At 31.2% G+C, this 64448-nt stretch overlaps 7 protein-coding genes, 1 long non-coding RNA gene and 1 other non-coding gene across 17 annotated transcripts; 3 read left to right on the top strand and 6 right to left on the bottom strand.

Moving 5' to 3' along the window:
* Positions 1 to 4874: 4874 nt before the first annotated feature.
* LOC124843855 (uncharacterized) lies at positions 4875 to 7794 on the bottom strand. Of its 2 annotated transcripts, none has more exons than XM_047320690.2 (10): positions 7367 to 7788; positions 7183 to 7277; positions 7026 to 7093; positions 6884 to 6927; positions 6688 to 6765; positions 6462 to 6615; positions 6111 to 6260; positions 5882 to 5992; positions 5488 to 5553; positions 4875 to 5324 (listed from the first exon to the last, which is right to left on the bottom strand). In XM_047320690.2, the coding sequence occupies exons 1-10, from the start codon at positions 7612 to 7614 to the stop codon at positions 5226 to 5228; spliced, it is 1113 nt and encodes a 370-aa protein (XP_047176646.1). In that variant the 5' UTR covers positions 7615 to 7788; the 3' UTR covers positions 4875 to 5225. The 2 variants fall into 2 exon arrangements, 1 of the variants encoding a protein (XP_047176646.1); XR_015780059.1 differs by having other exon boundaries at positions 5302 to 5324; positions 5488 to 5588; positions 7367 to 7794.
* A 4187-nt stretch (positions 7795 to 11981) lies between these two features.
* LOC124843834 (serine/threonine-protein phosphatase 7-like) lies at positions 11982 to 17659 on the bottom strand. Of its 7 annotated transcripts, none has more exons than XM_088093060.1 (12): positions 17359 to 17659; positions 17078 to 17271; positions 16922 to 16972; positions 16661 to 16825; positions 15986 to 16552; positions 15288 to 15755; positions 14636 to 14779; positions 13747 to 13851; positions 13345 to 13410; positions 12446 to 12643; positions 12291 to 12362; positions 11982 to 12209 (listed from the first exon to the last, which is right to left on the bottom strand). In XM_088093060.1, exons 2-12 carry the CDS (start codon positions 17231 to 17233, stop codon positions 12141 to 12143), a joined length of 2061 nt encoding a protein of 686 aa, XP_087949186.1. In that variant the 5' UTR covers positions 17234 to 17271; positions 17359 to 17659; the 3' UTR covers positions 11982 to 12140. The 7 variants fall into 7 exon arrangements, 5 of the variants coding, with proteins under 5 accessions (XP_087949186.1, XP_047176617.1, XP_087949185.1 ...); XM_047320661.2 differs by having other exon boundaries at positions 17421 to 17659; XM_088093059.1 differs by having other exon boundaries at positions 17078 to 17659.
* A 9204-nt stretch (positions 17660 to 26863) lies between these two features.
* LOC124843823 (putative phospholipid-transporting ATPase 4) lies at positions 26864 to 34133 on the top strand. Its single transcript, XM_047320647.2, has 11 exons — positions 26864 to 27125; positions 27734 to 29685; positions 29855 to 29965; positions 30246 to 30522; positions 30599 to 30687; positions 30814 to 30898; positions 30983 to 31192; positions 31519 to 31644; positions 32610 to 32708; positions 32888 to 33079; positions 33170 to 34133. The coding sequence occupies exons 2-11, from the start codon at positions 27866 to 27868 to the stop codon at positions 33851 to 33853; spliced, it is 3693 nt and encodes a 1230-aa protein (XP_047176603.2). The 5' UTR covers positions 26864 to 27125; positions 27734 to 27865; the 3' UTR covers positions 33854 to 34133.
* A 1394-nt stretch (positions 34134 to 35527) lies between these two features.
* On the top strand, positions 35528 to 38422 carry LOC124843847 (uncharacterized). 2 transcript variants are annotated; one of them, XR_015780197.1, is made up of 5 exons: positions 35528 to 35821; positions 35907 to 36492; positions 37343 to 37394; positions 37495 to 37559; positions 38262 to 38422. It is a non-coding gene; the product is annotated as an uncharacterized LOC124843847 (long non-coding RNA). The 2 variants fall into 2 exon arrangements; XR_015780196.1 differs by having other exon boundaries at positions 35528 to 36492.
* Positions 38423 to 39858: 1436 nt separating this feature from the next.
* On the bottom strand, positions 39859 to 40493 carry LOC148196829 (uncharacterized). The gene has a single exon (XM_088093181.1). The coding sequence runs from the start codon at positions 40398 to 40400 to the stop codon at positions 40053 to 40055; it is 348 nt and encodes a 115-aa protein (XP_087949307.1). The 5' UTR covers positions 40401 to 40493; the 3' UTR covers positions 39859 to 40052.
* A 4049-nt stretch (positions 40494 to 44542) lies between these two features.
* Positions 44543 to 47625, bottom strand: LOC124834164 (eukaryotic initiation factor 4A-10-like). The gene is made up of 5 exons (XM_047308796.2): positions 47464 to 47625; positions 46866 to 46935; positions 46657 to 46763; positions 45560 to 45990; positions 44543 to 45345 (listed from the first exon to the last, which is right to left on the bottom strand). The coding sequence occupies exons 2-5, from the start codon at positions 46931 to 46933 to the stop codon at positions 44710 to 44712; spliced, it is 1242 nt and encodes a 413-aa protein (XP_047164752.2). The 5' UTR covers positions 46934 to 46935; positions 47464 to 47625; the 3' UTR covers positions 44543 to 44709.
* A 7432-nt stretch (positions 47626 to 55057) lies between these two features.
* LOC124834165 (seed linoleate 9S-lipoxygenase-3) lies at positions 55058 to 58714 on the top strand. The gene is made up of 9 exons (XM_047308797.2): positions 55058 to 55340; positions 55497 to 55783; positions 55882 to 56122; positions 56286 to 56606; positions 56696 to 56781; positions 56869 to 56976; positions 57067 to 57371; positions 57473 to 57736; positions 57827 to 58714. The coding sequence occupies exons 1-9, from the start codon at positions 55124 to 55126 to the stop codon at positions 58578 to 58580; spliced, it is 2583 nt and encodes an 860-aa protein (XP_047164753.2). The 5' UTR covers positions 55058 to 55123; the 3' UTR covers positions 58581 to 58714.
* A 280-nt stretch (positions 58715 to 58994) lies between these two features.
* TRNAP-UGG (transfer RNA proline (anticodon UGG)) lies at positions 58995 to 59066 on the bottom strand. Its single transcript has one exon. It is a non-coding gene; the product is annotated as a tRNA-Pro (tRNA).
* Positions 59067 to 59893: 827 nt separating this feature from the next.
* Positions 59894 to 64195, bottom strand: LOC148196827 (linoleate 9S-lipoxygenase-like). The gene is made up of 9 exons (XM_088093362.1): positions 63920 to 64195; positions 62860 to 63143; positions 62533 to 62770; positions 62118 to 62438; positions 61911 to 61996; positions 61702 to 61809; positions 61259 to 61563; positions 60912 to 61175; positions 59894 to 60825 (listed from the first exon to the last, which is right to left on the bottom strand). Exons 1-9 carry the CDS (start codon positions 64128 to 64130, stop codon positions 60069 to 60071), a joined length of 2574 nt encoding a protein of 857 aa, XP_087949488.1. The 5' UTR covers positions 64131 to 64195; the 3' UTR covers positions 59894 to 60068.
* Between the last annotated feature and the right edge of the window lie 253 nt (positions 64196 to 64448).

Here is a 64448-nt window from a genome sequence, read left to right as displayed (position 1 = left end):
GTCTTGACATGTTCATTACCCGGAGAAATTTTGATCTTGCTTATACTTTGGTTAAAGTTTTAGAAAAAATAATATAAAGAACAAAACGTCACTTCCAGTCCTTTGAAAAACGAAAGAAGGGTGACGAGAAAAATAGAAGATTGATTAAGTGAACGTTTATATCTACATCAGAATTTTATCAGGTAAAAATTAAACTCCCATTACTATAATAAGAAATAGTAAGAATTATATAATAATAAATACGTGGTTGATGTCGAAATTAAGGTTGAAAAAGTCATTTACATGTAACAAAATTTAGGTTTGTTGTTAAACGAAGTTAATTTAAGTTAATATATAAGGGCCATTCAATTTTATTTAAATGATGAAAATTAAAAAAAAAACTTATTTAAAGATTAAGTAATCAAGTTAAAGGATATCATGATTCAATAGCTTTCTAACTTTATCATGTATACATTATTAAGAACAGTACATCAGGAGATTATTACATCATGTCCCATTTTCCATTATTAAATATTATACAAAAAAGAAAAACTTGTTTTTCCCATGTCGTATGAAACACATGTTTATTAAGTGATGAGATCTTTAATATATTACAGCTCATGATTGCATGTAAAGCAACATTAAGCAGAAATTGTTGTGGGTGTAAATTATGTATATGAATTAATCAGATTTCTCCAGGAACTGTACAATTTCTTCTTCCCCAACTCCAACTTTCCATTTATTTGCTTCATTTTGTTCTACTTCTCTCATTCTTTCCATCTTTCGAACTGATTAGTGTGTAAAAAACAAAGTTTTATACTTATCATTAGAATTCATGATAGATGACTTGGATTGATATATCTTTCAGCACACTCTAGTTAAAATAGTTGTCAAGTAAGAGAAAAGTTATTGCCAGTTAAAAAGGAGATATATTCCTTTACTGAATCATCATCATGTTTTGAAGAAGCAAAAAAGAATATTTCATTCTAAGTTGATTGGTCTATGTTCTATTAATCTTATTTGAATTGGTTTTCTGATATTAAAAAACCAAAATGGAAGTGTAAATTATATAATGTTACTAATATCACTTACATTCAAACACAAACCAGTTATTTTATCAGTATCTTGCCCTAATAGTAATGTTTCTTCTCTCTCTCTCAAAATTGCTATTGAACTCGTTGTCAATTTTTTGTCACGTTCCTTAATATTTGCTTTCTCACTTAAAATATTAAGACAATAATGTTAGACAGTTTAAAGTATACAAGGCACTAGAGAGACAAAAAGGGACTTTTGACTTATAATTTGTATAATTTATATAGCAATTTATGTTTAAGACGTCTAACCTATTAGCATGGATTCTGACACGAACGCTGGGCACAAATACTTCAATACATGTAATCTTCAAAAAATGTAGAATGTAGAGATACACAACACTCCATTAATGAGACATGTCCGAGCTTCATAACATCTAACAAAACACGTTGTTCATTACATGACACCCAAAAAATGTGAATGAAACCAATCAGAATATCTATGATTCATTGAGTCTAGTTACGAGATTGAGGCTGTCTTTTTTATTAAGTCTTGTGTCTCAAAGCTTCTCTTCATCACTTTTCGTCCTATTTGGTCAAATTAAAAAATTATTTGTAGAAAATACTTTCATATCAAAATCGATAAATATTTGACGAGTTTCATAGTTAATACATAGTAAATACAATAATCTATTTCTTTACCTAAAACCTGTATTGTAGATTTCAAAATAAGTTTTGAATAATTATGATCTAACCAGTAATAATCCTGCTTAATTATAAACTAATCATCATCAAACCTAATTATTATTTATAGATGACAATTCACCATTCGATCATTGTTGATTGTCCAATTCAAGATTGATGAAACGGTTATAAGGTATAGAATGATTTTTGGATTTGGAGTTTTGAGTTTGGAAACAATAATCAAAAGTTGAGAAGAGTATTGACACATAATTGTTGTAAAGTGTAAACATGAGAATAAGAATGAGAAAAAGACAATGCATAAAGAAATTTAGTAAGAAAAACTGGAGTTGTTATTCAGAAGCTGAGATTATAAAAGAAGCAGTAAAATTAAAAGAAAGGTTAAAAGATGTTGGGAGAGAGAAATGATAAAGTTGGAAACTGAGAATGGTTGTAAGATTCCATTGGTCGTGTTGTTGGTTCATATACCATTTGCTGTCTTTCTCTTACATGTTGTCCCTGTTTCCTCTTCCTTTTCTTGTGTTTGCCGTTACCCAAGCACAGTGAATATAGTAAAATATGTTTTCTGTCCACGGTAACAATAGCTCTGCTTTTTTCTTTTTTCTTGCAAAAAAAGTGGAAATTCATATTAATGAATGGAAATATAAGAAAGTAAAAATGAATGAATGAATGAAAGAGGTATTATTAAATAAAGGAAAAGGGGTTGGAAAAATGAAGGGGAAAACATGATTGTGGTGAGATATGGAATCTTCTGAAAGAATCTAAGTTAGGGGGACAAAGGTGGTTTCAATCATGGAATGATTGTGGCATACCTACCCGTTTGCCTTTTTCTTCTTCTCTGCCTTCATAATTAATAATCTTCTGATTTTGCAAATTGCAATAGAAAAAGAACGACACTCAGAAAGTTCCTTTCTCTTGTTCATCACAGTCGTCGGCACCGCGTTTCTTCAATAATTCGAAGGTCCCATAGCCATGGAAGTGTGACACAAAGGCTGGGCCTTCTTTTTCACTCTCTAATCATTTCTTTTTATTAATCTCCCACCCTTTTTCTTCGCAGGAATTCAGCAACAAACTCAGCTCAGAAAAAAAATTTAAAAACAATCATACAATTTTGAATTTAAAATAATGTTCTCACAGTTATTTCTAACTTATCATTACCGAATCTTTTCTAAATAACTTAATAGTATTTTGTCATTGTGTCCCATTTTGCATTTTACAGCAATTAGTCCATCTTATCAATCAAAACTAAAATCGAACTATTCTTCCTCAATTAGTCCAGGTTTAGTTATCAAATATTTTATTCATTTGCCTCTGGGAAACTCAGATCTTGCAGTGAAACCTGGTTAAGATCTACGACAATTGATTCAGTTTTAATATAGACAGAAGAGAGAAAAAAAATCGAATTTACTGGTGAAATTAAGAATTACATGGGGGTGCAGTTGTTTTTCTAAATTGCACCGGATCCACTTTTGGATAAAATCAAGGTGAGGAAACTTCTTCCTGCACCCCATCAATTTCTTTCTGCATCTAATCCTTGGGCATGGCATGGAGCGGGTCTAAAACCTAGATTATCAAACTACTGAACTACTACTTGATGGGTTGGGTTGGGTTGCGCTGAAATATTTCTTATTTTATTAAAAGATAAATATTTTTTAGTTTTTTTTTAAATTTGCACATTATTTCCAAGAATTTTTTTCTCACTCAAATAAAAAATTGTTTTCTGTTTTTATATTCGTTAAGTGATTAAGTAAAACTGATATTATGTATTTTATTTTGCATTTTTCCTCCCATTAAATTTTGATATTTTGTTTTTTATCCTCAATAAATCCTTTCTCATTTTAGTCTCTCAAAAAGTATTGCTATTTTCGCCCATGCTATTGACGTTTTTTAAATGATAAATTATTTTTTAAGTGGCTGAAGAGAAGATATATATATATATATATATATTCTAAATTGTTTTATTTAAAAAAAATATAATCAATATGATGCAATGAATGATGCTTCCTTTTATTTAAAGTTGTTGTAATTTTTTTATTTTCATACGTCCGACTTGTTGGTGAAACTAAAAGGAAGAAGTCCAAAAAGAAATTATACCTTTTAATTTTTATCCTTTTGGATTTCACCTCTAAATAAAGGAAGCTAAAAGAAAAAGAAAAAGGAGATACAAAATTCTAATTAAATAATTTTAATTAGAATAATTAAAATTATTCTAATTAAATAAAAAAATTCTTTAAAAAAATACACATGTCCTCATACTGAACCTCTTACATTAATGAATAATTCCCCCTTAAAATGTCAATAAACAATAAAAACTATAACAGACTAATTTTGATAGCAGACCAATATAAGAAAAAAAAAATTGAGAATCAGTGTAAAGCTATTGACACCAAAAGAGGAAAAAAAGCATCGTATCTCTCCTACTTAACGAAGTATCACTTAACAAATATAAATAAACTGAATAGACCAAACTAAAAATATTTTTTTATTAAAAGCAAGAAGAAAAATAAAAAACAGTTCGAGCAAATAATATATATAACCTTTTAACATTCAATTAAATGTAATAATTTGTGAAGTAATAAAATAAAATTAGGATATAATTGAGTAATTACGCGATCATTAGATAGCGGTGAGAGGGATTTAAATATTCCATCTAAGATCACATCATGGATTCTAATCTTCTTGTGAGAACTTAACCAAAAATAGTAATGGTGGTTAGTTCGGTTTCAATAGTTTTGGACCAAGTTGTTCGTTAATTGGTTTTGCGAGAAATGGTCCAAACAAAAAAGAAATTGTGTAGTTTTTTCGTTGTTTGTTTTTCCTTATTTTTTGAGTTTGTATTATTAATTCTTTGTACTTTGAAATTACCCTGAATGGTTACATGCAGTGAGCGGACATTAATTTTCATGACGCCTCTGTTGGTGTTAGAATGCATTAGGGAGCCCAACCTTCCACCAAACCTCACCGTGCTTTCACGTTTCACTTATTGCTATCAACCCACAATACCTTTTTTCTAGAGTAATAAATAGCATACCAAAATTAACGCCATAAATAAAGCTTGAAGCTATATTCTTTTTCCAAAAACAATCACAGATGTTTGAACGTGTTATATTTTCTAAAGATCTACATAGAACTTGATTATAAAACTAACTCTTTCAAACCACATTTTTCATCAGAGAAAATTTTAACTATCTTCAAACAAAAACAATCGGAAAATTACAGCTGCTTCAGTGTTTTTGCTCGCAATGGATGTTACAAACAGACGAAAGGGCATTTTTCTAAAATATGCCCAAGAAATTACAAGAAGCATTTGCTTCAAATCAGAAATAACTTAGTGACCAAAGGAACTGAAACAATGAAGAAGGAAACAAAAGTGTAAAAAAGAAAAATAGTACAGGTGGAAATCCACTATTGAATTACTATTGAATTGGTGTGACTGCCTCTGCTCCATCTTTGCGTTGATTAAGAAAAAAAAAGAATCATCATAAATCTCAAATTTACACAATCATACTAAATTTATTGTCCATCAGGAAGCACGGTAGAAACCCAATCAGAACATGCCATTTGAATATCAGATTCAATAAGAGGAGAAAGAAACTGCGGAATCACTGCAACCTGTTCATGCAGATCACATGCAATAGTCGTCAGTCAAAGGAAGGGAAATCGGTCGCCCCCGAAGATACCAGCATAGTGGCATGCACCGATAAGGGAAATGAGTACACTAAATAAAAGAAACTAATGTTAATTGAAAAGGCAATTATTCATTGCTCCAACTTACATATCCATTTTCAAGTGCTCTGTAATCAAGATCTTCGTCTCCTTCTTCCTGCTCCTTGTCCAAAAACTGAAGATACAACATGAGTATAGCTAAGTTCTCTTCTACGAAAAATGAAAAAATATTCAATTGGAATAACATCCACAAATATAAACAAATGCAAGGGAAATTAGAAACCCCAATCATGTCACCAAACTGCAGGGGGTGTCACAAGAAATATGAAGTGGATGAACCCGTGATTAAAATTAACCAATTAAAGCTACACGCGACACGAAAACGTTATTTTATGATAATCTCCTCCACATATTGCTATCTTCAAAATCATAATCATGACACGGACGTATTAGCGGGTGATAGAAAAAACTGTAATAAAAGAGTTGTTTTTCATCATATTTACCTCTAGTCTGAAGTACTTCTTCACCCTGTTGGGATCAGATTTTCCTGCAGCTCCAGTTGATTCAATAATCTCCAAATTCTTTTTTTGCGTGGCCAATCGCCGAGCTGCACCCTGAGGTTGATAAAAGAGCAAGATTGGAGAACCATCGCCATTTGAATAAAAGCATTAAAATTACTTTGAACTACCGATAACATAAAGGCATGATATGATAAGTACGTAGGACACCTACAGCTGCAGAGGCATCTCGACCAAGCTGTGCAAACTGAAGACCAAGGCCACCTTGATTGGCCATGAAATGACCGGGTGGATAGCGGCTGCTGGAAACCGCTAGCCAGTTCAGAGTGGATTTCCGCATACTTTGCTTGGTCACTTTGAAGCCCTATCAAAAGAATGATTACACAACATCCTTGTAAACAAAAAGAAAGATATAACTATGTAACATTTCAAATCATTAGAATCTAATCAGCCAGGGATATTATCATCCACACTAAACTTTGCACAACATATGGCCACCCGCATTTGCATAAAGGAGCATAACATTCAAAAAAAAATTGACCAATACATCATAAAATTTGCTTACCTTGTTACTCAAAGGAGATGTTGGAATTTCTATATTCAAAAAACAGCTTTTGGGAAAAGTTCCCTTTTCAACATCCTTGATGGCCGCATTTACTAATGGTAAACAGACTGATACAGCATCCTTAAAATCGTCTTCTTGGCTTTCGTCCTTCTTCCTACAACCAGACACAATATCAATTCATAATGCCCATCACAAAAGCACCAAATGTACAGAATCATGAAATTACCAATTTAACGATATGGATAACGCCGGTACACCCCATAACAACGCCTCCCTAGCTCCAGCAACAACCCCTGAGTATAACCTGGGAATTTTATAGCACGAGATAAACACGGGTTAAAACATAAAGACTTTAAAGTTCCTAGATCGTGTACAGACTTAGATCTACATGTTCATCTCTAACCATCAAATGAACAACTTACATGTGATGACCACAGTTCGATCCCCGGTTAATCCCACTGACAACCTGAAAATTCAAACCACATTATCATCGACAAATCTTCAGTCCTTCATAATGAGAACTATGAATCACACACACAATTGATAATCTCCAGCGACACTAACCAGCGTAGGCTTTGACCACGAAAACAAAGCTCCTGATAACGCCAGCGAAACACAATCCACGGGAGTTCCTGAATTATATAAACAATTAAATTCTATTAACCGTATAACTGCATCGATATTATTATTATTATCACTATTATTATCAACTAGACAATACCAGAAATCTCAAAGGCGGTGGCGCCACTAACTTTGGCAGAAGCGGCTTCAACGGTTTCTCGGAGGGTTACGGAGTGCCCCGAAGCCGATTTGTCCCTACGCAACGGTTTGACAAACTACCAAATTACAAAGAGAGAACTAAAAAACGTTGTAGAAAACTGCATTCAATTACGTCACAGACTCACGATTGAGGAACGCAGACGTGGACATTGTAGAGGCCTTGTTGAACGAGAGCCTGAACGAGGTGCGTGAGGCCAGGCGAATCGACGCCATCGCTGTTGGTGACCAACACAATAGGCTTTGACTCGTCGAATTCAACGGGCTCCAAGGTCTCCGTGGATTGTTCCTGCTCCGCATTGGCGTTCGAATTGGATTCGCCTTTGCGGCTGAGAAGCACTTCTTGCAGATTGGAAACAAGCCCCGGTGGCATCATCTTGCAACGACGTCGTTGGGAACGGTCGCAGAGAAAAAGAAGATTGAAAAAGAAAAACCCTAACAAGAAGAAGAATAAGAAAGAAAGAAAAAGAAGAGGAGAAAAAGGCGGAGCAACAAAGCGCTGAAAATGAAGAAAGAAAAGTGAATGAAATTGGATTGATAAGTGATGAATGATATTAGACCGCTTCAAACGCCCTTTAAAATAAGAGAGTAATGAAACAGCTTCCTAAAATTTCAATTTTAATTTCAATTATTGATGTCGAGATCTGATTAGTTATTTATGTCTCTTCTTTTTTTTGTTTTTGTTTTTTTCCCTCTTCTAAATTCAAAATGGAATAATTACATTCACAAAAAATCAATTTCATGACGTCAATCTTCTACTTTAATAATGTAAACTTGTTTGGATAAATGTTAGGTTATGTTTGAAAATTAAATATAAACGATCGCGATCAATTATTCGAGAAAATTCAGAATCTAGAATTATAGTGAATATTTCTTGTGTTTTTTATTTGATTAATGAATCTATTAAAGTTAAGAAAAGCTTGTCATGTTTTTTAATTGCTTTTTATTGAAAAAAACGCGTTTGTAACTTTCAACAACAACAAAAAAGAAGGTTTTGAAAGAGTGTGAATCTTGATTGAACTTATGAAATTAATTTGGGAAAGTCCACAGCTACAAGCTACTGCCCCGGGTAACAGACTTTACAAGCTTTCAATGCGTCACACTTTTTCTTTGGAATGATCCCAAATGGCTCATGCCACTTCAAAGTTTTGAATGGTGGGACAATCAGCAAAAAGATGACATTTTAAAATTATATTAAAATAATATAGAACTATATAAGTTTTACATTCACTTGAGTTTGAGAAGAGAAGAACAACTTGTATAAAAAATTAGTTATGATTTTTTTCATTATTCATGAAAATTAATTTGACTGTAGACGTGTTATGATGCATGAGATTAAAGAAACTGTTTTGTGATCAGAAATAATCGTGTAATAAAGTATCATGAAAGAAATGGCCAAACTTATAGACTTAGCCTTACAAGTGCTTTGTTAAAAAAATAGCAACATACATATGCACTAACAACTTTATTCCTAAAATATAGGTAACAAAGTATCACGAAAACTAAAACATAAATGTTTCGGGTATGATTTCAATGTCAACTTTCTGATTTTTAATCTGTTTGTTCAATCAAGGATTGAATTCGTCCATAGGTCTTTCATGCATCCAAACCAATAGATGGTATATATAGATATCTTGATGTCAAATTAGTTTAATTTAGATATATGAATATTATAATTAATGTGTAACCTACATTATTCATAGGTTTTGTGGTAGGGTTTCTTTATTAAAGTTGGCTTAATTATGGTACAAGTGTGAGTAATCATAATTTTACATTGAGTTGATCACTTTTAAGATTGATCCTCCTTCGACGTGTTTTGTTCGATGTTTGATATAAGGTCGGACAATTTGCTTTGTGACTGTTTAGGCTTAATGACTTGTTCGTTGGGTTGGCGTTGACCATCTAATCTTATGTATGGTCATTTAGTATGTTTAGTAACCATTCGGACTCAATGGTATGTTCGCCAAGTTGGTGGTTGACCATCTGATCTGATGCATTTGGGAATGATTGGGTGGTTGACTTCTTCCATTATACCGCTCATTTGGTTCCTTGGGGTCACCTTAGGGTTATAACGTTGATCACTCGTTCTCACGGTGGGTTCCAAAATGTTTCGGAAGGTCCTAAGTCGGGCTTGTAGCAGGTCTCCAACGCCGAGTATTGTTGATTTCTTACATGTTTTTCCTTATTGTTCAAGTGCTCTTGTTGTATTATGTGGCCGAATGGGTGCTGAGTTATCAATTGCTTGATTTCCAAGGTTGTCCAAAATCTTCTTGAATAGTATCTGTAGAACAACACTCCAATGCTAAAGTCAGTAAATAAATGTTCGGTTAGCAATCAATGTTATGTGCATGTGTATGTAAGTCAGACCTTATACCTTTATATATAGTATAGTTGTCATGAACTTTTATTTTTTTGTCAGGCTAATCATGGCCAATCATACCTTAATTTGCATTAACAAGTTGATTCGTCATTACCATTGTTAATATACCATTCGATCATGTTATTCAGTCACAATAGTTGGCTACTAGTCATTACCATACCATTATGTAAACGATCAACCATATCATTCGATTAGTGTGGTTGGTCACGGGCCTGAAGCTCACTTTTGAGAAGCTCAATCTAGAGGAGTTTAGTCTAAAATGGTCAATCCCAAAAAGCTTGAACCAAATAAATTTAACCTGAAATGATCGTTTCAAAAAGGCTTGTCTAAAAGAAACTCGGTCAAACAGTTAAACAAATACATTAAAAAATTTCATTAAATTTGATTTCTTTATCGTCTCTCCAGTTAAAATATCTAAGAATTCATTAAAAACAAAGTCAAATATTATTAACAAACTGAAAAATAATTCATTTTATAATTTTTATTTATATATTTTTTATTTACATATTCTATTCTTTTCCACCTCCAAATCAAAATTAAATTAAAAAAATTATAATTATACAGTATGTTTGTATCAATATACAAATCTATAACTTATTTAATAAAATATCTTTATTTCAACATAAATTATCTCTCTTTACCTTAAGCATCGCATGTCCTATATTAAAGGAGCAAAAGAGTATTAGAATTATAAATGTAAATTTAAATTAATATAAATTTAAATGGAACGGTTGAATGACGTACCAGGTCCAGATACATGTCATTCACTAAAATGTCAAAACATGTTTTATTAATAAGAATTTAGCGTCTATGTCGTGTAGCCAACAATCAGTATAATGACAGGTAGATGCAACCAAAATTTTTAGTTAGTGCTTATCCGATCTGAATCTGAATATCTTCTAATTTATTTTTTGTCGTGATTAAAATTTTGTTTACCAAACATAATTAAATCCAATTGCTCAGAGAATAATAAATATTCTTCATGGTATGCTTGTACTGGCCTTCTTTCGACGTGTAGATCATGTCGGATTGCCAGGATAAAAAATATGTTAAACAATACTTTGAAAACATGTTAATAATGAAATCTTTGATAGAGTTTATTTCTTTACAAATGTTATTAAAATAAACAAATCTCGGTTTTTTTAATCTTCTTATTTTATAAATATTTTTCTAGACACATCCTATCTACTTTTTTAACAAGTATTTTTTTTTAATTATTTATTTCATTAACACTTAATTTCAAATGTGCGTTTCGCCGCCATTCGTGTGGGCTTGCTGTGTGGTGCAAGACTTGTGGATAAACAAAGACTGCAATTTCTTCCCGCACCACCCTTTTTTTCCTCCTGCACCCTTATAAGCGTTGTAATCCCAAAATACCTTTTATTAAAATTATAATAAAAATTTCAAAACATGTGTTCCAGAATATATTTTTGATAGGGTTTATTTTTTAAATTTTTTTATTAAAATAAACAAATTTCTGTTTTTTTAATCTTATTAATTAATAAATAGTTTTCGAAACACATCATATCTAGTTCTTTAACAAGTATTTCTTTTCAATTATTTATTTCATTAACTCTTATTTCAAATTTAAACAAACAAGAATATCCAATATGTCTCTATGTATTAGTTTGTAATACTCAGAACATTTCTAACAAAAAAAAATCCTTAAAAAGTTCACAACGATTATTTATAAAAAGTTTTGTAAACTATTTTTTTATGATCTCTGTAACACTTTTCATCCAGTGTCACGTCACATCATCTTTAAAAAAAACTCATTCAATTTTATTACAAGACATTAAAAAAAACCTTTTAATATTTGATTTTTTTTTAACTATGTTTGAAATAATTTTTCCGTAGAAATTTGTTTCATTTTATTCAGAATACTTTTACTTTCAAGGATTTTCTTATTTACTAAATTTCTCTGAAGTAAAAAAACTCCATATTTTTTGTTAAAATTTATCAAACTTCTGTTTAACATTATTTAGAATTTCATACTTTTTCTTTCTTATTCACTAAAATTAAAAAAAATCGGTATATCACATAAAATTTTCAGTAGTAAACCATTAAAAATCCTCTTACAGCTAATATGACAGATTTTTAATACTCTGACACTATTGTTAATATGACAGAGCAAAAGATAACAAAACAGTACGATGAATTTATTACAATGGTTACAGAACAAATTTCTAACAGTAAGTAAAACCACCTATCATCAATTTATTAAATAGTCCTAAAGATCTTGATCCTGGTTGGTAACTGGTGTGACATGTATAGAGTTCAAAAGGGGATGTTGTAATTTCAAGATGCAGTAATATACCAAAGACAAGTTTACTTTAGCTTTCACAATCAATGCAAAAACTTAGTGACAGATAAACCAGAGAGCCAAAGCTAAAACTTGTTACATTGAAGCAAGAATTACCAAGTTAAATAATACTTACATAAAAGGACAATTAAACATGTTACAGAGATAATTTAAACATTGTCACATGGTGCTGTCTGCAGTGCAGTGCCCCATGTCTGAGCTATCCCTGACCCTTTCTTTTCCTAGCTCTACTTCTCAAAGCAGACACACGGGCCCTGTTCTCAGTCTCCTGGAATTAAAGAAACCAACTCAGTTTCCAAAAAGAGACATTTGAGAAACAACAAACAATGGCATGCATCATAATACTCACCCTTGTTACAATCATATGTTTCAGGCCAGCAACTAGCTCAAACAAATACTCATAAGCAGCCTTGTGTGGCTCCTGCAAAAGGAACCTTTACTTTAGTTTTGGCCTAACCATGTTAACACGTATGTTGTTGGTATATCATAAATGATACACTCTACCTGTATGTTTGAAGGCAGAGGTAACCCTTCAACCAGTGATGCCCTTGGAACCTCCACAACTTGAGTGCCACCTGATCCATCAGGAAGTTCAACACTCCAACATGGGGCATTGTATATACCTAATGCCCCAAAGTCAAACTCAGGTCTCATCCTTTCTGGATAAAATCTTTCAGAAGCAGAAAGGGTAGAGGTTGAAGCCTGTGCATTCATGTCAGCACAGAAGTAAGCTGATTCAGTGTTTCCATCTCTAGCCAGCAATATGACATAATGATTATGAGAAAATGTTCTGGGCATCTCAAGTCTTCTTCACACATGAAATAGTTATAGGGACACATGATAAATGGAGTTTTAAGTGATACAAATTAGCATGGTTGGTTGCACATGTTATGTATCATAGGCATGGTCAAGGGCCTTTGAGCCTTACTTCCCATATATTTTTTTAACTCCAACACCAGAATATTACTTATCCATATTCACACAAAAGTCCTTAATTCAGGCTGATATGGGCACAGACACAAAATTCACATTCAATCTCACCTTTCAAACATATAAAGGTTTAGTGCGCAAGCATTGTAAATCATGTGGGAAGAATCCATTTTATCCAGTGATACATGAAGAAAATACAAAGCATTATACATTATACCACTTTAAATGTCAACAATCCTGAGACTAAATTGAATAGATGTCTCTTGCTAACACAATGTACAATTTAGAATATAAAGCTTGACAATAACCGCCCAAAGGCAAAATGATGTGAAATATGTGAAGCACCACAACATTGTCTACATCTATTAGAAATTCTGTTGTTCTTACATGCAATTATACTCATTCATCCTATAGTTATCACATGAAAAGGAAAGCCGAGGAGCACTTCTTGGAAAAGCTATTTGCTAACATACACTTTGAGAAGAGTCTAGTTTACTCGAATCAATGTTATTAGCACCAAAATCAACATAGGGATCCACCTGAGAAGCAAGTAATAAAAAAGTCAGACGATAAGAAAAACACTACAATAATTGTCTGATCTATAATTAGCATGAAATGAATATATTCTAAGCAAAAAAAAACTTTTCTAGTGACAATTCTCACATAAATTAAAATATTTTAGTGTATAAATTCTCCTTATAACCACAATTTTCCGGATTAATTACTTGATTTTGTTTTTCAAATCTTCTCCAAATTCAATACAAAACTCATTTTCGTGAAGCTATCCCCACTTTGTATTTGATTCACTATCCCTACTGTAGAAAAGAAAACATGTCATTCAGATTTTGTATGCTAATTTGATAAGTAAACAGTACCATTGGTCTTTCTGTCCCTTTGAATGAGTGAAAGGAAGGACTGGCAAAATCAGGAAACTTCAATACGGCATATGCCCCCTTATTGTTACATCTCCTTTTACCAAACTGCAGCATAAAATAGCTTTTAGGAGATATAATATTTCAGATGCTGCGGATTTCATAGGGTTAGAACTGTCTGAAGTGTTAAAATCACCATGTCTGTATAAAATTCCTGTTTGCAGAGTTACTAGTGAAATCAGAAATGTACACCACATGCTAATTGTGAATGAAATTTCCATCATTTCAAGGATAAGTTATAAACACTAGATGTTACTTGCAGAGAAAATTGTAACCACTATAAGAAGTAATCTTTTTCAAGTTGGAAGTGTCATAGCACGGTAAAGCTAGCTTTCCCAGTGAGAGGTTTTAATTTTTTCCATACATAACGTTTGAATCTAATATCTTTATTAAGAAAACCCAAACATGCACGCATTAACCATCCATCAGTAATGATATCTCATACATTAACTATAAGACGTAACAAACAAAATATATCACTAAAATTCAACTTAACAAATTAATTATAAAACATAATGTTAGTCCAGTGCTTGCAACAAGCAGAATAAATAGATTCAAATCCAACATAACAAACTTATGAAGTAAATAATTTATCAACTTCTAAAACCAATATTTCCATTCTCCAAGATATGCAAAATACACTAATGGGAAAATATACAGAGATTTGTGAAGTTGAAATATCACAAATCATATAGTGATTTAAATGGTATTTGTTAAAGTAATGGTGCTTGTAACATTATTTAAATAACAATTATATATAGGTATAGTCATAAAAGAAAATTACAACCAGTAATAAATTAATAATATTGATAAAAAAAATGTAAATTTGAACCTGTGGATAGTCTGGAGCACTAAAAAGTGTACAAAGTTTTCCCGATTCTCCATCATGATCTATGCTGTATCCTCTCAGCATATTCCCAAGATCATCATCTTTACCAGCCCTTGAATCGGGTTCGTCATGTGATCTGATAATCAGCTATGCAGAAAAAATAACATTTACTAAGAGTAATATTATTTGGTAATAAGTCAAATAATAGTTTACACTGATTCTTTTTTACAAATCTAAGCATGCAATGCAATCCATTTTGTGCGATGACAGGTATCATTGATGACAATATGTTGTTATAATAGTTCCAAAAATACAACACTAAGCTCAAGCGTGGTATTTTAGTGATTGCATTCCCGATAATTAAAGTGAAAAGAATCAAGTACAAACAGTATAAGGGAATTTTTGAAAACAATAATGGGGAACTAGCACACCAAAAAACATGAATAATTCAATTTTCTTGCTGGAGCAAATGATTATAATGTTTTGCTTTTCAGTTAACAAATAAATTTCCTGAACATAGGAATATACAGAAATAAGAAAAGAAGGCAGACTATGCTTAAACAGAGTAAGTAAAAGAGAAAAGTGGTGCTTTGCTTCAAATAATAAAGAAAATATGCATTCAGTATTGTCAAATTATCATTTTGAATTTTATTACCTTTAAACTGTGGTTCTTTAGAAATTCCTCAGTGCAATCAGGACCCCACCATAAACCTAACTTATGGCCTGTATTATCCCTCAGACCATACCTGTTTGATGGTCTTGACCAGAGAACATCACTCAACAATATGTTAGGACCTTCATAAGGACAATCTATACAGGATCTTTTAACTTCAAATAACTCGGCTAAAGAGCCAAGATCCACTCTATGTGTTTTATTCCGTTTTGGTCTCTGTGAAGGGGCTGCATGTATGCTACGGAAAAGTCCTCCATGAGTAGTATAAACACAGTTGGCAATAACTGAAGCTAATGGAAGCTCCTTGAAACACTCTAGGAATTTATTGTAGACATCATCACCTTGATCACCATATTTGGCCCACACCTCCTTCTTAAAACCATATCTCGCAGTGCAATATCTTGATTCATGATTTCCACGAAGTAGAAATACTCTGTGAGGCATCAATACCTGAATATGCAATAACAGCCTTTACATACTAATAAATACTCAGTGTGTAATATATACGTAAGTATTCTATTTGTCCATCATAACAGTTATTAGGTCATACAAATATTTCTAAACAGTATCTTCCGTGACCTTTTTTCTCCTCTTGGTGAATGTACACCAAGAAGGAAACAACCGCCAACAAAATCATGAAGGATCTCAACATATAATAAGTTTTGCAGCCATCACCTTACCTTCCAAGCCAGTAAGACCAAAAATACTTCAATTCCCCAAGCTCCTTTATCTACATAATTTCCATTAAAAACGTAAATCTGGTTCTCAGAGGGCACTCCTTCATGCTTGAAAAGAAACATTAAATCATGAAACTGCCCGTGAATAGCGCCAACTACGATTACTCTTGAATCTTCTCCTTCGCAATTGATCTCCACACAGTTTGGTTCTTTACACAAAATACTGCAAGCAGCATCTGTCAATTTGTCCACCAAAAGGGTGGGTACAACATGACAGAATTCCGATGGCAACATCTTCTGTGAGGCCTGCTCAAGGATGACCATCACATCCTGAACCCACTCAATTGTGACACAATCATTAGGCGGCCACATAAGAAATTGCTCAAAGCATGGTAACAGAGACTCCTGTATTTCATCTATCTCATTCTCAAACCTTAAAACGTGTTCTACATCCAACATCTCATCTTCGTTAGTCATGCTCTGTGCTCCATCAATTAGGGCATCCCCATTGCTAATCTTGGCTGACTCAACCACGGGACTATCTTGCATTCCTTCATCCACAAAGCCAACCTGTAAAACTGATCAATGTACCTTAAAGAGAAATCTTAAGTCGAGACAAAATGAAACAAATTAAAACATAACAAGACAGCAAGCACAATTAACCCCTTAACCCCTTACTTCTTCGGCAAGCAAGTTAGGCCTAGCTATTGCAACTCGAGGTTGTTTATCAATAACCCCATGTGCAATTTCTTTCATCCTCGTCACTAAATGCATCCTTTGGTCATCCAAACCTTCAAAGGACATTCTACTTAATATCTGAATGATATCCCTGGATGAACAGACCTGCAAACTGCATCAAGTCAGTTAAGAGAGACAAACATCAACATTGACATAGTCCATGCCGAATTAACCCTCAAACTAAAAGGAATCATTGTGAACCATTTTCTCAATGCTGTAGCGCAAGGCAGTGATGACATCACTCCTAGTCACCTGCAAATATCACCCAACTTATGAAGGTAATGTTCAGCAGGACAAAGATAAACGTGTAAAAAAAACACTTGTAATAGCAGCCGCTAAATTTATCGATGTAAGTACCTTTCTATCTCGGTCATCAACAACCCCACGTGCTATTTCTCTCATCATCACTAAAGAATGTACTTGCTGATCATCTAAGTTTGCCAAAGACATCGAATTTATTCCTTCCAAAATCTTCTGGCACCCATTCTTAATTCTCTCTTTCTGGTGGTCCATGATAAGAGCCCGCAAGCCCGAAGAGAGAACTACATTAACTGACACATGTAACAAAGACAATACCCCAGATGATTATTTTCACTCAAACTAACGTGAAGATAGTTAGAATATAGAAAGGTGAGAACTTTAAAAGTTCAATGAAGACCCAGATATGAGGAATGAAGTGGTGAAGCAGGTTAAGCAATACCCTCACTCCTGGTATAACATTTCTTCCTTCACTTTAGCAGGTACTTCTGCTTTTGTTCTACAAGAAAAATGTTCTTCAAATTGAGAATTTGAGTGCCCCGATTTGGGTAAGGCAGCAAGCGGAGCTTCAAAGTCTTCTCCTTTATCCTGAGCGAGTGATGTACGTTTCCCAAAAGGAAGAAAATTAGGGTTTGCTTCTGGTGCTTCACCGATTCTAATGCTTACGGATCAATGGAAATTGATAATGCAGAAAAAAGGCAGAAATTATATTATTAATTATTATTAATCGTCAATAATTGAAGAGTAATAATAAATATGTTTGTGATAAATGCTTTTAATCACTCCAAGTTTATTTTATTTCTGTAATTGGGAGATATTTGTGATCAAACGATACTTCAGTAATATCTTTCACCATGTGGTTATATTTTTTAAAACAAATACCACTTGGTTACAATTTTATGTTTGAATCAAAGTTCATATTTAAATATTTTTATGACTCAATTGCATTTCACATTACCATAATAATGCATTGAGTTCAATGTTTTTTAGTTTATATAAATCTCCCTATTGTTCACATTAATAATTTTTGTTTTTGTAAATTATAAGAGATTTAAAAACAGATTTTATTATTATTATTATTTAGCGATAACATAAATATAAAATATTTGGTAACATATTATTTAAAAGGGATTGCTAATACAATGTTTTGATATACATTACTCATGAACAATGAGTGATGGAAGCTAAATTTTATAAGGACTTAAAACATAAAACATACTTGACAAATTAAAGTTGTTTTTGATAAACAATATTCATAAAAAAGTAGTGTTAGTAAGTTTCTATATACTCACTTAAATATTGAAAAATGGATGTTTTGTTTTATTTATTTAAAGATTAAGAAGATGACAATATGTTAGGGAAATAGTTTTTAAATGTATGATATAGGAATGAAGTTGGTTCATTTTATTATATCTGCTATTAAAATTATTATATTAACTTGGAATAGGCGAAGTAAAACTAATATTTTTTTTCTATTACATACTAAATGAGAAAATTATTTATAAAATAAATTAACATATTTTGACGATTATAATATTCATAAATTAATAAATTTATGCGATCTTATTGCGTAGCTTATGTTTCGAATATTAGTTAGATTTAATGCACACTTCCATAGTTTAATTTCTGGAATGCTGAATTAAATCCAAACTCGTGTATAGCAGTAATAGGCAGAGAAAATTGACAGGGAGGTGTAATTAGAATTCAGAAGGGGCAGAAAGAAACCTTCATACCCATTTGCTTCTGTGAGTTGGCCCAATGGTGAATTTCCAGTTTTTCATGTGTATTATCGGACGACTCTGAATAATCTACGAATTTGTAATTATTAATAAAAAGATTTTTTTTTTCACAATTACTGTACAAATTTAGATATAAACCTAATGTTGGGTGAGTATTTCCTACGATTTCTATCTTTATTTTTTATTTTTGTTAATGATATCACAAAGTAATACATTCATGGGAGTGGAGATAAAAAAACTGAAGTTTTCAATTTGTTTTTTAAAATAGATTAATTAGCTCATGTATATATTTGATTTTAACATTATAGTATTTTTCCACCATAAAACTGAGAAAGTGAATAAATTATATATTTTAAAAGAATTTAGCCATCAATTCGTCAATTTGAAATTACGAGTTAAAAAATTAAAACATATTTTTCCTTTTTCTAAGTCATGATTTGTTTTTTATTATTTTCATCCATGATTTTAGATATTGAGGCTTTTAAATAGGTTTTTAATTTGATATTTTTAGTTTTTGTATTGTATCATCACTTGGTTATATCACATACCAAACCTTTTATATCTTCACGAGTTATCTTTGTTACCCCAACTAAAAAATAGGATTGAATAATCAGTCAACGAAAAATCTCTCTCTCTCTCTCTCTCTCTCTCTGTACATATATATATATATATATATATATATATATATATATATATATATAGGTATAAGATAAAGATATTGGTAATTGTATTTAATTCATTATTAATACTTAGGAATACCTTGATAAGTAATCTTTAAACTCAACACGAACAAGTGACATCATCGAACGATAACTTAAAGAATTTAAATTAAATTACAATAAGATATTTGACCTTAATTCATATAAACAAAGCAGTTTTCAATAAATATTGATAAGAATTTCTTACATAAGAAACATGTATTTTTAAATACAAATTTTTGGTAGAGTAAAATTTTAAAAGCTTATAATTTTGAAATAGAACTCAGATTAAACTAATATATATATATATATATATATATATATATATATATATATATATATATATATATATTTGGACCATGTTGACAGAGATCGAAGATCAAAATTTAAAATAAATAAAAATCCATTTACTAAAGTGTTTTATTCCTTAATATTTTTCAAGAGCTTAGACATTTATTTTACATATTTATACTACTAGTTAGGAAAATTTTGAATTCTTTTGAATTTTTTTCTTGTACTAATTAGATATTTATCAAACCTTAACATTTTGTTTTTCATATTTTCGTGTTTTATTTTGTGTCTTTTTCATTTTGTATGTCTTTTTCATTTTGTGTGTCGTTTTCATAAAACTACGACTAACGATTTCAAAATTGCTTTAGATTTTTATCGAGTCTAACATTTTCTTTAAGTTGACGTGCCTTTAAATTTACAAAACAAAATTATTTTAAAATTAATTACATATTAACGTTGTCGTAATTAAATATAAATGAAAATTAATTAGTATAAAAGACTTTTGTACTAAAATTGTATTTTCTTTTATTGTGTAAAAACTATGTAGAATAGTTGCCATTCAAAGCTGATTATTTATAAATAAAAAATAAATAAAAAACTATTTTAAAGAAAAGTGATGACACATAATGTGAAAGGGAAATTAGCAAAGATAAACCAATTTATAAATTCTGCCGGCCTTTTTCTTTCTATTTTGCCGCCTCGGTTAAATATTTAATTATTCTGATTATGTTAACACGGTTAAGATAAATATAGTTATATTAAAGTAATACAAAATATACTGTTAATATAATAAACTTGATCGAGTTCCAAAAGCCAAAAGGTGTTTTTGACCTTTTGGAGATGGGAAGAGTAAAAATAAATCTGTTTATTGGTTTAGTACGTTATAATCACTTCAATGTATTTAACAATAGAAATGTTAGAAATTTATTCACATATATCAACAAACAAACATGTCTATTTTTTACAATAATTTGAGTTTAAATTTTATGTATTCTGAATGAATATTATATATCATTGTTTAATAAAAAGTTACTTCCATTAATATGATATTTATAATAATTAATTTAAAGTTAATAACTTTGTGATGGGTGTAATCAGTGAATAACTATACATTGACACAGTTCAAATGACAAATTTTCCTTTATATCACTGTATAAAAAAATGAAGTGCGTAAAAAAACTAAAACTAAAATTTACCTAATTCATCTAAAGCGGAACATTAATTCAAACTAAAGTTTATATAACATCATAAAAAGAACAGGTCAAAGATGACTACTATTAAAAATTACAAAGATTATATCAAAGACATGAATTCACACTATTCACCAGTTCATGATATTAGGTATACTTCTTCGTTCTAAGTTTTAGAAAATTGACAAAAATAAAATTTTACAGAACAAAAATATTATGGAGCAATATACATAACATCTTATATTTATAATTTGACATTTCTATATGAAATTAATGTCGTTTTTCTTCAAATTTTACATTTTATCTTCTCGTAAAAGTCATGATCATAACAAAAAAATACTAATATAAATAAAAAGCATAATAAACTAAATATCATTTAAGTTTTAAATCAAAGTATATCGTACTCTCTCCCGGGGACGACCACCCGCTTTCTACCGAACGGTCTCCAGAGGCTGACCGAGCATTTTTTACCGAACAGTCTCATAAGGTGGACCGACCATCCAAACCAAATGGCTTATCCCAAGCCGAACGGTTCCTCCCAAATCGACCACCGGGCCTACAACCCTAGCCGACCAAGTGGTACAGACCGAACGGATATTCCTAGGCCGAACGGTTCCCCTTAGGTCGCCACCAGGCCGACCACCCATACTGAACGACCATCTCAGCCGACCAACCACTAGGCTGACTGCATGGTTAGATTATAAACAGTAATAGCTCATTAAATCCTCTAATGAAGATTAAGGCGTGATTGGGCCATCATCAGGCCCACAAAAGGTAAAAATCCATTACGACTAGTATAAATAAAGATCTTGAGTATGACTTCAGACCAGGTTGCATAAGATGCGCTATATACATGCATTACTTACCGCTCGGTTACATTACTAACTTGAGCGTTGGAGTGTCTTTAACAAGTACCCGCCCGACCGGCTCGAAGGAGGAGGGAGAACGAACAACTTGGAACGTGAGGAGGATCTAGGTGGCCGTCCGACCTTCACTGAATCTGTCTACCCCTCGATGTGTTCGTCCAGTCATCAAGAGACGCCCAACCAGTCTTCAACGTTCGTCCAGTCTGTCCCAAGTCCTGTCCGGTCCGTAGCGTCTACAACGTTTGTCTGCCCAGTCTTTAGTATCCGTTAGTCTTCGATACTATTAGAAATATTTTAGTAGGATCACACCATAGCCGACCGAAACACAAAGTAATTTGATTTTTAGAAAAAATAATATAAGTTACAAAACATCCAACATTTTACTAAGATGTATATAATAACATATATTTCACTATATATTGATTAGTGTTATAAGATTTTGCACCCGTCGGTTTAGTTAATCATGTCTTTAAGATAAATTTAATACTTTTACCGAGTGTGATTAACATTATTAGTCTATCTATATGTATAAACTTTCATCTACTCTCAATTTTATAAAAGTTCATCTCTTTGTCTCAAATAACTAGTAGAGTCAAAAAAATTCTTTATCAATACACTGTATACAACTTATCCAGATATGATAAAATTTCTCCTTAAGAGTAATAACATTAATTATGACATTATCAATATTTATAAACAATTAGTATATATGTATGAACATACAAATTTTCACATAGTTAATATTTATTTGTTTTGCCTTTCTAATGTTATTATTAATATTATTTTTTTTTCATATAAAACTACGTATTATCATTTCAGTACAACACAATTGGTATGTTAATAATAAATTTGTTATAAAAACTACGTGGTAAAGTTTATTTCTTCTTTAACATTGAAATGAAAAACTGGTTTTAGTAAAATTGAAAACGCTAAAATGGTCTGAAACGCAAGTAAAATAGTAAAGAAAAATGGGAAAATGTCCCTTTAATAATTTTTTTTTGATAATTTTTTAATAATTTATGTGATAGTTGGTGATTAATCTATTTTAAATATGCAACCGAATAAAATAGTGAGACGGTTATAAAAAAACCTATTAAAAAAATTATTAAAATAAAATAGTGATAAGTTGGAACATAAAGATACACCGGATGCATGATTGGTTGGTTCTTTGTGCAAGTAAAGGTCAAAGTTGGTGTCGGAATGTTTAAAGCACGTCACATGGTAATGTGATGGAGTTGTGAATTTTATTTTCTGTGTTTCTCAGACCATTTATTTGCCATAACAATTTGGTTGATGAATAGATTTAGTAGATCAATCTTCAACCACATGATCCTATGACCATAATTAATGTACCACATCTTCAGTCGTGCACTGCCACAACGTACGGATCACTCAACATTTCTAATTTGGTAAATTCTATCTTTTCTCCATATAAATCAAAAATAGGTTTTCATACAAATTAATATATTTGTATTTTTTATATAAATTTTTGAATTTTATATTCATAATAAAATCTTTTATTTTGTATATTTATAAATTGGTTTGTTTTTATTATGTTCTCATTTTTAATTTTAAGTTTGTTTTTATTTTGATACATAGCGTGAACTTGCAAAAAGTGATAAGATTTTAACAATTATTTAAATTTTAGGGTTAAATATGTTTTTAGTCCCTAAACTATTGACCGTTTCTGGTTTTCGTCCCTCTTCCAAAGTAAGGTACAATTTAGTCCTCAATCTTTAAAAAACGTTCGTTTTAGTCGAAAAAACGAACGTTTTGAGGACTAAAACGAGGACTAAAAACAAAATTTTGAGGACTAAAACGAACGTTTTTCTAAAGGATGAGGACCAAATTGTACCTTACTTTGGAAGAGGGACGAAAACCAGAAACGACCAATAGTTTAGGCACTAAAAACATATTTAACCCTAAATTTTATTGTCTAAAAGGAGTTGAGATATTTGTATAATTGAGAGTATATCAGTGTTTATCAAAGAATATAAAAATGAATATTAATATTAAATATATTTATAAAATTGAATCGTGTATTCATGTTTTTATATAATAATAGACTAATAAATAATAATAATCCATCAACCTATTAATATTTAGTTATAACATCTAAATATAATTTAAATACATATAAGTTTCATCTGCTTTATAATAAAAATATTTAAGAAAATCTCAGTAAATCCGTTATTTAATATTTAATATGTGAATTTATTAGAAACAAAGTTCATTAACATAATACCATTAAAATTAATTGAAATATTATTTATTTTAGAACTCAAAACTTCATCATAATTTTACTTTTAAAATATGTTTCAAAATATTTTAAAAGTAACATATATATTCAAATTACCCTTAATTATAACTCTTAAAAAAACTCATAAACGTGATAACAATTTTCCTTTTTATGTATATTATCAAAACAAATTTATGTGAACAAACCCAATTAGCCAATATTAAAACTTTATAGCATAAGAGAGTATTTTTTTGAAGACAACTTTTTTATTGGTTTGTTTCATTAGCTAATTAAGTGGAATTTAAAAGGAATAGTTGACTTGAAAGAAGAAAAGTAAACAATTGAGCAATCATATGCACAGAGAAACTTTTACATTAAAATTAGTGAAAGTTCATAACGAAGGTAATATAGTAAAAGGTTGATAAAGTGAATGCCTGAAAAAATGTGTAAGAGTGTTATTTAAAGGCAAGTGGGTTGAGTGGGTTTAGATTTGAATGAATGTGCTCTTTGAGCAAACTTTAGAATTGAATTTTAAATGCAAAGTTATTCTTTTATCTGAATAAAGTTTAACTATTTTTTAGTTTATGTTAAACTATTTTTTTGTAATTAATTTATGCTTCAGTCCATGAGTTTTACAGTACTAAAGAAATATTCTATTCTCGTGAAAATCTAAAATGCCAATTTTACACAGTAGGATGTAAAAAATGTGCAAAAATTTAAGGGTTTTGTAAACAATATCTTCACCATTTACATAATATAATTTAAAGTGCGTAAATTAAATTAATTAAAAATGTAACCCACTATCTTTTGTAATATCTCAACCACTCTCTCAGAGTATTAATCACAATTATTGCAACTATGCGTTAATTTCTCCTACCTTAAAAAATGTTAACTTTTGAAGAATTATTTCCTCCAAAAAATATCTAACTCACTCTTTCATAATATCTCAACCACTATTTCAAAGTATTAATCGCAAATATCATAAGTGTGAGTTAATTTCTCTTAATGTAACTTTTGAAGAATTATTTCAAAGGGAGAAGAGTTACCAAAAGCTTAATTTGCTCATAAAAATATAATTAAACAATAAAACGTAACTGTAATAACATAAATTAATAGAGAACTTGAAATTTGAGAAAAAAATATTTCTTTAAAATTCTAATTAAACAGGGTTGAGCTAATATATATTATACTGTAATGGATGGTCTTAGCAAATGATAAATAACTATTTCAATTTTTTAAAACAATTAAAATGAATAGAATTTTAAAAAGAAAATTATAATAAATAAAAAATAAATGTTTTATTTTATATATCCTTTATAACTCAAAATAATAAAATAATAACTTTTTTGCTCCATGCAAATTCTCTCCTTTACACTCATAAAATCCAAGATGGTTACATTTTTACAACCTGAAAGCAATTTATTATATATATGTGTGTAATAATAATAATAAGAAATATTTGGTAAATATACCTATGTAAGCATTTCGAAAATTTAACTACAAATCTGAGCTTTAAATTAAATTCAAACAACAAAAATTTAAACATTTCAAAATATTAATCTAGTGGATCAATCTTTCATACGATAAAAAATAAAATAATTAGGAATTTTCTATTTGTATAAAATAAACAATTTAAAAATCAGATTATGACAATTAGATAGGACTGGATTTGATTACGCCATCTTTTATCGTTATTCTCTTAAAAAGAAAACTCGGAACAGTACTCATACCCGTTTTTGATTATTTGTAATATTAATTAAACAATTTTATACCAAAATAAAAATAATAAAATAAAATAAAACATCATCAAATATTTAATGTAAAAAAGTACATATTTTTTTATTAGATATAATTTTTTTTTATCAAATATTAAATACCCGTAAGATGAGTAATCTTAAACAAATGTAATTTAACACAAACTTAATGTTGTGAATTTTGCTATTAAAGACAATCACAGTGGAAAACTGATGTATGTTTTTTCTTTTTTAAAGTAGAATTTTAGGTTGGGCAAGGATTAAGAAAAGAAGACTTCGTCAATAAGCTTTTGAAAAAAGAAAAAACTTTATTTTCTATAAAAAGTGTTTTACACATTGTTTTAAGAAAAAACCGGATATATTCTTAATATTTATTTATACTTTGAATAATAACATTATTAATTTTATTTTTAATAATATACAGGAATTAGGATTGAAACCTATGCCTAATCTGCCAGGGAGTTTCATTACAATTGACAGTTTCAACGTGTGGTTTGTCCTATGTTATATAAAAGTAAATAAATTTATGCTATAGTGTAGTAGCCCTACCTACTTTTCCAAACCCAAACAACTTCCTCCACGTGGCATGTGTGGGCCCACAAATAGAAACCAAAAATCCTATGCCTGTTACTGACAAACCCATTATTAGGTGCCTCTGAATCCGATTTAGGACCTGCCACGTCGGAAAGTGGGGTCCACCCTTTATTTTCTTTAATTTACTATTTAATTTTTTCTACCGTCCAAAATAGGTTTATTAGGCCATTTGACACTTCACGATGAAACCCATGTTCCACGCAAGAAACCGTGTCACGAAATAACGAGAATTTTCTTTTAATTTGTGAAAGTCAAGAAGAAGAAAGTGGAAGGTATGAAATTATGAAAAAAAGAATAAAATAAAAAAGAAAGAGATAAAAAAGAAAAAATAAAAAAGAAAAAACCAGAAATTTGTTTGGACTTGTGAAGAAGGAAAGTGACAGAGTGAGTGACACGCTCTTTCTCTCTCACTCTCCAGTTTCTTCCTCTGAAAGAATAAAATAATAATAATAATATATTTTTATTTCTACGATTTATATGATTTATAGCAGGAGTAGTAGTACTTCTCTTTATGCCTCTGTTCACTGTATTTATTTTATCCTAAAGTTTATTTTCATTGAATTTGAACAGAAGCACTTTTCTTCTCTCTTTCTCTCTCTCATGGGGTGAAAAAAATACCGATGCAATTACTCTTGTCAGAACCTTCAACACACACAATCACAATAGCCAGCTTCTATCTATCTATGTATCTATCTGTTGCTGTCATTGCTTTCTTTTGTTTTCTTCTGTTACAGCGTCTGCCGTCTTCCGCTGTATGGAGAAGCTACTGCCGTGTGGTGCGTTTTTTTTTTTCTAAATGTGTTTTTTTGTGCGGAATGCAGTTTCTTCGAAATCTTCGTCTATTTGTTCTCATGTCAATTCATTATTCCTTTTTCAATTTGGAGGTTTTTGTTTCTATGTGATCTTTATTTCTAGCTAAATATTTCTTTCTCCGCTCCTCTTTTTATTTCGCCAAGGTAAAATTTCAAACGAATAGTAGTCCTGGTAAGACCTTCGCTTCGGCCGTTCCTTTCAGTTCTTGTGAATTCTTGAGATGGCCGCCTTTGCATTAGCTTCTCAATTTTGTTTCGACCAATTTTTCAGACCTCACTGAGCCGTCACAAGATCTCTCTTCAGCTTTGGTTTATTTTGTTTCCTCTTGACTGTCGGATTGTTTTTTTTTTTTCTTTTGAGATTTCTGATGTATGGATGGTTGAGGGATTTTAATGTTTTCTCTTTTGTTTCGATTTAGTGGTTTTAGGTTTCACGCATGAATTTAGGTTTTTTTTTGGGCTGTTTTGCTCAATTGGTAGCTGTCTTTATGCTCCTTGATGTGCATCAATCAAGTTATAATCACGTTTATTTGCAGTGGTTAATAGTTTTGTTTGTGTGTATATTTTGTCAGGTTTCAGAAAAACAAAATTGAGGATAAGGGGAGATGTTTAATTGGTCCCTGGAGGCTACAAGAAAATTTAGGTTTTGCTGTTAGTGGTTATGTGTCAGCTATAAACTACTTTTGAGCTGAAATCTTGGTGGAATGACGCGGGGGAGGATCAGGGCAAGGCTCCGTAGGAGGAGCCATCTTTACACATTTGGTTGCCTGAAGCCAACCACCACCGAGGAGTTGCCCTATTCACTTCAAGGTCCTGGCTACTCGCGAACAGTCTTCTGCAACCAGCCTCTACTCCATGAAAAGAATTCCCTATTTTACTGCAAGAATGATATATCAACCACCAAGTACAATGTCATAACGTTTCTGCCTAAGGCATTGTTTGAACAGTTTCGAAGGGTTGCTAACATATACTTTCTTTTGGCTGCTTGCCTTTCGGCTTCTCCAATTTCGCCTTTCAGCGCACTGAGCATGGTTGCACCTCTGGCGTTTGTTGTGGGACTTAGTATGGTGAAGGAGGCATTGGAGGATTCTCGCAGGTTCTTTCAGGATGTCAAAGTTAATCGACGGAAAGTTTGTCTCCACATAGGCAATGGCACTTTCGGCCTAAGATCGTGGCAGAAGATTGTGGTTGGGGATGTGGTCAAAGTAGAAAAAGATCAATTTTTTCCAGCCGACTTGCTTCTCTTGGCGTCAAGTTATGAGGATGGAATATGCTATGTGGAAACAATGAATTTAGATGGAGAGACCAACTTGAAAGTGAAGAGATCCTTGGAGGCTACCTTGTCTCTGGATAACGACGAGGCTTTTAAGGATTTCTCTGCAACAATATATTGTGAAGATCCAAATCCCAATCTTTACACTTTTATTGGGAACTTTGAGCATGAAAATCAGGTTTATCCTCTTGATCCTAGTCAAATTCTTCTCAGAGATTCGAAGCTTAGGAACACTGATCATGTTTATGGAGTGGTCATTTTCACTGGACATGACAGCAAAGTCATGCAGAATTCTACAAAATCCCCTTCAAAGAGAAGCACAATAGAAAAAAAGATGGATTATATCATATATACACTTTTCACTGTCCTTATATTGATATCTTTTATTAGTTCAATAGGATTTGTTGCAAAGACCAAATACCAAGCCCCAACTTGGTGGTATTTACGGCCTGACATTATTGAATACCAGTTTGATCCTAAGAAAATTGGATTGGCTGGAATGAGCCATCTGATTACTGCACTCATTCTCTATGGATATTTGATTCCTATCTCGCTTTATGTTTCAATTGAGGTTGTGAAGGTATTACAGGCAACCTTCATTGACCAAGACATTCAAATGTATGATGATGAAACTGGAACTCCAGCTGAAGCACGGACATCAAATTTGAATGAAGAGTTGGGTCAGGTAGACACCATCCTCTCTGATAAAACTGGCACTTTAACTTGCAACCAGATGGACTTTTTGAAGTGCTCCATTGCCGGTACTGCATATGGTGTTCGTTCCAGTGAGGTTGAACTTGCTGCAGCAAAGCAGATGGCTTCTGATCTTGAGGAGCCGGACATGGATATGTCTAATTTTTCCATTCCTGAGGAGAGTAAAGTGCCATGGGAAAATATCACTGTAGATGAAGAATCTGAACTGGGGAATGTTGCTAATTCCAAGAATGATGAAGATCAAAGGACTTCCATAAAGGGATTTGGTTTTGAAGATGATCGCCTCATGAATGGTAACTGGATGAAAGAACCCAATGCCGATGTTCTTTTACTGTTTTTCCGGATATTAGCAATTTGCCATACTGCCATCCCTGAACTAAATGAGGAGACCGACTATTGTACATATGAGGCCGAGTCACCTGATGAAGGGGCTTTTCTAGTAGCAGCCAGAGAATTTGGTTTTGAATTTTATAGGAGAACTCAATCAAGTGTTGTCATCCGCGAAAGATTTCCTGCCTCAGGACAAGTGGTTCAAAGGTGAGATGGTCGTTCACAACAAACACTACCAGGATTATCCTTTTCCTATTTTTTTGTGAGAAGGGTGGTGTTCTGACATTTGCTTTTAAATTATTTCCTTTGTGATGTCATAATTCTTACTTTTTATTTGTATGCTTATTTATTTTGGTGTTTTGTTTGAGTTATACAGAGAATATAAAATTTTGAATCTGCTGGATTTTACTAGCAAAAGAAAGCGCATGTCAGTGATTGTGCGTGACGAGGAGGGAAACATCATTCTTTTTTGCAAAGGAGCTGACAGGTTAGCATATTCATGTGTATTTGTCTTTAATATTGTCAGCTCAGCTGAATGGTTGTTGTTAATGATCAAGTATGACCTTCTATCAGTTTCCACAATGGAATAATTAAAATCTTTTTCATGATTGGAGTTTTATATTCTACGAGCATATTATGTAATCACAGCAACTCTCTGCTTCCAGAAAAAGTTTGTTGTGAAAATACGCAAATGCTGTTTTAGTATAGACACTTTCAATTTCCCTATGTAAGCTTCACATCCATTATTTTCTTGCTTGATTGTGCAGTATCATATTTGATCGACTGTCTAAGAATGGAAAAATCTATTTGGACGCTACTACTAGACATTTGAATGAATATGGAGAAGCTGGCTTGAGAACACTAGCCTTGGCCTATAGAGAGCTTGACGACCTAGAGTACTCTGTTTGGAATAGCAAGTTTCAGAAGGCCAAAACAGCTATTGGGCCTGACAGAGAGGCAATGCTTGATCAGGTTTCAGATGTTATGGAAAGAGAGTTGATACTTGTTGGCGCTACTGCTGTTGAGGATAAACTACAGAAAGGGGTAGGTTGTACCATTATTTATACAGTCAAAATATCTTCTTGCTTCGCTCTTTGCCTCAACATTTTGTTCTCCTCAGGTGCCACAATGCATTGACAAACTTGCTCAAGCTGGTCTAAAGATCTGGGTATTGACTGGGGATAAGATGGAAACTGCAATCAACATTGGGTCTGTCTTCTGCAAATTATTTAACCACATAACACCATTTCATTTTTGTTCTAAATTTATTTGTCAAGTTACTTGAAAATGCTTGTGTAATTGAATTTGTGAAACTTATGTTTCTGTTCTCTGCAGGTTTGCTTGTAGTTTACTTCGACAGGGCATGAGGCAAATCTGTATCACAATGAATTCAGATTCAGCAACCAATGATGCGAAAGAGGTAGTTTTTCATTGAGATAGTAGACAAACTCACTAATAGACCTGAGTTTCATCTGATATTAGACCTGGCTTTTGTAACCCTCAGGTCATCAAAGGAAACATCTTGAATCAAATCACCAATGCCTCGCAAATGATAAAGCTAGAAAAGGATCCACATGCTGCATTTGCATTAATTATTGATGGGAAAACTCTAACGTATGCTTTAGAAGATGATGTCAAACTCCAATTTTTGGGACTGGCTGTTGGCTGTGCGTCTGTTATTTGTTGTCGTGTGTCTCCAAAGCAAAAAGCACTGGTAAGAACTTTTTCCTTTTTGATCGATTCCTTTGTGAGATCTACTCTAATAGTTTATACTGCATCTCAATAATGGATCACTATAAATGATGCTACTCGCAATAATTGGAGTGAAAAACATTGACAACTGCATGCATAGCTCTATGTTGATGTTATATGGGAAAGATCCTGAATGGAGTTCTGTTGTGAAATATTGTTACTTAAATGCTTCTGTAGGTAGATTTATCTAATCTAATTTAATCCCAATCTCTTTATCAAGTGTACGATTATAATTATAAAATGTGTACTGCTTTGTTGTGTTTTAATCCCTTATTCCTTTGGAGTCAGGTTACAAGGCTAGTGAAAGAAGGAACTGGGAAGACCACTTTGGCCATTGGTGATGGTGCAAATGATGTTGGCATGATTCAGGAAGCTGACATTGGTGTTGGAATCAGTGGGGTTGAAGGTATGCAGGTCAGTGTCCAGCTCTTTTATGCGTGATTATGTGTGCTAAATTATATCTGCACATGATGTATTCTAACATAATTTTTTATGTTGCAACACTATATGATTAATTTTCACAATATAAATCAAATTTTGGTTTTGTATACCTTTGGTATTTTAAAAAATGACTGAGGTTAGGAATATTGGGAGCCTGTCATGTTTGTGTTTTATACTTTGTTCTTCATGTTGGACTCGGGTTAAGATCTTTTGTCAAGCCTTTTCAATAACTTTATTGTTGTTACCCCTGACTAAGGGCGAAGCTTTTTGCTTTGGGTGGAATATATTGAGCTTCCTTGTTTTATCTTAAACTACCATATGAGAATCATCCAGTCTAAATTTATTGAAGAGCAAATATTTTCATTATGCTCAACACTATTTTCCAACCTATCAGTTTCATTCCCCGAATGTTAACAATGCTTTCAGCGTCCTAGTTATTTTTTTTTTTTACAGTGATTAATATTTTTTTAGTAAAATTTCTACTAGATTCTTTGGTCTAACTTATAGTTTTTGCTATGAAATATGAATATGGACTTCATGGAAATTGTCAGCCGAGCAATTTTTGAATTTAGCTAATTTGTGTGCTTCCGTTGATGTGAAATAATGCAAAATCTCACCTTGCTGACTACTTTTCATATTTTCGATATTACATCATCAGATGTGAAGACTAGTTTAGTTAAAATCTACAATTGGCCTAGAACATTCGTACTTAAGATAAAGAAAAAACAGATGTGTTTAGTTAAAATCTCACCTTGCTGACTACTTTTCATATTTTCGATATTACATCATCAGATGTGAAGACTAGTTTAGTTAAAATCTACAATTGGCCTAGAACATTCGTACTTAAGATAAAGAAAAAACAGATGTGTTCTTTGTCTGTTTGGAAGCATATACCATTTGTTGAAGTTCTGGAACTCAAGCTTTGAAATTCTTTTCAGGCAGTAATGGCTAGTGACTTTTCTATTGCCCAATTCCGGTTTTTGGAGCGGCTTCTGGTAGTCCATGGACACTGGTGTTACAAGAGAATTGCACAAATGGTAATTGATATATTTATCTTGAATCTTGATCATTATTCTCATATCTTCAATGTCTTTGATGTCAAGTTCACTGTTATCCTGTGCATGGATAGATATAAATGTAATATCTTTAACATGTTGTTTCTGTTATGAACTGACTCGTATATTTCCCTTCTAAAGTTATTCGTTATGTATACCAGATATGCTATTTCTTCTACAAAAATATAGCATTTGGCCTCACCATTTTCTATTTTGAGGCCTTTGCGGGCTTCTCTGGACAATCCGTTTATGATGACTGGTACATGATATTGTTCAATGTTGTTCTTACATCATTGCCTGTCATTTCTCTTGGAGTTTTTGAACAAGACGTTCCATCAGAAGTTTGTTTACAGGTTTGTTCTGTTGAAACGCCTTCAATGTAGTCTGTATTTTTGTTCGTGTTTGGATGAATCTAACCTATGATGTGCCATCGCTCATTGCAGTTTCCTGCACTGTATCAGCAAGGACCCAAAAACTTGTTCTTTGACTGGTATAGAATCTTGGGATGGATGGGGAATGGTCTTTATTCCTCCCTCGTCATCTTCTTCCTTGTCATTATCATCTTCTATGACCAAGCATTCCGTGCCAATGGCCAAGTCGCAGACATGGCTGCTGTTGGTACCACGATGTTCACTTGCATCATCTGGACTGTCAATTGCCAGATTGCACTGACAATGAGCCATTTCACATGGATTCAACACCTCTTTGTGTGGGGAAGCATAACCACTTGGTACCTCTTTCTCTTGTTATATGGCATGCTTCCACCAAAACATAGCAAATCTGCCTACCAAATATTGGTGGAGGTTCTTGCTCCTGCTCCTATTTATTGGACAACAACCGTATTAGTAACAATTACATGCGTTCTTCCATATCTCGCCCACATATCCTTCCAAAGATGTTCTCATCCCATGGATCATCACATTATCCAAGAAATCAAGTACTACAAGAAGGACATTGAAGATCAGCACATGTGGACGAGGGAGCGGTCTAAAGCAAGGCAAGAAACGAAGATTGGATTCACGGCAAGAGTGGAAGCAAAGATTAGGCATTTTAGAGGTAAGTTGCAGAAGAAGCAGCAGCAGCAGTCTTCAGTGGGGTCTTCAGTGGGATCTTTGTCCCCGTTATGACAGTTACAAACACAATTTATTAGTTTTCATCCTTTTAGGAGTTGAATTTTTTAATTTTTGTAGCTCTAGTCTCATTTAAATTCTTTTCATGCTTATGTGTGGGGGTGAATTAAAGCCCCTTGCATTAAGAGAAAAAATGTGAGCTGTTGTATGTAACATATTTAAGTAGAAGAGCTCACCAAGCTAGTAAGTTCTGAATGATCAAAGTGTATTTCTTGCGTAGCAGATGGTTATATATAATTCAAATGATGTTGCCAAATAATGTTAAACAGTTTTACAATTTCTGTTTTCTCGGACGGTATACCTTGTTTCGAAGTTAAAAAAAATGTTATTATTGCATTCTTCTAATGAAAAACGACTTTTTTTTCACTGAAATTCAACGCAAATATGTGGTTCAGATTAATTTTATTCACACATCTTGATCACATTCAGTGACTCAACTAATTTGATCAAAAATAAATTTTGCTAATATTTCAATCATATTCAGTACAAAATTAATTTTTACTAGTAAAAATTGTTGAACTTCTTGCTTACTGATCAGTGGTGAGTTTCATAAACAAATCTTCCAAACTCCATTAAAGCCATTGTATAGAACTAAAAGTTGAGAAAGATTGTAAATCTGAAATAAGAAAGTCAAAGAAAAACAAAATTAAATAGAGTGCAAGCCAGTGGGATGGAAATGGAAAGATGGAAACGACAAAAATGGTTATAATCCTCTTCCCACCTCAATACAAATTGTCTTAGAATTTTTCTCGTTTGTATCTGTCACCTGTCAGAACTATTTTGGATATGGCAGCACTTATCTATCTGTACTTGACAACTATGGCTATCGATATCTTCCACGTATTACAAAAATATGAGATAAAAATATCTCCTGCTTTTGCTTCGTTGTTATCAAATCAATTTTCCTATCCTTCTCACGTTAGAGTATGAGTTTATTTTTGTTTACTGTGATTGCAAATTTATATTATTAGCTAGTTAAATATTTTTAAAAAAATTATTACACAAATATATAATTTATAATTAAACAATAGTACAAAAATTGTTTTTATTACCAATAGCTGTAAACTAACTTACTAAAATATCAACATACAATCTCGATCTAAGTCGTAAACCTAACCTTCTTTTCAAGAAATATTTAGATCTAAGTGTTGTGTGTAAAAAATATTTCTTAATTTTCTTATGTAGAAAAAGAATGCAAATCATGAAAATAATGTTATTTTTTAAGCTGAATATGATGGTTGAACGTTGAGGGTTGTGAGCGTGTTTGACAAGTTATTTTGACAATAAAAGGAACTGATTGTAGGAAAATTTTCCATTGAAATGATTAATCAAAATTGAAAAAAAAAATCAAGTTATTAACGAAGGTAGCAAAATTTTCTCATCACCAACATAATGATAAGAAGATACTCAAGCATTTTATATAATCTAATTGGTTTAATCAAAATAAGTTTGTTTAGAATATAAATCTATCTTAGTAGTTTTATTTCTGAATTTTAACCTACTTGCTTCTATTTTTCCTTTTGTTAACTCTACTAATTTACTTGAAATTATTTTGTACCTTTGTTTTTCAATTTAGAAGTTATTTCGTTTCGTCTATCTTTTATCGTATACTTAATTTAAATGTAGAATTATTATATATATGAATGGAAATAAACGTTTCTTGGAAAAAAAAAAGACCACTCGAACACAGAAAATCCGTTTGTTTGGATGAAAAACGCGAAGAGTAGAGAGAGAGAGACTTATTTCCAATTTTACCCTCATCTTTTCCTAATATCTCATTTATGTCCTTTTCCTTTTCCCTCCAATTTCTCTGCTAATTCCAACTCTGTCCTTCTCCGTTATCAATTTCTAAGGTTTAATTTCCCACCCAAGGGTTTCGCTTTCATGCAATGGAACGTTGGGTTTGAAACAAGTTCCGTCTTGGCCGCAAGATTGGTAGCGGATCCTTCGGCGAGATCTATCTCGGTTTCTTCTCTTTATTCCACGCTTTTAATGTATGCTTATTTACTCAATTATTCATTCATTTATTTTTAATTTATATTTCTTTCAGGTGTGAATATACAGACAGATGAAGAGGTTGCAATTAAGTTCGTGAGTGCCACTACTATGACTTACTCTAATTCAGAAACTGTTGACTTCTACTTTTCATGTTTGCTAATTCGAAACACAGTATGCATGAATTTGTAAACGTTGCTCAAGTTCTTTTAGGTGCAGTTCGTTGTTTATAATCTTTTGTTGGGAAATCGTAAACGGTTGTATATATACTATGAAGTCTCGTGTAGTGTGATGTGTGATAAACAGTATGCTGTTGGACGATGTTTTAATTGATTTAATTTTTATGGAGGAAGTAGTGTGGCAGAGATGCCAAAAGGTGTGCCTTGATGAATTTGTCCCTTGTGCCTCAGTTTCACAACTTCACGGGGCATCTGACCGTATATTTAATGCAGCTTATCTGCTGTAATTGGTGGCATTGGTGATAGTTGACTTTTTCAAGAACTGTGTTGGCTGTTGAGGATTAGAATTATGTTTTATGAAATGTTTCTTTTCCATTTCTCTTTGCCTTTTGATTCAGGAAAGTGCCAAAATCAAGCTTCCTCAGTTGTTGAGTTAAAGTTATAAAATACTGCAAGGAGGAAGTAATGTCCTTTCTTACTGAATTTCTATCCTTCCTATCTCTTTGCCTCCTGTGTAGAATCTGTATTACTCAGCTTAAATGTTTGTTGGTCACTATCTTTATTTGACAGCTGGGATCGAAGGAGACTACAATGCCCCTTGTGATGGATTTACTAGGCCCTAGTTGCTGTAAAATATTGACAGAATCACAAACAAAATTTTGCTGAAGCGTGTAGAGTCACTGTCTTTAAGGATTTATTTGTGGTGTGTTGCGCAAGTCTCCCAGGATATAACATGAACTTTCCATAATATTTATTATGACCTCAAAACTAGTCAGGATCTCTCAAAAGAGTATAAAAATAATCCAGAATAATTTTAGAAAAGAGAAAGAGCTAAAGAAAGAAAGAATGAAACTCATAAAAAAAAAGAATGAAAATGACTGCATTTGGTGTGTTTTGGAATGGAAGAGAAACTCCTGTTTATAGAACTAGAAAGAATCAAGAAAATAAAAAAAATTAAAAATTATATATGATTTAATTAAAATAAATTTGTACGTTGAAAGAAAATGAACGTTGTGACCCAATGTTCCAAAAATTCAAGCTCACGATTTAATGTTTTTAAACTACACATTAACTTTTGCAATAATATAATATTAATATATTATAACACTAGTCTCGAGGATTTATTCAATTTCTGTAACCGGAAATTGTCCCTCAAAACTGTTCTCATGCTTGCTGATCAGATTGTGGGATGTCTTGTATTGTGTAGATAGTCTTCTAATTTACGTTTATATTTTGTTTTAAATGGGGCAATCTCGAACCGTTTGCTGATAAATCGAGTTGAATTGATTCATTCCAAATAATTTTTACATAGGGACATCAAGCCAGACAACTTCCTAATGGGTTTGGGGAGGCGTGCAAATCAGGTATTGGTTTGATGCCTGCTTTTCCAATCATTTTATTTTTGTCCCTTTCTGTCATCTGTTAAACTTGGATGCATCCTTCTAAAATTGACCTCTTTTATAGGTTTATGCTATTGACTTTCGCCTTACTAAGAAATACAGAGACACCTATCGACATATTCCTTACAGGTATGTTGTTTTTTATTCTGTGTGCTTGTAGCAAAGCTATAACTAATTTATTTTCTAAGAACTAGAAATTAGTGATAAACTGAATATGGCAAATCCAATATCTGAAACTGTTGTATCGTTATTTAAGGACACTGACTTTTTAGGGAGAGGGTTACCTAATAAGAGTTGACGCTTTTTATTCAGCAACACTAAGGTGTGTGCAGGGGAAGTAGGTGTGCCTCTGCTTTGTTACTTATGCAGTTGTGAAGTATTCTAATTGTGGCAATATACGAAGCTAGTTTATTCTCACTAGACCTTTGAGTTGATAAATCTGTTAACGACCAAATGTGGATTTGTGATATGGAACTGCTTGAAAATTTTAATGTACCTGCTATTCAAAGTTCTATGGTTAACTGAACAAGTTAACTGATAGGTGCTACATTGTGAGTTACATGAAAATTGATGGGTGCAACTGTTAAATTCTTTATTAGAGCAAAGCCGTAGGGACGACTTGGAATCACTTGGATTTGTTCTTATGTATTTTCTTGTTAAAGGATTCCAGTTTGATTATGTTTTTTGATTGGACCATTTTGAAATGTCAGCATTCCCAAATTGCCACACCTGCTGCTCGTGCTATTGCAAATGATGGTTTGCTATACAGTGGCATTAGGTTTGATATTTGCTTTTGATATTAAATTATCTTACTTTTAGTAACATTTTCAGGGTTCTGCTGCTGGACCAAGTTCTGGGATGCCGCCAGCTGTTGTAAATGCTGATAGACAGACTGCTATCTTAAAGATTTTTAATAATATTTATCTATGCATATTAACAATAATTATTTTATATGTAGAATAAAAATAAAATAACAGATACTTTAAAGCTAAGTTCTTTACAACACTATAGTTTTAATCACATTTAAAATATAATTTATGATCATTTAAATTCTTCAAATTTAAGTTAACAAATAATGTTTTAAAATGCAGATTTTTAATAAATGTAGATAGGATGAAGGCCTAACAACTATCTAAGCTGTAACATGTTTTCCAAATCCTTAACATATATTTTAAAACTCGTATTTTTTAAGCATAGTTGAAATTTATTACATATATTTTAAGTCTCGTGTATATATGTCTTTCTAATCAGTCATCGTTCAAGTGTTTTTTCCTCTCTTTAGTAGTGACAAAAAAGAAATAAATAAAATAAAATAAATTGATAAAATAAAAAATGGCATTAAACGTGTTTGATAAAAAAATAGAGAAAATATGAAAATAAAATAAAGAGACAAGTAGAAATCTATAAGAAACAATGCAATAAATTTCATTAATTTTAAACTATTTTCCTCTTTATTCTCTTCCACAAAAGATTCAAATTTATTTTCATCTTCATTGTTCATCTTCCATTCTCTAAGCAAAACTATCAACAAAATTTTAATAAACATCAATTTAATACAACAAAGAATCTATCAATAATTTTAAATGGGATTTGGGTGAAATCCCACAACAATTGAGTGCTGTGATAACAGTGATTCTTTTTAAATTAACAGCAAAGGGGGCATAAAATATTTGTGAAGGACCACTGATAATTATTTTTAGATCAATTAACCCTAACTTAAATAAAAATACATTTACCTTTAATATTAAAAAACTAACATCATAAAGCATTGCAAAATTAAACAAAACATCCCCTTAAAAGAAGTTCACTTTTAAAATGTGCTTTTGAAAATTTCAAGGAACAATTAACAATGTCCTGTATTCTCTCTCTAATAATATAGAGATACATTATGGGTCTGATATCCTTATTATCTTTCGTTTTATCATTATTTTTTTGGCCATATTCTATTTTGTTTTCATCTCCACTAATCAGGAAAAAATGTCAAAAGATAAAAGAATCACTTTTACAGGTACAACAATTTTGTTGGAATCCTTGACATTTTAAGTAAAAGTGGTCACAGTGTTCAACTATTCAAGATTTTTTGTATGGTTAGTTGATGAACAATTGAAAGAGATTTCTGACATTGTTTAAAACTTTATTTCAAACCAACTTCGTATGAAAAAAAAGCCATCGAGGTTTGCCAGAAGAAAACTCTCTCTTGGGTTTGAATTTAGCTATGAAAAACAGAACAGAAACAGAGACAAACAGAACATTGTCGTTATCCATATAACAGGCTGAAACAGAACAAAAACAGAACATAAACATAGAAGAAACAGAGTGATCCTGTCATAGAACTTTCATTTATTTTGTTCTTCAGACGCATAATTATAATTATAATTATAATTAAAATACAAACAAACTAATAAAAATCTACTTCATACCCAGTATATTCATCTTAAAATGTGATCTGATAACCAGGAAATTCAGCAGTAGTAATGGAATTTCATACAAAAGGGAGTTAAAGTTCTGAACACCAGAAAGACAATCTTGTTCCAATAGGATTTAAACATTCACTGTGAAAAAAACAAGAAACTCTGATTACTGAAAAGAAAAGATGAAGAAGAAGAGAGAATGAAAGATGAATCACCACCATCCATAGAGAACTTGAGTGTATGTGTGTTTGATCCACCTGAAACTCTTTCTGAGAGAGCCTTTCATTTTGCCTTCTGCTGCATATATTTTATAGCCAGCAACTCTCTTCTTCCTCTGCAACTCAGGATCATTGAAGCTCCAACTTTTTGATGGTTTAGAAGCTGCCCTTTTCACTTTCTTCACCTTCATCTCCTTAGCACTGCTACCTATCTGCTTTCCATGACCAGAACAACCATTATTCGCACTGTGACATCTCAGATCCTTCATGCTTTTTGGGGCCACCTTGTCTCCACAGTTGCTTTCATCTCTGCATGACTTCGATCTGAACTCCATCATCATGCCAACCACAATGCCCCTATACTAGTAAGAAACAACAACTTCTCAAATAAAAGGGTTTGTGCCTTTGCTTTTTTGTATTTTTTTTTTCTCTTTAATTTTAGTGGATATTTAAGTATGTGTATAAGCAATGATGATAAAGATATTTGTTGCTATATATAGATAAAATTTTTCGAAAATAATTAGTATTTATTAACTGGATATAATGATTATTTTAATGTTTGTTCATAAATGGATAGGATATATATTATATTTGACATGTGAATATTTATTATCGGTAAAAAATTAATATTAAAACTTAATTTATATTTTATTAAATTTTTAAGATTTTTGAATGAAAATGATATAAATTTATTATATAGATTGATTTCATGTTTGGTTGGCTGGTTTTTATCTAATAATCCATTTGAAAAATTTATCAAATTTGGAATAAATCATAGTTTTGATCTTTTTACATTATAGTTAGTTATACTTTTTAGAAAAAAAAATGTGATGCTAAATTGAAAACTCTTTACTTAATTTATATAGTAAAATCATTTTGAATTAGAGAAAATATAAGATTAATATCATATTTCATTGGTGATGTTTGTGTTCCATCATTATGAAATTTAGACTAAATAATAGTGTTGGTTGGAAAAGTTATTCCTTTTAGAAAAATATTATGATATTAAATTGAAAACTTTGTTTAATTTATATAATAAAATATTTTTGAGTTGGAGGCCATAGAAGATGAGATGTTGTTTTCATTAATGAGAAAGAGTAGGGTAAGGTGGGACTCATCCAACTCTCTTTGCAGAGCATTTTCATGATGCCACTGGATTCACTACCACGTGCAAGTGTAAAAATTAACCGTCCGATGCAGCCATAAAATAGCATTTTTATTTCGAATCATTTTTATACATATATTTCTTCTTATATATAATATAGTTTGATTGTAAATAGGTGATGAGATTTTAAAGATAGTTTGATTATTTTTTTATATGAAAAAATCCTTTTATTATTAAAAAGAAAAAGATTTATTTATAAAATATATTTTTTTAAATTAGATACATATATGAGTCCAGCCATATAAGAACCGGTCCAAAACTTTAAGACAATAAATTAATAGATATTTCATCTTTACATAATATTTTACTTTTTCATTTTTATTCAACGTGTGATTTTGACTCACTTATTCCCAACATAAGAGTAATGGTTATAAAATAAAGACTAGCTATAATTATAAAATTAATTTAAATAACAAGTCTATGTTCTATTAAAATAATGTGTGTTTTTTTCTATTCTACCATAAAAATATTCAAATAATGAAATAACATTTTTGTTACGACTACTTATGCTTTATTTATCCGTCATTTTCAAAATATAGACTTAGTAATTAGTAGCCGGATGATATTGAAAGAGATGGATTGACCATGTAAGAATAAAAAAAATTCAAAGTTATTTACCATTTCTTAGGAGTTATTTTCATTTCGGGTTTGATTTTTGTTATCTCATGATAATATATAATATTTTTTGGACTTTTATTTGTACATAACGTAATATATAAAGACTTTCTCAAGCATTTAATAGTATCTTTAAGCTAATTTGTTAAAAAAATGTAAATAAAATATATTTAAGATGTTCCATTTCTAGCTATCAAAGCCTATTAAGTATGAAAAAAATACCGAGAAAATTTATTTTTTACTTTTTGAAGAAATAAATGTAAAATATTTGATCTATTTGGGAGTAAGTCCATGACCACAAGCCTTTATGAGTAACAGACATCTCTCATTTGTCGTATAAGAGACTTAATTATTTATATTATTTTACCTTAAAATGCATATAAGCTCAAAATTACAATAATCGAAAATAATGAACTTAAATATAAGTCATGAAATTTATAAATAAAGAGCATGAACAATTTAAAAAGAATTGAAAAATAAGATTTTTAAGCATTTATAACATAAAGATGTAAACATAAATATATTGAAACTACTTATAAAACCTAAATCTAATATAATTACATAAGAGATTGACATTATTATCTATTAAAAAATTTAAAATAATAAATTAACGAATCTTTACTTTTTATATATAATGTTCTAGTTTTTTATTTTTATTCATTAGCATTCAAACATTGTTAATATATAAAAAGAGTTATACTATAAAAAAAAAACTCTAAATGAAATAATATAATTATTATGGAGCTTCGAAGTTCCAATATTTTGTCCTCTTTAATTGCAAGAAGCATTTGGAAAGTTGGTATCACAATTTTCTACAAACTTGGCTTTAAAGTTTTAGCCGAAAGTGCAGTCTGAAATGAAAAAAATTATTATTAAATATGATGATAAGTGTGTTAATGATGTTGAATCTAATTGGCAGTGTTCCACTAAAACAAGTAGTTGATAAGGAGTTAGCATGTATCTTTCAATCTCAACAACACTTTAATTATGCAGTTTTCAAAACCATCCATTTTAACAATCTACTCTTTCAATAATGCATCCTAATGCACCATAACAATATTATGCATGCAACACTTTGCGTCTAAAATACTTTCCAATTATTATACTCTCACTTTTTTCTTCTCGCAATCAAAACTAGATATTTTAGGAATCATTTAAACTGTTTTTTACAATACAAATATTATGTACACTAAAACAAGATAATTTTTTATTATATAAATGTTTAAATATGTTTATACTTTCTGAATTTGAATGTGAAATTGATATTTATTTATCATAAATAATCATTTATCTTTAAAGTTTGAAGACTAAAATATATATTATAATTTAAAACAAAAACGATATCCAAATTCAAACATTTTAACATATTTAACCCTTACATGAATATGAAATATATTTTACAAAGAGCGATTTAAAGCTTATTTTAACGTGTTATATTGTTTACCAGATCGATTTCGATGTAATTTTGAATGCTTTTTTATGTAATTTTGAATGTTAGGAACATTAAAGTGGTATCCTGTTATAGCTTTTAGTGTCATGAAATATTTAAATAAATGAGTTTTATGAACTAAAATTCTTATGCTTGTTTTTGTATAATATTGTTCAAAGAAATTGTGTTCCTTTTTTATGTCTGTTTTAAAATTTTAAAATAGCATAATTTTTTTAGTTATATCTATATTTTTATTCTTATTATGTATCAAAAGTGATTTAGTGAGAAAAAAAAAAAAAATATATATATATATATATATATATATATATATATATATATAAATTAACTTGTTTAAATTTTATATACCAATACATCTTAATGACACTCTTAAACATATAACATATGAATAAAATATAATTTAGTGTAAATCATAAAGAAAAATAAGCTTAAATAGTTTTAATATTAGAATCGCACTCAATCGTTTCATTCCATATATTCTATTAATTATATTACTAACTTTACTTAAATGCTCTATTTATTTGATGTTATTTTATAGATTATTTTATTAATATTGATTTTAAAATTTTGAATCCATTCACCTTAAACCCCATCGCATTTTCGTTTTTTTTTTAAGATTTTATATTAATTCCCTTCCATCAATTTAACATATGAAAGTTCTCTTAGGGGAATTGTTAATTTTTTAACTTTTGTTAAGACTTTGTTCAGGGAAATTGTTTTTGTTAAAAAATTAAGTGTGCGGCCTGACATAGAATGAAAATAAAATATAAAATAGGTGTGAAATTCAAAATTTTAGTCCATAGAGAATGCCCTGATCTTATTAGAGAGGAAATTACCGACTCAGAATTTAAAAAGTATTTTAATACATTACATTTTTTCTATTATTATTATTATTATGATGATTATAGCACATTCATCTGAATGGGAAAAAAACACACTCAATCAACTAACAGCATGCTTTTGAAAGAATTAAAACGAAATAATATAACCTTTTAATTGTCAAAAAGAAAAGGACATAAGTTGCTTCAAGTAAACGCGATTTAAAGCCTCTATTGACAGGTTATGATTGGACGTATGAATATAATTTATTAACCAAAATATCTTTTACTCAAACTAAATAATAACTCTCGAATTACTAAATTTCACGTAAATCTTTACATTTGCAGAATTTCGTAATGCATACGGATACTATATTTTGTATCTTTGACAACAAAAATAGGTCAAGGCATCATTCAGAAATAAAACACATACCACAATTAAAAGAGAAATGACTTAGAACAAATTTTATAGAATCCATTATAAATAAAGTAAGGCGTCATTGAACTCTAACCGGTAAAAATTGAAAAAGAAAATAAAGACACAAAATAATAGTTGTCAAAAAGTAATAGCTCTGATGACTTAACAGAGAATAAAAATTAACCCATCAGAGCAGATCAGCAACATTTGAGGGCAACTCCTCTACAGTGACATTGTAGAACTTCTGAATATCAGATAGCATTCTGGCATCTTCCAGTGTCACAAAGTTTATGGCAACACCTTTTCTTCCAAAACGCCCACTTCGCCCTATGCGGTGAAGATAATTTTCAGGTTGGGTAGGCAGATCATAGTTTATAACCAAAGACACCTGCTGTACATCTATACCACGAGCCAAGAGGTCAGTGGTGATTAGAACTCGAGAAGAGCCAGAGCGAAATTCACGCATGATGATATCACGAGTGTTTTGGTCCATGTCTCCATGAGTGGCTGAGACTGTGTGATCATTGCTTCGCATCTTGTCAGTGAGCCAGTCCACCTTGCGCCTTGTGTTCACAAAGATGACACTCTGGGTTATAGCCAAAGTCTCATAAAGGTCGCATAATGTCTCCAGTTTCCATTCTTCCTTGTCAACATTCACATAAAACTGCTTGATACCCTCAAGGGTCAATTCATCACGCTTTACCAGGATTCTCACTGGCCTATTCATGAACTTTCTCGTAATTTCCAGGGCCTCGGGTGGCATTGTAGCAGAGAACACGCCAACCTGAATTTGACCAGGCAGTAGCTGGAAGATGTCATAGATCTGCATTTCGTGCACCAAAATAAAAATTGTTAGCTATTTAACTCGAGATGGCTTCATCTAGCACAAATGTAGGAGACTGTTTTAAATAAAGAGAAATATTACAACAAAAATAAAAAACATCAGTAATACGCACGACACAATGTTAGATGAAAGTAAAGGAAAAAAAATACAAAATTCAATTTGTTTTAAACAAACAAGTGGAAAACCAACAAACCTGGTCCTTGAAACCACGTGAAAGCATTTCATCAGCCTCATCCAAAACAAACATCTTTATGTGATCAGGGCGAAGAGACTGTCTGCGCAACATGTCAAACACACGGCCAGGAGTGCCAACAACAGTATGTACACCAGCTTGGAGAATGCGCTGATCCTCACGGACACTGGTCCCACCAACACAAGCATGAACCTTGACGCCAAGGTAATCACCGAGAGCTCGCATAACCTTTTCAATCTGCTGTGCAAGCTCCCTTGTTGGTGCCAAAACCAAAGCCTGGCACTGAACCAATCCATAATCTAGTTGCTGCAAAATTCCAGAACAGAATGTAGCTGTCTTTCCAGTTCCAGACTGAGCCTGCTGAATCACGTCCAAACCCTTGCAGAAAGGAACAATCCCCCTTTGCTGTATTGCAGAAGGCCTCTCAAAACCTATATAACGAAGAATAAAAGATTCCACATCAAACTGTGCTACAGCTAACTGCATATAACATTTGTTTTGTTGTTAATAAACGATAGATATCATATAGTTGTTACCTGCAGATCCACTTTGTAATCTTCTAAGAAATAGTTTGAAATGGAAACAGATGTGTAATTTCAGAAAACAATTCGAAGCATATGATGTCAAAAAAAAATGGCCAAGGCCCCTATAATGCTACACTACTTGATGTTATAAAGGCATACTTGTTTTGAAAAGGTCAATCCCACATCTAGATCCTACAACTCCAGGTTGGTGAGAACTGCCCCAGGACTCCCCTTGAAATGAATCTTAAAAACTTTTAAACTTCAAAGAAAAACTTCAGCAAATTAAATAAATGATAATTTAAACTGTTTAGCTAAAATATGATTACAATTGTATGACACATCTTAAAATTGCTAATTAACTGACACAGCCACACTTACTGACATACAGCCTTTGTTTTTTAAACACACGCAATTCTGTAAAAGGTCAATTCAGCAGCCTAAAAAAACGACTTTTAGAGTGTCAACTCTTTAGAAAGGGAATCTATTAACCAGCATCAAGAGTGGTAAGTCCTAATATTTCTCAAGCATTGAATAAGCACAAGAGGAAACAAACTAAAAAATCATTTGCCATACCATAAGCATATATGCCTCTCAGAAGATTTTCTTGTAAACCCATAGCATCAAAACTGTCATAGACTTCATCATATGAGGTGAAAAACTCTTCTCCATCGGCAGAAAGCCTGTAATTAATTTTCAAAACAATAATTAAAATTACAGAAAACTGCAAGAAGAAATAAATCAAGCATCACACGCAATGAAAAATATGAAGTGCAATAACTTACAATTCATTCATCTTAGAATCATACTGCCGAGTATCAAATTGAGTACCCTCTGGAGCCAATCCTGCCATCACTGCAGAACAGAAACTTCAGTAAAATTAAACAGATACGTGTACATAAGAAGACCTAACAAATACAAAATCAATAACAAAAATTAATTCCCAATAAATCATCGCAAAACAACACTAGTGAACGAAGACGAAGGGGCTCTTGGCTATGCTAAATCCTTTTTCTGTTCGCATGATGCCAGATAAGAAAACAAATTCAAAACCACCAATAAATAAAATAAAAACATATATTAAACCGATCAAAATTCGGATCACTACTCTAATCTGCGTCAAAACAGAAAATGAAAAAAAAAAAGAATCAACGGTTAAAAGCCGATAATGATTAAAAATTTCAGTTCGAACTAACCGTAAAAAAATAACAATAACCTAACACCTAAAATGGAATGAAAAGCTTTGCGAAGAAAGCAATCAGATCAAGCACATGTTCAAAACATAACAAGGAGAGTGATACGGAAACAGAAGAATATGAAAATAAAAGGCGATTTATGGAAATGATGAACGTTAGTGAAGATAGAGAGAGAAGTTAGGGTTACCTGATGTTGTTGGAATAGAGAGAAAGAGAGAAGCGAAGAATGGGAAGCGAAAGAGGAAGTAGGGTTTCCCAAACTCCTCGGATCTGCGCCGTGGAGTTGAAGGGAAGAGAAAGGAGAATGAATAGAATAGAAGGAATGTGTTGAGTTTAGGTTTTGTTATGTTATTACTTCTGCTTTTTTTTTCTACTATTCTATTCTACCTAGTTTTTCGTTGCATCACCCAAAATAATAAATACTATTATTTTAATTATAAATAATATATGTCTTTTTCTTTTATTTTTCTATAATTCTTTCTATATAAAATTTGTATATTTCATATTGGTTTCAAGTTAATTTTGGAGCTGTTCCCCAATTAAATCAATATAAAAAGAGTGAGTTTGGAGTGGTACAAAGTAGCCAGTATTTTTCTTCAAATTAATATAACTAAAAAACAACAAAAATTTGTATTACAAAACTAATTTTAATATATATATATATATATATATATATATATATATATATATATATATATATATATATTAAATTACCCGTTTTTAAAATATTTTATAGAACAAAAATTTCAAAACACGATTTTAGAATAGGATTTTTGGAATAAAATTTATAGAATGCGATCTCTAGAATAAATTTTCAAAATTTTCATAGCATATAATACCTTTTTAGAATATATATATATATATATATATATATATATATATATATATATATATATATATATATATATATATATACCATACCTTCCAGAATTAGTTTCGAAATGAATTGTTTAGAATATTTTTTTTAAAACACATAAAATACATTTTAAAAGGAGATTTTCTTGCAACGTGTTCTCTCTTTTTTCACATGACAATGATGAGGATATGGTGCAATGTAAGAAAATATTTTGATCTTTTTAAATATTGATATAGTAGTACAGTTAGTATTAATAGGGGTGCAAGAAGAAACAGTTCACGAACTTTAGTTTGCCAGCACATTTTAGTTAACAACAAATTGACAAACCAATTTCAAATAAAACATGGGCCATACTGTTCTCACTTTGACGGTTTCTTCCTCCATCACCACACACTTTTATATGCATCTCTCCATTTTTCTTTTTTCTTTTGTCCTTGTAAAAAATTAAATGGTAGTGGTTACAAAATATTTACCTTGAAATGAATATTAATATCTCTTGAACTCTTGAACTCTTGAATCGATGTTAAAATCTGTCAACGACGACATTCATCAAAGGTCCAACTAATCTTTCATATCTCTTTAACGATTTTTTTTAATTTTTTTAACACCCTTTACTAAATTTTATTAATTATAAATAAATCTATAAAAATTATTAAATAACCTTTATACATGAAAATATTTTAAAGTCTAAATAAATAAATCTAAAAAAAATTAATTAATAAGCTAAAAATTAAAAATAAATGTTGAAGGTCCTCAACGGATATGGGAAATCCGTTGGACCTTTAATAAATCTCGATATCCGTCGACAAAAATTGAGATTCGTTAAAGGTCCAACAAATTTTCATATCTGTTACAACTTTCAACACTCTCTTCTTCTATTTTCTTCATAGACCACGTCCAAATACAATAAACCAAACATAAATAAATTTAACATGTTCACAACACCAAAATAACAACGAAATACATATAAAGTATTAAAGGAGAAGAAGAAATCAATTTGGTCTTCAGCCACAAAATAGAACATGAAAACTTCAAATGACCACACCCCTTCGTAGACAAACACGTGTCTCACTTATCAGTGACGGGATAGAAGCACCGAAAATGAAAATAAATTCAAAGAGAAGAGAAAATGAATAACAAGACATAAGGGAAGAAAAAAAGAGAATGTTAATATGTGGTATGAGAGTGAAGGAGTGAGACGGGCTGAAAAAAAGTAAAAAAGGAATTAGAGTTTAAAATAAAATTAAAAGTTAAATAATAAAAATAAAAAATATTTACCTAAAAGTATATTTGGAAAATAGAAAATTGAGAAAGTGGATGTAGAATTGTGTGATGATGTAAAGAGAAACCCTCTCTCACTTTCCTTAATTTTAAGTCTACACTTCTCCTTTATTTTTAAGTTTTTTTTAACAGATATACTCTTAATGGAAGGCGTCTGTCAACTCATACTGAAAACTTATTTGCAAAATAAAAAATTATGAAATTGTACACAACAGAGAACGTCTGTAATCGATTTTATATGTAATTTTTAATCGTTTTCGATAATAGTAAATTGAATGTATAACTAAAACTAATTTAATTATGATTCCAGATACTCCACTTAATAATAATGAAATTAATTATAACATAAATTGAAATTTTAATTGTAATAAAATAATTATGGTACAATAATCAAACAAATTAATAACACAATGGACTTTTTTATACTACTATAAATATTCTTTTGTTTTTGTTTATAAGACTTAAATTAATAATAAGAATAACAAATAAACCAACGTATGCAAGTATGGTTGGAATCCATTATCATTTTAATGGTAAATTTTAAATATTCAATTTTTTTAATTAAGTATAGAAACGTGATGAATATATACATTTTTGTCTCGTTCAGTTCTAATACCATCTTCATCTTTTTTTTGTCTCTATTTAAATTACTAATAGATTATTAGGTAATTTAAAAAACTGATATCTATATATATATATATATATATATATATATAAATTTTTATTTAGTTTTTTAATTTTTTTATTTACTATATGTTTTTTCTCTTTTATTTTAATTATTTAATTCGTTTTATATTTATAAAATCCACTCGTATATTTAAGATACCCTTTTATTATAGTTTTGATTATACACTTTTTTTTGTAATTATTTTTGAATGATGTACTATTAATTTAAGTGAATCAAATATATTTTAAGTTTATTTGATTATTATTTATTTTTCTGTATAATATCGCTTAATAATAGTGTATTAAATCAATAACACATATTTGATCACTTGTATATTTTTTTAACATTTTTATTTGTTGTTTATTTTAATTGTGTAAAATACTGTTTTAATAATTTTTATGTAAATATTTTATTTTGTAATTCTCAATTTTATCACTATAATTGTATAATTTTTTTATTTACTATAATATAATAATTTAATATCATTTTCACAAAGTTATAAGATAAAAAAAATCATAAATAAATTCAAATCATTATTAGTTTAATATTTTTTTATTAAATCTCATTTAAGTAGTGTATTATAATGTATAAAAAATTCATTAGTATTTAAATAAATGAAACAAAAAGACATTTAAATATTTTTAAACATTTGTTTTTTAATATTTTAAAAAACGTTTTAACTTTATTATCTTTGTTTTCTTAAATTGCATGATTAAGAAATGTTTTTGATTTTTATAAAATTTTATTTATGTGTTGTTGTATAATATCCTTTTCGTCCTATCCAATTATTATTTAAAATTTATATAAATTTTATTTATTTTTACATATTTAATAGTGAACAAATAAAATTTCAGTACATACACAAATGCAGGTATATCTAAAAATAAGAATGAAACAAAAATTATACTCTCATTGATATGAGGATGAATTGTCACTGTGTCCTCGCTCAGGCTCTGGACAACGAAGATGAGAAGAGACAAAAATATAATTATCTTTGTAGAAATTTTTGTTCTGTTATTTTTAATCAATAATATAATTATATTACATCTATTATATCATGGTAACTTAATAAATTTCAAGTGTACATTAACATATATGTTAAACCTTACCTCTTTTGATTATTAATGAATATGTTCATAATAGCTAATTTATCTTAATTATAATTCAAATATCTCAGATAAATACCCTTCATCATTGTGCTATAGAAACAAATTATACATTTTTTTCAGCAAAAAATTATTTATTTTTAAATCCAGCATTCCAAGCCATTCAAAATATCCATAAATCCCGATATATTTTGTCCACAAATAATAAAATCTGATACATAAACAAGTTAAAAAGAAAAGAAAATAAAAAAAAGAAGAAGCTCAAAACAAATACTCTCCATGTGCATGATCGAAGTACGAAGAAACCCGTAAATGTGGCCCACTAATGCGTTTACGTCCAATTAGTTATAGGTTTTTCTTCATGTATCTCGTACTTTTTAGTTGTACTCCCATAAACTTAAAATAACTATTTTAGAACATTGTTCTTTTAATCGGGTCAATTTGTTTCCAAAATTACCAATTTGGATTAAAAAAAAAACCCACATAGTCATGTTGTAATGTATAAACACAACTTTGTTTTAAATATATCGTATTGTTTATTGACGACTTTAAATTATGGAAGTGAAGTCATCAAATCATACAATGATTTTTTTATAAATTAAAGTTTGTATTGCAAATAAATACCTATTTTAATTAATTATACTTAATAAGGAAAATTGTCATTCCTTATCAAGACTTCACTTACATTTTTTTAAATAATTGAATTTTGAATTGAAATTGTTATCTCTTATGGCAATTTTAATAAATTTCACTTTAAACTAGAATCGTCATACTTCATGACTACTTCATTTTGTTGTTGAAATGAAGTTCTCGTTTCTTTGATAATTCTAGCTCAAAAATAATTATACTAAAACTGAGAGTGATGACAATTTTATTTTAAAATTAATTATATTGAAGTTGTGACAAAAGACGAGGATTTCGGTTCAAATTCAATTATCATACGAAATAACGACTTTAATTCAAAATTTATGATTAATTATAATTAGTATTAATTAAATTAAATGCTCACGATACGAACTTTAATTTACACAAAATTCGTTATTTGCTTTAACTATTTCACTTCCATAGTTTAAAATCATTTATGGATATAATGATTTTTTCATTCAAAACAAAGTCGTGCTTATACAATACAACTTGATCATGTATTTTTTTTTAACATGAATTAATAATTATAAAACAAATTAATCCCATTCAATTAAAAAACTTCATAGGAGGCTTTTTGCCTTTTTTTATCTAGAACACGATTTTGATAATAGAATTTGCATGACAAGTTTTCCATAATACAATTTTAGAATATAATTTTTAAAATAAGTTTTTCCAAATTTAAATTATACATATAATAATATTAGATAAGATCTAAATAATATCAAAATTTAATCTAAAACACTTATCTTAAAATTTAAACTTCAAAATAAATTTCACACCTATAGAATTAAAGAATAATTTATTATGCATGTAGATAAGTTGATCACTTATAAAAGCTCATTGTTCGACTTCATATTTAATATTAAAGTTTTTATTGATTTCAATCAATTGAGGTGTCTTTCAAAGATGCTTTCATGTTAAATTAAGTCAAGATTCGATTATACAGATAATAAATGTTATAATCAACATGTAGTCAATTACCTTATTTAGATCATGAATTTATAGTTTTGTAATAAAATTTTGTTTTAGACTTACTTATGACCCAAATTTGCTTAAACCTAATTAATGACTTAATTCTTATTACTTACATTTTCTATTTCACTTGTATTTCGATTATCGAGTCGAGGTTGTCTGTTTTACTATATAATATGTCTTCACGTTCGCATCTCAATCTTTGTCACCATTTATCTTGAATGTCTGTTCAGTCAAGTTGGAGATTATCGACAAAATGTACTCTGATGTTAAAGTCAAGTTCGACAATTAAACAATTAATGTGTAATAAATAGAATTATCTACTTTTTTTTTTACCTCAAACGAGTATTTATAGTTTTTGAAATAAATTTTAGATTAACGATAGATAATCACGATTCAATTGTTAATAATCTTGTTTTGCTTTAATATAATTAATGTTAATGTTAATGTTAATCTCGTAATTGATTGTTGGACCAGTCAAACGATAACAATAGATTGATCATGTGAATATAATCATATAATATAACTTGTATTAGTGCTTGACCACCAGATCAACATATTGACATTATACATTATGAGAGAATTTTGACAAAAGCTAATGTGATAAAAGATGTTTGATTGACCAGTTAATCAACATTGTTATCTGGACGTTTAATTGGTTGGTGTACCGTAATATACACACAATTAATTTGAACCAACTCTTTGTAACATTTACAAAAATATAAAGAAAAAAATAAAGCTATTTTTATATAGTTTTCAACATATCTTTTTTAATTTTAACATAAGTTCAGTATACGAATTTTTTATTTTAATTTTTCTGGAAGATTTAAAATTGAACTAAAAAATAGAAACCGAACGTAGCACATGGCATTATTGAGAGAAGAAGTGTTGAATTCAGTTCCTCTTTCTTAAAATAATCGGTGTAGATATGGCATTTTGCACTTGCTGTCTTTCTTGCATGAACTCCCTTCGACACCTCACAACATAACCCTTTTCAAATTATCTTCTTCGATTTTAATACGCAACAACTCGTAAGTGTTTTTTTGTCGTGACTTTTCAGATTTCATCTTCAGAGAACCAATACTCTATTTTCAACTCTATTTTTTCTGAATGATATATATATATATATATTTTTTTTCCATATAAGATAAAGATATTCCAAAAATGCTCACCAAATATATATACTAGTAGTTTTGTGAAGTATTTTAAAATTTTGTATTATGTGAAAAATATAGTAGTAATAATAAACAATGCGACATAATAGTAGACAGGTGTCAAGAGGTTTGGGGCAAGTGGCTCTAAAGGAGAGTGTATGAGTATCTGAAGGGTAGGTGTCATCATATAACATCTCTATCACTCATGCATCCTCAAACCAAATACTACTATACAACCTTCTCTTAACTTTTTATTCATTTATTAATCACTCATTCCAATACTATATTACTCACTACTTCAAATTAAACTATTGATTAATTATTTATTAATACATTACTCGCTAGTTCAAATATCAGTGTATGTCAATATGAGATTTTCAACCCAATTTTTCACATGTTTTATTGTTTTAAAAGTCATTATTGCACTGTTTTGGTTAAAACATCCGTCAATCCTATATTACTATATATATATATCAATTGTTTTTTATTTACTTAACTGATTAGTAACACAGTAATAACGATATCTTAGACAAAAGCAATATACATTAAGTGTTCATTGTAATGAAAAGTGATTCAATAGAAAAAAATGTTAGTTTGTATACATTTGGTTTCTAAATTTTAAAAATAAATATATATAGTTATTCTTATTCAAACGATATTAACATATTTTAAATATTAAACATGTTTTTAGTTTTTAGAAATAATATGTTTTCAATGTTTGATATATTTTTTATTTCAAATTTTAAAAATAAACAAATATAATTCTTTTACTTAAAAAATATTAATCTTTTTTAGTTATTAAATAATGTTATAAATTATTATTTAAGTTGTTTATGTAATTTGATATATGACTCGAATATTAATTTCAAACTTTCGTTTTATCATGTAAAAGAAATTAATCTTATTAAGGTAAAAATTATATATCTATTATTTTTTAAATTTAATAAACAAAAGAATGAATTATAGTTTTACATACAAATTTGAATTTAAAAGTTAAAAATATATTTAACTCATAAAAATATTTTTTCATTGCATGCACTATTCTTGATTCTCGGTGTTCCTCCTTATAAATAGCACCCTCGTCAGTTTCCTTTGAGCATCGGTTGATGTTTGCCCAGTCCTCCCTTAAAGAAAAAATCATACATAGTTTTGTTTGAGTTGCAAAGATGTTTTCGGGTATGTCTGGTCTGATCCACAAGGGGCACAAGATAAAGGGGACAGTGGTGTTGATGCGAAAGAATGTGTTGGACGTGAACAGCGTAACCAGTGTTGGAGGCATTGTCGGTCAAGGTCTCGACCTTCTTGGTTCCACCGTCGATAATCTCACTGCCTTCTTGGGTCGATCAGTTTCTCTCCAACTCATCAGTGCCACCAAACCAGATGGTTTCTTTCCTCTTCTTTCACTTCATATATATCACTATACTTTCTTTATTCTTTCTTTTTTGTGTATCTTTAATGGAGTCCAAGAAAAGTGAAACGAAAACATGGTAAAACGGCTTCACTGATTTTTCTTGTTTTCTTTTCTTTCTTTTTGGTTAGCCAACGGAAAGGGGAAGCTTGGAAAGGCTACCTTTTTGGAAGGTATCATCACTTCACTGCCAACTTTGGGAGCAGGCCAATCTGCATTCAAAATTCATTTTGAATGGGATGATGAGATGGGAATTCCTGGAGCATTTTACATCAAGAATTTCATGCAAACCGAGTTCTTCCTTGTCAGTTTGACTCTTGAAGACGTTCCAAACCATGGAAGCCTCCACTTTCTTTGCAATTCCTGGATATACAATGCCAAACACTTCAAAAACGATCGCATCTTCTTTGTCAATCAGGTCAAGTATTGCTTACCAGCCACTCTATACACTTTTTAAGTCGTCAATAACTTTGGTGCAACGATGAAGCTAATAACAACGTTATATATATATTGCAGACATATCTTCCAAGCGAAACACCGGCTCCACTGGTGAAGTATAGAGAAGAAGAGTTAGTTAATTTGAGAGGAGATGGAACGGGAGAACGTAGAGAGTGGGACAGGGTCTATGACTATGATGTCTACAATGATTTAGGCGATCCTGATAAGGGTGAAAATCATGCGCGTCCTATTCTTGGAGGGTCTGACACCTTGCCTTATCCTCGTAGGGGGAGGACTGGTAGAAGACCAACTAGGAAAGGTTTGGCTTCTATTTCTACACTTCACCATGCTAGAATGATCCTTATCGTGAGCTAGCCATGTTGGATGAATGTTGCTTATTGTTTAGAAATTAGAAGTACTTATTTTAAGTTTGAATATTTATGTTTTGCCGCTGATAAATTCTGGTGTTTTTGATGAAACAGATCCAAAAAGTGAGAGTAGGAGCTCTGATATTTATCTTCCAAGAGATGAAGCGTTTGGACACTTGAAGTCATCAGACTTTCTGACTTATGGGCTGAAATCCGTATCTCAAAATTTTCTTCCAGCATTGGAATCTGCTTTTGATTTGAATTTCACGCCCAATGAGTTTGATAGCTTTGATGATGTTCATGGACTCTATTCAGGTGGAATTAAGCTGCCAACAGATTTAATTAGAGACATGAGTCCATTTCCCGTGCTCAAGGAATTCTTGAGGACTGATGGTGAACAGTTCCTTAAGTTTCCTCCTCCTAAAGTGATTCAAGGTATCTCATATTAGTACTAATATCTAAAATGGATCCCAAACAACATTTGAGTTCCAATGAATCTGAGTTATTTGTTATTACTTGAGCAGTGAGTAGGTCTGCATGGATGACCGATGAAGAATTTGCAAGAGAAATGCTTGCTGGTGTAAATCCAAACATGATTCGTCTTCTTCAGGTAAGCCTAATCAAGGTTTTGTTATTATAAAAAATACAGCAAACCAAAAGGTTATATTTTCTGATTTTCTTATATTTACCATTGCAGGATTTCCCTCCACGAAGCAAGCTAGATAGCCAAGTCTACGGTGATCATACCAGTCAAATTACCAAAGAACACCTGGAGCCTAACTTAGAAGGACTCACTGTAGACGAGGTATACATAATATGATAAAATTGTTTCTTAATAAAAGTTTGTTTGATGATTTTTTGAAAGATAACGAGTACAATATATTTGGTTGGAAAGGCAATTCAAAACAAGAGATTGTTCATACTTGATCATCACGACTCAATCATGCCATATTTAAGGCGAATAAATGCAACATCCAACAAGGCTTATGCCACCAGAACCATCCTTTTCCTGAAAAACGACCGAACTTTAAGGCCACTTGCCATAGAACTGAGTTTGCCACGTCCCGGGGATGATAAATCAGGTGTTGTTAGTCAAGTTTTTCTGCCTGCAGATGAAGGTGTTGAAAGTTCTATCTGGCTTCTAGCAAAGGCCTATGTGATAGTGAATGACTCTAGCTATCATCAACTAGTCAGCCACTGGTATAAATTTTCTCACCAAAATCATATAAAGGCTATTCAATTCAATCCAAATATATCTATATGGAATGATTATTAACAACTTTTCATGGATTATATATTAGGTTAAACACACATGCAGTTATGGAGCCATTCGTCATAGCAACAAACAGGCATCTCAGTGTTGTTCATCCTATTTATAAACTCCTGCACCCTCACTATCGTGACACCATGAACATAAATGCCCTTGCTCGGGGAGCTCTTGTCAACGACGGTGGAATTATAGAGAAAACCTTTTTATGGGGAAGGTATTCTATGGAAATGTCTGCTACGATCTACAAGGATTGGGTTTTTACAGATCAAGCTTTGCCAGCTGATCTTATAAAAAGGTGATTCATTTTCATCCTGGTTTAGTTTATTGCTAACAGAAGCTGAAAACATAATTAATCTCATGAAGTTATCTGTAAATTGTGATATAGAGGAATAGCAACTGAGGATCCAGAGTGCCCTCATGGTCTTCGTCTCTTCATAGAAGACTACCCTTATGCTGTTGATGGACTTGAGATATGGGATGCTATCAAGACATGGGTTCATGAATATGTTTCCTTGTACTACAAATCAGATGACACACTGAAAGAAGATCCCGAGCTCCAAGCTTGGTGGAAAGAACTGGTAGAGGTGGGTCATGGTGACAAGAAAAACGAGTCATGGTGGCCTAAGATGCAGACTCGTGAAGAGCTAGTCGAAGCTTGCAGTATTGTGATATGGACAGCGTCAGCACTGCATGCAGCTGTTAATTTTGGACAATACCCTTATGGAGGTTTGATCTTAAACCGTCCAACTATCAGTAGGCGATTCATGCCCGAAAAGGGTTCTGCTGAGTATGAGGAGCTGAAGAAGAGCCCTCAGAAGGCTCTCTTGAGGACCATTACACCAAAGTTTCAGACCCTTATTGACCTTTCAGTGATAGAAATATTGTCAAGGCATGCTTCTGACGAGATCTATCTGGGTGAAAGGGACAATCCAAATTGGACATCTGATACAAGGGCCTCGGAGGCTTTCAAAAGGTTTGGGAAGAAGCTCTCAGAAATTGAGAAGAAACTCTCAGAGAGAAACAATGACGAGAAACTGAGAAACCGCCATGGACCAGTTCAGATGCCTTATACTCTGCTCTTCCCTTCTAGTGATGAAGGCTTAACTTTCAGAGGAATTCCCAACAGTATCTCCATCTGAAGACAAGGAATCTGAATCCTTCTTCCAAACCTACTGTGTTGTTTAATAAAGTCTTCCGTGTTCGACCTTAATAAAAGCAAATGTACTTTTAAAGTTTTTTCAAACAATAAAGCCAGAGTTACTGCTTCTTGCAATATGGCTGGCTACTCTTGTAATCTGGAACAAAACTAAAAGATGGGTTTCACAAAATCCATGATGTTTGGACTTGTATGTTTTATGGATGAACCGTTCAAACTAGAACGCATAATCCTTCCAAAACCAACAATATATCATGGAAATGCAACAAGTGATTGGATTTTAAGTACTAAACATAAGCACAAGAAACATATACTCTAACAAAAAATCTGATGCCTTTTTTCCCCTATTTCGTGTTAATTTACTGCAAGAGAAATGTAACATTAACAAAAACTTTAGGGGGCATTCCGAGAATCGAACTCGGGACCTCTCGCACCCAAAGCGAGAATCATACCACTAGACCAAATGCCCAACATTGGATGAAACGATTCAAAAATCCTATTTAATTTTATTACCTTATTTTTCGGGCTTTGTTTCTCCGGGGAATTAGTTGATCTAGGTGGGTAAATGTATTTTTTTTTCTATTGTTTGGGTAATTGATGGTACAACTTTATATTAATCATAACAAGAAAAAAAAAGATAAATTCAAACGTTATATTAGTATGTCCATATTTTTTATGAAATAGAGGAAAAATTAACATAATTAAGAAAAATAGTTATACATTTTTTTATCTATAGTTATTATAATGATTATTACACTAAAAAAATATTTACCATAATATTAGAATACAATCTCAATAGAAAAAGAAACTGGATTGAATAAAATAAATGTCTATTTAATTTTTCCTCACATACAGAATTTTAAAATTTAAGAAAAATTAAAATATACTAAATTTGACAAGTTCTCAGTTCATATTGTGTAATTTTTTTAAATATAATGTTTTAATATAAGAATTTAAATCTATCAATTTTAAATTTTATTGTTTGGTATATTATTTTAATTACAATTAAATATCAAAATTATTATCCGATAATATTAAAAATCGTGAGTAGAATAACCGTATAGATATTTCTTTATTTAATTTGTTTTTATATTTTTATATTCAATTATATTAGTTGTTGAACATTTAATCATAAATTACAAATATTTATGACTACAATATACAATATTATGACACACTTTAAATATTTATGTTTGTTAAATAGTGGTTTATGTTGGGACAAATAAGATTATTTTTTTATTTGCAACATTATAGAATTATTAAAATAGGAATAAGATTATTTTCTGGTTTTCATAATGATATGCAAACACAATTTTCACTATTATTAAGAAATACAAGTACATAATAATACAAGTACATTTAGTACCTCGAAATATACATAGATAAACATCAACCAGCGGGGATGAAGGAATTATATTCCCTCCATATGACATTTATTTAAAAGCTAGAAAGCTGAAGAAACATAGAACCCTTAGATAGAGATACTGTTGGGTATTCCTCTGAAGGTCAATCCCTCCTCACTGGAAGGAAAAAGTAGAGTGTAAGGCATTTTAGCAGGTCCTGTGCGGTTTCTCAATGTCTCATCATTGTTTTTCTGTACAAGCTTCTGTTCAATTTCAGCAAGTTTCTTTCCGAACCTCTTAAAAGCTTCCAATGGCCCGGCATCAGAAGTCCAAAAGTCTCCACCATCTCTCTCTCCGAGGTAGAACTCATCAGATGCGTGCCTTGACAATATCTCTATAACTGTAAGGTCAATCAGGGTCTCTTTCTTACCAGTAATAGTTCTCAAAAACTCCTTCTCAGGATTCTTAGCCAACGCATCATACTCAGCAGATCCTTTCTCAGGCATGAATCTTCTGCTAATAGTTGGCCTGTTCATGATCAAACCACCGTATGGATATTGTCCGAAGTTAACGGCTGCATGAAGGGCTGAAGATATCCAAATGAGGGTTGTGGAGACATCAACCAACTCTCCACGTGTTTGCATCTTTGGCCACCATGGCTTATCTTTCAAATCACCATGACCCACCTGAACAAGTTCTTTCCACCAAGCTTGGAGTTCAGGGTCTTTTTGAAGTGCCTCGTCTGACTTGTAATAGAATGCCACATACTCTTCCACCCACGACTTTATGGCAGCCCATATCTCCAACCCATCAGAAGCATAAGGATAATCCTCTATCAAAAGCTTAACACCATGGGGAGCAGATGGATCTTTAACCGCAACTCCTCTGACCACCCGAATAACATTGATTAGCACCACATTTATAAATCTTGAGACCTTTTACTTTTTAAAATCCTTTGAAATATTGCTTACCTCTTGACAAGATCATTGGGTAGTGCTTGATCAACGAAAGACCAGTCCTTGTAAGTCACAGCAGACATTTCCATAGAGTACCTACTCCACAAGAATGTTTTCTCTATAATACCATCTGCGTTGACCAAGGACTTGCGGGCCAGTGAATTGATGTTCATGGTATCACGGTAGTGAGGAAATAGGAGCTTGTAAACAGGGTGAACCACACTCAATTGCCTGTTCGTTGCTATGACGAAAGGCTCAACAACTGCATGAGTGCTTAGCCTGTCATCCATGTTATTACGTTAATCATTTATTCATTAATACATAAACAAAATTAACTCCAATGCGAATCGATGATATCATACCAATGGCTAACGATTTGATGGTAGCACGAGTCATTCACAATAACATAAGCCTTTGCCAGCAACCAAACGTAAGCTTCCACTCCCTCGTATGCAGGCACATAGACTTCACTGATAGGACCGTATTCCTCACCCTGATCATGTGGCTTACTTAACTCAATGGCCAATGGTGTCAGTGTTCCATCCTCTTTCAAGAAAAATATGGTTCTCGTAGCATAAGTCTTTGTGGTAGATGAATTTATTTTCCTTAAATATGGAATGAGATAGTCATGGTGATCTAAGATGAACAACTTATTGTTCTCGATAGCCTGTTCAACCATGTATAATTAATTAATTGCTATTCACCAAATTCAAATAGAAGAAAACGAGAAACCAAACAGACAAAAGCAATAGCAAACATTGATGAGAATTAATTTTAATGTTCAACTGGATACTTATATCATTACCTGCTCAACAGTGAGCCCTCTTAATTGAGGCTCCAAATGCTCTTTCGTTATTATAGAGGTATGGTCTCCAAAGGCTTGAGTGTCTAGCGTGCTACGTGGTGGGAATTCCTAGAATAAATTTAACACGCGATGAGTAATCTCAAAATTGGCAGGCAAACATTTTCGGTTACATATAGTTTTTAACAAATCAACTTTGAAATTAAGCTTACCTTAAGAATCTTAATGACATTAGGATTGACACCCGCAATGGTTTCTCTTGCAAATTCTTCATCAGTCATCCATGCAGACTTATCCACTGCATCAAATAAGAACAGTTTAATAGTCCGTCCACGTCATTGAATAGTGTTGAATAAAAAATAAAAGTACATTGCTAATAAATATGTCATTTTTCTTCTTATTTAACATGTGTAGCCTACCTTGCATGACTTTAGGTGGTGGATACTTGAGGAACTGTTCACCATCACTTCGAAAAAGTTCCTTGACAATTGGTATGGGAGCATATTTGCTGAGAAAGTCTGTGGGCAATGTAACTCCACCTTCATAAAGCTTGTGCACTTCAGCAAAACTATCAAACTCAAGACTCAAAATATTTCCATCGAATGCATCGGTCAAGACTGGTAACACATCTTGGGATACCGATTTCAATGCATAAGCGAGAAAATCGGATGACTTCAAGTGACCAAACGCTTCGTCTCTTGGAAGGTAAACAAAGTCGCTAGGCTTCTCACTGTTAGGATCTGTGGAGATGAACACATATTACATGTTAGGTCAAAAGCAAAGCATGAAAAGTGTATATATACATTACAACAAAAAATGAATAAAGTGGGTAACCTTTTTTAGTTTTGGGTCTTCCAGTTCTTCCTCTACGAGGGTAAGGCAAGGTAGAACCTCCAAGAACAGGGCGAGCAAGGGCTTCACTTTTATCTGGGTTGCCCAAGTCATTGTAGACATCATAATCGTAAATTCTATCCCATTCCTTTCGCTCTCCAGTTCCATCGCCTCTTACAACCTTCAATTCTTCTTCTCTGTACTTCACAAGTGGGGCCGGTGTCTCGCCAGGAAGATACGTCTGCATTGTTATATATCATCAATAACTTGGTTTATCTATATGGTGTGTGAAAGACGAAGAAGAAGAAAGAATTAAATGAAGTAGCTTACGTTGTTGGCAAAGAAAATACGAGTAGTTTTGTATTTATCAGCATTGTAAACCCAGGAATTGCATACGAAGTGAATGGTTCCGTGGTTAGGAATGTCTTCGAGAGTGAGAGATTTGAGGTAGAACTCATTCTGCATGAAGTTCTTAATGTAAAAGGCGCCGGGAATTCCGAAATCACTGTCCCATTCGAAATTAACATCGTATGCTTCTTCACTCGCTCCCAACGTTGGCAATGATATCTGTCCTCTTAACTTCGTAGCCGTTCCAACTTTTCCTTTTCCTTGTCCTATCAATTTTCACACCAAATTTCACATTTTCAAATTCATTCTCACATCAATCTTATAACAAAAATTAATAAATTATCTTATTCAATTTATTCATTACTAAAAATTATAGCTAAATAACAACTTTTTATAATAATATTTTAACAATAAGTTACGTGTTATTATTTTATTAGTTTGTTTAAATTTATTTTTAAAAAAATATTTAAAACATATCAATCGTGATCTATCATTTAAACTAAAAAAATTATTAAAAAAACATTTTCTTTATAATCATACTTGATTGGATGTGTTATGTATCAATATCCTTCTGCCAACAAAAGTATTGAATCGTTTTGATGACATAATAAAAAGTATTACCAAAAAGTTTTGTTTCTATTTGAAAAACCATTGACCCAATGAAAGATAAATTATTATACGCATTTAATAATAACATATATTATATTGATTTATTGATTTATTGTACGAGACCCGCCAAGAAAAGCTAACAAATAATTTACATCATTAAAATAAGTTTGGTTACTATTAAAAGAAGCAATTTGCCTAATGAAAGATAAATTATTATATTATAAACAGACATGATTGATGTATGGTATGAGAAAGTCAATACATCCAATAATATGAACTAGCTTCACACTGAGCAATGTATATAAGAAATTAATTATTTTTGAAGTGTTGAGAATGCGATGATGGACGGTTTGTGAATAAATGAAAGTGAAATAACGTAATTAGAGTAAATATGAAAATTGAAAGATGTTTAGAGTGTGTGAAGTGTTGTTACCATCGGCCTTGGTGGAACTGATGAGCTGGATGGAGATGGAGGTGGCGAAAGCAGTGACGGCGTCGACGAGACTGCCGGCCAAATCCAAGACGCTGTCAACGACGTTGGCAGGGTTGAGGATGGTGTTGATGTCCAACACATTCTTTCGCATAAGCACCACAGTTCCCTTTATCTTCTGCTTGTTTCCGAAAATTCCTCCCAATAACGACATCTTTTCAACTTCTTTTCTGTTTTCTCAATCAAACACTGTTCTTCTTCTTCTTAGATTAATGAAGAACACAACCAAACCAATCCTTCTATTTATACACATCCAACTCTCTAACATACCAAAACATGTCTTTCTTTTTTTATTCTTTTTCCCATTCAAATCACGATTAAGCCATGTGGCGGACCTAACAAAACCTTCATAAACCAGTTTAATTATCATTATTAATTATTCTTTATCTTCTCAACTTGACTCTTTTAATCTTAATATTATACTAATCTTTCTCTTCTTTAATTTATATTACTATTCGCTTCTATTCCATCT

Source organism: Vigna umbellata, chromosome 6 (genome assembly GCF_029865625.1).
Source record: "Vigna umbellata cultivar VRB3 chromosome 6, Vumbellata_1.0, whole genome shotgun sequence".
In the NCBI taxonomy this organism is placed as follows: domain Eukaryota; kingdom Viridiplantae; phylum Streptophyta; class Magnoliopsida; order Fabales; family Fabaceae; genus Vigna; species Vigna umbellata.
Note: the sequence above shows the minus strand (reverse complement) of the source record. Positions and strands in the feature narration are given on the sequence as shown.

Excerpts from the sequence above, each read along its gene's own strand:
- LOC124843855 (XM_047320690.2), bottom strand. The coding sequence starts at position 7,614 with ATGATGCCACCGGGGCTTGTTTCCAATCTGCAAGAAGTGCTTCTCAGC. Across the intron at positions 6,616-6,687 it reads TTATCCATATCGTTAAATTG|GAAGAAGGACGAAAGCCAAG; the intron begins GTAATTTCATGA and ends GTCTGGTTGTAG. Across the intron at positions 5,993-6,110 it reads GTCGAGATGCCTCTGCAGCT|GGTGCAGCTCGGCGATTGGC; the intron begins GTAGGTGTCCTA and ends TATCAACCTCAG.
- LOC124843834 (XM_088093059.1), bottom strand. The coding sequence starts at position 17,233 with ATGGACCACCAGAAAGAGAGAATTAAGAATGGGTGCCAGAAGATTTTG. Across the intron at positions 15,756-15,985 it reads TGGTCTTACTGGCTTGGAAG|GTATTGATGCCTCACAGAGT; the intron begins GTAAGGTGATGG and ends TTGCATATTCAG. Across the intron at positions 12,644-13,344 it reads AACTAGACTCTTCTCAAAGT|GCTTCAACCTCTACCCTTTC; the intron begins GTATGTTAGCAA and ends ATGAATGCACAG.
- LOC124843823 (XM_047320647.2), top strand. The coding sequence starts at position 27,866 with ATGACGCGGGGGAGGATCAGGGCAAGGCTCCGTAGGAGGAGCCATCTT. Across the intron at positions 30,688-30,813 it reads GAAACTGCAATCAACATTGG|GTTTGCTTGTAGTTTACTTC; the intron begins GTCTGTCTTCTG and ends TGTTCTCTGCAG. Across the intron at positions 33,080-33,169 it reads CATCAGAAGTTTGTTTACAG|TTTCCTGCACTGTATCAGCA; the intron begins GTTTGTTCTGTT and ends CGCTCATTGCAG.
- LOC148196829 (XM_088093181.1), bottom strand. The coding sequence starts at position 40,400 with ATGATGATGGAGTTCAGATCGAAGTCATGCAGAGATGAAAGCAACTGT.
- LOC124834164 (XM_047308796.2), bottom strand. The coding sequence starts at position 46,933 with ATGGCAGGATTGGCTCCAGAGGGTACTCAATTTGATACTCGGCAGTAT. Across the intron at positions 46,764-46,865 it reads GATTCTAAGATGAATGAATT|GCTTTCTGCCGATGGAGAAG; the intron begins GTAAGTTATTGC and ends AATTAATTACAG. Across the intron at positions 45,346-45,559 it reads CACGTGGTTTCAAGGACCAG|ATCTATGACATCTTCCAGCT; the intron begins GTTTGTTGGTTT and ends CACGAAATGCAG.
- LOC124834165 (XM_047308797.2), top strand. The coding sequence starts at position 55,124 with ATGTTTTCGGGTATGTCTGGTCTGATCCACAAGGGGCACAAGATAAAG. Across the intron at positions 55,784-55,881 it reads GCATCTTCTTTGTCAATCAG|ACATATCTTCCAAGCGAAAC; the intron begins GTCAAGTATTGC and ends TATATATTGCAG. Across the intron at positions 56,782-56,868 it reads ACATGATTCGTCTTCTTCAG|GATTTCCCTCCACGAAGCAA; the intron begins GTAAGCCTAATC and ends TTACCATTGCAG.
- LOC148196827 (XM_088093362.1), bottom strand. The coding sequence starts at position 64,130 with ATGTCGTTATTGGGAGGAATTTTCGGAAACAAGCAGAAGATAAAGGGA. Across the intron at positions 63,144-63,919 it reads CAGTTCCACCAAGGCCGATG|GACAAGGAAAAGGAAAAGTT; the intron begins GTAACAACACTT and ends GAAAATTGATAG. Across the intron at positions 61,176-61,258 it reads CATCAAATCGTTAGCCATTG|GCTAAGCACTCATGCAGTTG; the intron begins GTATGATATCAT and ends CATGGATGACAG.